General features: G+C 43.2%; 6 protein-coding genes across 12 annotated transcripts in view; 5 read left to right on the top strand and 1 right to left on the bottom strand.

Moving 5' to 3' along the window:
* Positions 1–4614, top strand: part of LOC147239412 (uncharacterized) — an 8503-nt gene extending 3889 nt beyond the window's left edge. For 2 of the 3 annotated variants that reach the window (XM_086195906.1, XM_086195905.1), the window contains 13 exons: positions 224–336; positions 549–660; positions 751–849; positions 929–1100; positions 1204–1329; positions 1699–1824; positions 1926–2050; positions 2155–2304; positions 2594–2703; positions 2838–2949; positions 3041–3139; positions 3224–3395; positions 3506–4614. In XM_086195906.1, the coding sequence (XP_086052032.1) occupies positions 224–336; positions 549–660; positions 751–849; positions 929–1100; positions 1204–1329; positions 1699–1824; positions 1926–2050; positions 2155–2304; positions 2594–2703; positions 2838–2949; positions 3041–3139; positions 3224–3395; positions 3506–3639 (1650 nt within the window). In that variant the 3' untranslated portion in view covers positions 3640–4614. The remainder of the gene's footprint in view (positions 1–223; positions 337–548; positions 661–750; positions 850–928; positions 1101–1203; positions 1330–1698; positions 1825–1925; positions 2051–2154; positions 2305–2593; positions 2704–2837; positions 2950–3040; positions 3140–3223; positions 3396–3505) is intronic. The other variant, XM_086195903.1, reaches the window with a different exon arrangement.
* Positions 4615–7115: 2501 nt separating this feature from the next.
* On the top strand, positions 7116–12975 carry LOC147239411 (uncharacterized). Its single transcript, XM_086196360.1, has 5 exons — positions 7116–7436; positions 7635–7749; positions 7977–8261; positions 9095–9174; positions 12849–12975. Exons 1-5 carry the CDS (start codon positions 7279–7281, stop codon positions 12973–12975), a joined length of 765 nt encoding a protein of 254 aa, XP_086052486.1. The 5' UTR covers positions 7116–7278.
* Positions 12976–19348: 6373 nt separating this feature from the next.
* LOC147239410 (uncharacterized) lies at positions 19349–25861 on the top strand. Its single transcript, XM_086195101.1, has 18 exons — positions 19349–19705; positions 20171–20333; positions 20428–20496; positions 20994–21115; positions 21262–21387; positions 21611–21723; positions 21936–22047; positions 22138–22236; positions 22316–22487; positions 22591–22716; positions 23085–23210; positions 23312–23436; positions 23541–23690; positions 23980–24089; positions 24224–24335; positions 24427–24525; positions 24610–24781; positions 24892–25861. The coding sequence occupies exons 1-18, from the start codon at positions 19670–19672 to the stop codon at positions 25023–25025; spliced, it is 2166 nt and encodes a 721-aa protein (XP_086051227.1). The 5' UTR covers positions 19349–19669; the 3' UTR covers positions 25026–25861.
* Positions 25862–26793: 932 nt separating this feature from the next.
* On the top strand, positions 26794–36520 carry LOC147239409 (uncharacterized). The gene is made up of 7 exons (XM_086196359.1): positions 26794–26812; positions 28516–29140; positions 29339–29453; positions 29681–29965; positions 30796–30875; positions 35890–35965; positions 36488–36520. The coding sequence occupies exons 1-7, from the start codon at positions 26794–26796 to the stop codon at positions 36518–36520; spliced, it is 1233 nt and encodes a 410-aa protein (XP_086052485.1).
* Positions 36521–39249: 2729 nt separating this feature from the next.
* LOC147239408 (uncharacterized) lies at positions 39250–47142 on the top strand. Of its 2 annotated transcripts, none has more exons than XM_086195948.1 (19): positions 39250–39364; positions 39619–41442; positions 41911–42073; positions 42168–42236; positions 42736–42857; positions 43004–43129; positions 43353–43465; positions 43678–43789; positions 43880–43978; positions 44058–44229; positions 44333–44458; positions 44827–44952; positions 45054–45178; positions 45283–45432; positions 45722–45831; positions 45966–46077; positions 46169–46267; positions 46352–46523; positions 46635–47142. In XM_086195948.1, the coding sequence occupies exons 2-19, from the start codon at positions 41407–41409 to the stop codon at positions 46766–46768; spliced, it is 2166 nt and encodes a 721-aa protein (XP_086052074.1). In that variant the 5' UTR covers positions 39250–39364; positions 39619–41406; the 3' UTR covers positions 46769–47142. The 2 variants fall into 2 exon arrangements, with proteins under 2 accessions (XP_086052074.1, XP_086052073.1); XM_086195947.1 differs by having other exon boundaries at positions 42980–43129.
* Positions 47143–65090: 17948 nt separating this feature from the next.
* usp42 (ubiquitin specific peptidase 42) overlaps positions 65091–69587 on the bottom strand; it is an 11381-nt gene continuing 6884 nt past the window's right edge. For all 4 annotated transcript variants that reach the window (XM_086196538.1, XM_086196540.1, XM_086196539.1 and 1 more), the window contains exons 13-18: positions 69211–69587; positions 67816–67898; positions 66627–67667; positions 65499–65818; positions 65344–65419; positions 65091–65241 (exon numbers count right to left, since the gene is read on the bottom strand). The exon at positions 69211–69587 is cut by the window's right edge and continues 256 nt beyond it. In XM_086196538.1, the coding sequence (XP_086052664.1) occupies positions 65346–65419; positions 65499–65818; positions 66627–67667; positions 67816–67898; positions 69211–69587 (1895 nt within the window). In that variant the 3' untranslated portion in view covers positions 65091–65241; positions 65344–65345. The remainder of the gene's footprint in view (positions 65242–65343; positions 65420–65498; positions 65819–66626; positions 67668–67815; positions 67899–69210) is intronic.

The following is a 69587-nucleotide window of genomic DNA, read 5'->3' as shown; positions in this document are numbered from 1 at the left end:
GTTGGTACTTTCTCTAAAGTCAGAAATGATGAATCACGGTTAATAAGCTATAACCACTGGCTTTATGATGAAACTAATCCATGACACACTTTTACCTTGTAGATCAGATATTCAAAAATCAGCAGTACCTCCTTAGAGTCCAGGACCCTTGCTCTTAGGCTTTCATGTTTCGATTGAGTTTCGATTCATTTTCTCTTGTATTTGTTCTTGCGTCAACACAAAGGTGTTTCTAATGGCCGCCAGAAAAAGGAAGAAGTGCAGAACTTCCAACTACCTGATTTCCACAGATTTCTCTGATCTGTCCAGAAAAGCCAGCAGCTACATTGGAAAACTGAGGTATTCTTCTGTTTGGGCTCTACCATGGAAATGAATCTGAAACCAACCAGTGACTTTAGACACTGAAGAAAAAAGAGAGTTGATTATTGATCCAAAGAGACAGTACCTGCAACATTAAATGTGCATTGATTATTGTTTCACTGATTATAGATGAGCTGTTTTCTTGATTTGGCTCGGCTCTCATGTCTGCATTATTTTTCTTTCTTTTTCAGGTCCAATTTGCTGGGTACCAAGTACACAGTTTATGACTGTGGAGAAAAGCCAGAGAAAGTGAACTTGAAAGGGAGTGAAGCAGTGCGGCAAGAGCTTGCAGCCATTAGCTATGTGAGTCCAGTCTGACTCTCAACACTCAGTATCCATAAACGCCACATCTCAACATTGAAATCTTTAACACAGTCACTTCTTATTTCTCAGGAGAGGAGTGTTCATGGGATTTGGGGTCCCAAGAAAATGAGAGTGGTCATCCCTGGTATCCTGGAGAATGACGCCAGAGTGAGCGTTCGTCCAAAAAATGTATGTTTCAAAAATATCACCCAGTTTATGAAATGTGTCATGGATTAGGCTGCAGTTAAAGTCATATATGTTACTTCAGAAGCAGGAAACCCTCCTGATGCGCCAAGCGAACGGGGACATGGATCAACTGATCGCCCTGGAGAACAAGAACCCCAGGTGGAATCCGCAGACTCAGTCATACGCCCTTGACCTGAGTGAGCGAGTCAAACAGACCTCTGAGAAAAATTTCATGCTGGTCCACCCTGAAAATGGTAAGACAAGAAAGACTTCTTGCCTTCCTTCTTCTCTCATCAGCCACAGGAAATAGAAACCCTTGCTCATCTGTCTCCTCTGGCTCTCCCGTCTCTTTTCCAGAGGACTACGTTGTGATGCAGTTTGGACGCATGGAAGAGGACGCCTTCACCATGGAGTACTCCTTCCCCATGTGTGCCGTTCAAGCGTTTGCCATCGCCCTCTCCACTTTTGATGGCAAAGTGCCATGTGAGTAACCCATGCTGGTGTGCCTCAGGTGCTTATGGTAGCCTGATGGATCAGTTTCAATATTTCAATAGTTTTTGTATTGATATGACCAAATATAAAAAAAAACACAAGTACAGTAGAGATACTTGGAAAATGTACTAAAGGGCAATACTCATGCAAGCTGTACTTCTTGTGTACTTTGTTATTGTCCACCACTGGATGCCAGTAGGATGCACTTCTAACAGCTTTGGGTGGTGGTTTTCTCAAACCCCACGTGCCCAGGAAGAAGACCAAACGTGTGTTTGTGTCCTATGTTGTCATCCAGCAAACATGAAAACTAGGAGACACTTTGTTTTCATGAGTTTTCTCAGCAACTCTCTGCTTTTCCAGTTGGTGAGCTGATTCCCAGGTGGACAAAAGGCTCCCAGAAGTCCTACAAGACCACCTACCAAGAGAGTGAAAGTGAGGATGAAGAGGAGGAAGACAGTCCTGAGAGGCTTGTGTCTCCATCATCAAGTACGACCACACAATCTGACACCAGTCCAAAAATGAGATGGTTTTATAATCCAGAAAACAGCAGCACTAGAATAATATTGTGTGTGTTATTTACACAACAGGGGACGGAAGCCAAATGAGCGATGAAGACACAGATTGGAAGAACGAAGGGACAACTTCACCAAGCATGTTGTCCCCTCTCTCCACCCCCAGGCTGGAACCTGCAGGGAGCGACACAAATTTAAGGGTAGGATGTAAATCTCTTGTCAAAGGCATCTTTGTCGGCTTATTTTGATTGAAATCATTTTAAAATGATGAAACGCTTCTCATGGAGTGACTTTGTCATTTCAGTCGTCATCTCCTCGGTCTATGGAGGATCTGCATGAGTTCGCCATGCATCCTGCTCCCAGACATGAGATCATCCAGTGCAGGATCACCAGGGACCAGAGCAACGGCCCCCCCGTTTATCAGCTCCACATGGAGGGGGAAGACGGAAAGAAGGTTGGTACTTTCTCCAGACTTGAACTGTGTAATTTTGCATTTGGATTTTATTTCTGATATGGTGGGACTTTCCAAGAACAAAGAAATGATGAATTCTGCTTTAGAAGCTTTACCTACTGTCTTTATTCAGTATCTAATTCATGATCCACTTTTGCCTTTTATATCAGGTATTAACAAGTCATGAAGAAGTACCTCTTTAGATCTGAGGACCTGTGTTTCTTAGGCTTTCAAATTTCTGATGAAATATAATCTGTGTTTTGATATTTGTTCTTGTGTCAACAAAAAAAAGGTGTTCCTAATGGCTGCCAGAAAGAAGACGTGCAAAACTTCCTACTACCTGATTTCCACTGACCTAACAAATAAGTCCAGAAAAGCCAGGAGCTGCATTGGCAAACTGAGGTATTCTTTTATTTGGTTTCTCCCTTGGAACCTATCCAAAAGCAAATGAAGATCCATTTTTTTCTTATCGTAATCCAACTGTGTTCCAAACTCCATCTGTAACATCTGCATTGTTTCTTTTCATGTTGTTTCAGGTCCAATTTCCTGGGTAACAAGTTCACAGTCTATGACTGTGGGGAAAACCCAGAGGACGTTCCGGTCGCAGAGAGTGAGGCAGTGCGACAAGAGCTAGCAGCCATTTGCTACGTGAGTCCAGTCTTACTCTCTCCACTCAGTATCCATAAACACCATGTATGAACACAGGAAATCTCTAACACCATCATTTCTTATTTTCCAGGAGACGAATGTTCTTGGGATGATGGGTCCCAGGAAAATGACAGTGGTCATCCCTGGTATCCTGGAGGATGATGCCAGAATGTGTGTTCGTCCAAAAAATGTACGTTCAAAAAAGTATCGGCAAAATTAGTTCATGTATTGTGTTTTAGGCTGCAGTTAAAGTATCCATGATATTTTATCTCAGAAGCAGGAAAGCCTTCTGACGTGCCAAGCCAAAAACAACCTGGATCGACTGATCACCCTGGAGAGCAAGAGCCCCGAGTGGGATGAGCAGACTCGGTCCTACACTCTTGAATTTGGAGGGCGAGTCACACAGACGTCTGTGAAAAATTTCCAGCTCGTCCACCCTGAAAATAGTATGAAAAGAAAGACCTGCTATCTTCCTTCTTCTTTTCTTATCCACAGGAAATAAAACCCCTCACTTACCTGCTGTCTGTCTCCTCTGGCTCTCCCGTCTCTTTTCCAGAGGACTACATTGTGATGCAGTTTGGACGCGTGGCAGAGGACACCTTCACCATGGATTACTCCTTCCCAATGTGTGCCTTTCAGGCGTTTGCCATCGCCCTCTCCTCTTTTGATGGCAAACTGGCCTGTGAGTAATGCAGGTGTGCCTCAGCACTGGTGAAAATACAGTGCAACTACAGGACCAACAAGTCTGATGGCCGACATGCAGAAAATTTTGGGGAGGGGTTTTGAATTTTTCTCCGAGCCGGGGCTCGAACCCAGAACCTTCTTGGTGTGAGGCGACAGTGCTCACCACTGCACCACGTGCCACCCCATGATAACATGATATTAAAAAAATTATTTTCATGTTAGTTTGGTTGTGATTGCATTTTCCTCACTGTAGTGTTTTCTGTTTTTGTCAACCACGCTAAATGCAGTTCTAGTTTTTGCTTGCAGCCTCTTGTGTTGTTGTTTTTCCTGTTGTCTTCATGTGTCTTTCACAGTGTTTCATTCCTACTTCACATTTTATGAGGCCTATCATTCACTGAATGACAGGGCAATTACATGTCGCACATGTTCGCCAGAGGGCGCTCTTTCACCATGTCACGAGGTTGCAGACATTTGCTCTTACTTTGTGTTGCTCTGCAGTATTCAGTAGTGCTGTTTTACTGCCAAATTACTGCTTCATGTGTTTTTGGTGGTTTTACTCTTTTAAGGTCAAACAAAGAACAGTTTTGGCAGCAAACACTCTTCTTGTTTAATTGAGCTAACAAATATTTGAAGTTCAATTGACTGTTGTCATGTTTTTCTCTGTTTCTTATTCATCTGGAAACAGATGATTGAGACTAAGACCCTTTCACATCAATGCCAATCAAAAGGACTTTGAAATACGACGTGTCTCAATGTATAAATTTTAAAATTGATTCAAAATATTTCCTCAATCAGATCCAGACTCTTGGCTTTTGCACCAGTCTTCATTTATTCATTGTCTGTGCTTAGTTATTCTTTTAAATGCAAAGCTGTGAGGAATAAATAAAGTTCAAGAATTAACTCAAACACACTGGAATATACTGAATATAAAAATAAGTTATTGACTCAGGGATCAACACAATCTTCAATTTTGTTAAGTGTCAAGATTTGTATTTTTATAAATGTATATTTCCTACCACATTTATCTGACTCCACCCACCCAGGACTGCTACATGGAAACACAGCTGGATCCGGTTCCTCCCAGACCCAGAAGTGACTGGTTCAGCTTGTGAGTAACTGCAATACAATATGAGTCAATATAATATGCACTCAGGTATCATCATCAAATGTTGTTGATACAAGTGTGTATATTCTGGTTTTGAAGTGACTAATATAACACACTCAGGTATCATCATCAAATGTTGTTGCTAATGAAGGTTTTGCTTTCCCCTGATGTCATGAAAAAGCAAAACACTGTTCAAGGTCCTTCTATAGAGCTGGAATGGAGTTCAACTCCCTGTTGTGTTCATGCTTATGTAACATCGTTAAAACAGCATTTTAATTAATGCGTTAAATCCCGCTAAATGGGGCCACAGTGCCATCTACTGTTCATATCGGTGCCTGCAGTTAGTGTTCGCTAGGATCGTGGGGAATTCTCTGAGCGATGGCTGAATCCCATGAAGGTAACACGTCTATGAATGTCGGTGGGCGAAATGTCATCATAAACCTTTTGTAAGAGCATTGAAGCGCCTAAACTGTCAGTATTTTGTTTGTTGTCAATATTGCTGTGTGTATTGAGTTGACTACGGGGTTTCAGGTGTTTTTAACGTTGCTAGGAGGGAAGTTTGTTGGTGCAGTGCATCGCTCGCTGAAACGATGTGTGCTGTGTTGCAGAGAGCGTGTAGACCAGTAGCGGCTGGCCCATAGGGGGCGCTGGGGCGCCGCCCCACCAGATGTGGAGAGGAAAATCTCTACATGTATTTATACATATATATATATATATATATATATATATATATATATATATGCATATGTTTACAATTTGTATCGTCAGTGTCAGCCTTACTTAATTGTGTGTGTCTACATGCAATATGGGTCATTTAAACAACATTTACGCCAACTGACTCATTCAATTAATAGTGAATTTACTCCGATAGACTGTATAATTTGTCTTTAAGGGCGCTCGTCAAAGCGCCCCAGACCTGCAATTAATTAGCCAATCCTGTATGGTTGCTAGGGAAAAGTAATGAATAATTGGCCAATCAACATCGCCAAATTTAACGGCGTAGGGGCTCTGGAAAAGTCGCCCCTACGCCAACGTAAAATGCGTGAAGTTTTGGATTGCCAAAGCTAGCTGAGGAGCCCGCGATATTCTTTTTGCATAGAGAGATTCCCAGATTTCCGATGCCCTACGAAAAAAAATACCGCGAGAAGTGAGTGAGAGAGAAAATGGCGACAACAACGATCGAAGTTCAAGAGCAGCAGTTTCCACCAAATTCGGTGAGATCCCTTTTAAATTTCCCTTTTGCGAGGAGGACCATGGCGGAAAAAATCCGCGGTAAGGAGCTGGGACCGGACAAGCCTGAAATCAACATCCAGCAGCAGTCCAAGGAAAAGGCAAAATCCTACAACAGGACTTTTTGCCGGAGCTGGTTTCAGCCCAAGCCGTGGCTGACGGGTTGTGGAGCAGCCAACGCACTGTTTTGCTTCCCCTGCATCCTTTTCAGGAGTGACCGGTGTGATTCAGCATGGACACAGACAGGAATCACTGACCTGAAGCACCTCTCTGAGCGGATTAAGAAACACGAAAGAGCGAAAATTCACATGGAAAACTGCGTGAAGCTCGCGGTTCTTGGGAAGATTAGCATAGCAACGCAGCTCGATGACAGTCACCGCATCGCTGTAAGGAAGCACAAGGATGAGGTAGATAAGAACCGTAACATCTTATCTAAGATAATTAACTGTGTTAAATTCTGTGGTGCTTTTGAACTGGCTCTGCGGGGACATGACGAAAGTGATTCCTCTGACAACGCTGGAATATTCAGAGGTCTAGTTGACTTGATGGCATCCATTGATCGGGAGGGAGGGAGGGAGCACCTTGAAAATGCAACCGTTTTTAAAGGCACCTCGAAGACAGTACAGAACGAGCTCCTGGACTGTATGCTGGCAGTTTTGAGAGAACAGATCCTGGATGAAGTTAAATCGGCAGACTTTTTAGCGATCCAGGCTGATGAAACTACTGACGTTTCAACACAGTGTCGGTTAGTCTTAGTTCTGAGATACATTGACGACCGCCACAATATTCAAGAGCGGTTCTTTGAATTTTTGAAACTGCCCAACACCTGTGCGGATGCAATAGCCAGTGCCTTGTTGGAGAGGCTGCACAGCATCCTTTCTGAGGGACAAGAAAAGAAGCTGATTGCCCAGGCCTATGATGGGGCAGCTGTGATGAGGGGTGCCAAAGGAGGAGTGCAGCGAAAGGTACAAGACATCTATCCAAACGCTCACTATGTTCACTGCTATGCCCATCAGTTAAACCTGATAATGCAGCAAGCAACCTCCCACATCCCTCAGATCAGTCACTTTTTTTCTGACATGGGGGGATTTGCTTCTTTTTTCTCTAAGTCAAGCAAGAGAACTGCAGTTCTTGATGAGACGGTTGCGCACCGACTTCCAAGTGCATCATCAACACGTTGGAACTTCAACAGTCGTGCTGTTAACACAGTTTATGAGCACAAGAAGGATCTGGTGAATTGCTTTCAGGCTATCCGGAACAGTGAAGGATTTGACAGCCAGACAAAGAGAGAAGCTGGTGGCTATGTGAGAATGCTGGAAGATGAAACTTTTTGTTTTTTACTGGCCCTGTTCCACAAAATCATGCCACATGTGGACATCCTTTCCAACCAGCTGCAGAAGAGAAACATTGATGCTGTCTACATGGCAGGAGTCACCCAGACATTCATTGACCACATGCAGGCTATCAGGTATGCTAAATTAATTAATTTGTAGCCTAACCTACATTTCTCTGTATATGTAGACTTAAATGCTTATATATCATCTTATTTAAAGCATTGATTTATCTGTATAATATAATTGACAGTAATGACATCCACCTTTGGTTTTGTTAATGTATCCCTAACCAGTTTTTAGCACTTACTCGTGAAACTTATGTGTTGGGTCAGGGAGGATGTGCCTACTCTGGCTGAGGATGAGGAGTTCAGGGGACCTGCTCAGGAGCCACCCGCAAAGAGACGCAGAACCTTGGGAGAAGACACACTGCACCATTTGGCACTGGAGGTAAGAACTTGCTTCTTAGTGTGATTTGAATCACATTATTAAATCAAATCAAAATAAGATGTTGGCCATATGATACAGTGGTCCAGACTTAAATGTATATTGTTTTATGATGATATGAATCATTACAGTATGTTTATTACATAATATAGGCTAGCTCATCAGGTCAATGTATGAAGACAAGTGAAGATGCAATAATTCCTATTTTGTATAATTATATCATTGCATAGGTATGTGACACCATTGTGAGCCATGCCAAGGAGAGATTTAGTTTCACCAAGCATCTTGTCAGCGCCACACTCCTGCAAGGAGACCTGTTCCCACAGCACAGCCGAAAGTTCCCAGATTCAGCACTGAAAACCACAGTGGAAGCCTATCCCTCATTGGACAAGGCCAGACTTCAAACAGAGCTGTCTCTGATCTACGGGAACGAAGAGTTTCAGAGTTGCAGTGGTGCACTGGCTCTCTATCAGGTTTTGATGGAAAATAACCTTCAAGACACGTTCACTGAAACTGTAAGTCTGCTCAACATCCTCATCACCACACCAATGACAACGTCAGAATCTGAGAGGTGCTTCTCCACTTTGAAGAGGATAAAAACTTTTCTTACAAATACCATGGCACAAGATCGGCTCAACGCTCTGGCTGTGCTCTCCATTGAGAAAAAACTGACACGAAACATTCCTGGTTTCAACACCAGGGTCATTGAGAAATTTGCCTCCCAGAAAGAGAGACGAGCAAAGTTCCTGTACAAATAACTGCTGAATTCGAACACACACCCAGAAAGACTGAAACAAATAGACAGAGAGACAGAGGGAGAGAGACAGGTAGACGAAGAGAGAAAGAGAGACGGACACAAAGAGAGAGAAACAGAGAGAGACACACACACTAAGAGACAGACAAACAGAGATAGAGACACACAGAGAAAAGGACACAAAGACGGAGACACAGAGAAGGAGACAGAGACAGACAGACAGATGAACAAAGAGAGAGACAGAGACACAAAAAGAGAGAGAGACACACATTGTTGATTTGTATTGTATAGATTAAGCTCAAATCACCTTCTGTAAAGTTAACATCATTGTATAATATTTGATCGCATAAAATTTACTGTAGTTGTAAATTGTTTTTGTTTTTTTTGTCTTTGAAACTGTCGATTTTAAGAAGGGAAGTAAATACTATTTTAAAACATTTAATAATTGTCCGGCTGCTCTTTTTGAATGATTATACTAGACTAGGCGTGGAAATGTTTTTGGCACACCAGCCCCACCAAGAATGTTTTTCACCAGCCGACACTGGTGTGCACTGTCCACCCACGATGATTTTGCATTTTATGTTGTGCCTGCAGATGAATAAACCCTGGACTGTGATAACCCAGATCAACTGTAAGAAGTTCATCCAAAAGAAAAGAAGATACACCAGGCAGAGGTTACACTTACAGATATGGAATTTGTTTACCACATTTAGAAATAATGACATTTTTAATTAGCATTTATACAATTTCCATCGGTTACTTAAGAAAAAGCACATCTTACTTTAAAAAAGTACATCTTATATCACTTCATATCACTCGGGATGTTTTTTCACTCTCGATATTTTTTCCTACCTGAAATACGTCACGCCTGTGGCTAAATCATTTTAGTTCGGAAAACAAAGGAGCTTCGCCCAAAACAAATAAACCAAAACAGCAACACAGACTCATCCAAACTTTTCCTAAAAACAACTGCTAGCTAGCTACCAGGCTAAACTTGTAATCTAACCTCCAAGATTTGTGTGTGTGAACACAATTTACATTACAACTTCAAATTAATGTGAACATATAAAACTAAACAATGCTAAAACTGGAGCACAGATTTCTACGACAGTCTGGTTGTTAATCCAATACCGAGTGCAGAGGTGAGGAGCTGATACCTGCCAGCTAGCGGCGTATTGTTACAACATGGCTAAAGTGTCTGATAGGACCTCTGCCAGTCACTCAAAGTGACCCTGCACAATAACACAAATTAATGTAATTTAAACAAGTCATTTATGCAAAAATGCAGGGTAGCGCAGTGGTGCAGTGGTCAGCACTGTCGCCTCACAGCAGGAAGGTTCCAGATTCAAGCCCTGGCTCGGCCATGGAATCTTTCTGTATGGGGTTTTCATGTTCATACGGCATTCCCAGACATAATGAATGTGTGTCCCAACCGATGAATTGCATTGAATACAGAGGGGAGAATCCTGGTGCTTGATCTTGTTAAGGATCTGTGGTGTTATGTGGGATCTATGCAGAATCTCATATTGGGGTTCCCTCATTCGGTTGCAGACAAATATGTTTTTGACAGAGGCTATTGCTTCCAGCCAGTCATTTTGAATAAAGTGCTCAAGATCACTTTCCCACTTCTGTATCACATTCCTAATATCTGTTGAGTCCAGGGAGTATAACATGGAATAAGAATGGGAGAGAAAATGTCTTGTGTCTTTCCAATTAATCATAAATAAATCTATGTTGCCCAGAGGAGTCGTGTCCGTTTGGAGATTTTTAACCTTGGACAAGATAAAACTACGGAGTTGAAGGTATCCAAAGAAGTGTTCGGACGCAATGTTGTATTTTTGTTGAATCTGTTGAAAGGACATCAGTATATTACCCTGGTAAACACAGCGAATGAGCCTGATGCCTTTCTTATGCCCCCTGTCAAATATGCTATTTTGGATTCCTGGGGGAAACTCCTCATTCCTGGTCAGACGTGTTCATGCAAAGGATGACGCGTTTTCCCCAAAATACTTTGTGATGTCCCGCCAGACTCTGATGGTATTGGAAATAACAGGGTTACATTTGATGTCTACAGAACTCTTTTTTTTCCCTAGTTAGTGAGTTTGCTCAATAAGGAGTTGGGGGAGGAAGACCACTCATCAATACTCGTGTCAGATTTTCAATGAGACTGTAGCCAGTCCCAGATTATACGGGTGTGGCAAGCCCAGCAATAAAATCTCAAATTAGGTAGGGCGAAGCCTCCTCGTTTCACCGGTAACTGTAAAGTCTTAATTCTGATCCTTGGTCTTTTATTGTGCCTGATAAATCGTGAGAAAGCCCTTTCTATGTCTAATTTGGTTTTCTTTGATATCCATAATGGTAACATCTGCAAAGGATCAAGCAGCCTGGGGAGTTTATTCATTTTTATCAGACTGATTCTGCCCATCCAGGAGAGTGGAAGGTCATGTCATCTTTCAAGATCATTCTTCACCGCTCTGATTAGAGGTATAAAATTAAGATCCCCGACATGAGGTGACACCTTCATACCAAGATAAACAAATCCTGAGACGGCCCACCTAAATGGGAAATTTGTATCAGCATCAGTGCCATCATAGTTCCCAGAGGCATGGCCTCCGACTTGGTATAATTCACTTTATAGCCAGATATTGAGCCCAATGAATTAATAATTGACAGAGTGGCCGGGATTGAAGCCTCAGGATTTGAAAGAAAAAGCAATACATCATCCGCGTATAAAGCTTAACAGTGATAAAACAGAAGTAGTCCTCCTTTCCTCCAAATCCACACTCAACAAGCATCCCAGTTTCACCCTCACCATTGACAACACCTCCGTTTCCCCTTCCCCTCAGGTTAAGAGTCTGGGTGTCGTCCTCGACTCCACCTTATCATTCCATACCCACATCAACAACACCATCCGGTCCGCCTACTTCCACCTCCGGAATATCAACCGTCTCCGTCCATCTCTCACTCCCAACAGCGCTGCAATCCTGGTCCACTCTCTCGTCACCTCCCGTCTGGATTATTGTAACTCACTTCTTTTTGGTCTCCCACACAAACTCCTCCATAAGCTTCAATTGGTCCAGAACGCAGCTGCCCGAATCATCACCAGAACCCCTGTCATCAGTCACATCACCCCCGTTCTACATCATCTCCACTGGCTTCCCATGAAACACCGCATTGACTACAAGATCCTCCTCCATACATTCAAAACCATCCATAACCTCGCGCCTTCATACCTGTCAGACCTTCTCCACACCAACATTCCCACCCGGTCTCTCAGGTCTTCCTCCTCCATCAGCCTCAATGTCCCCTCCTTCCGTCTAACCTCCATGGGGGCTAGAGCCTTCAGTTGCTCTGCCCCTCGCCTCTGGAACTCCCTCCCTCCTGACATCAGAAACATTGACTCCATTGACACCTTCAAAAATCATCTCAAAACTCACCTTTTTAGACAGGCATATGGCTGAATGCCCTCTCTTGTGCTCTCCTAGGGACTTCTGTTGTTGTTCTTTTAAATCGTGCATGTTTTATTTTATCTATTTTAAACTGTTGTACGGCGACCTTGAGTGCCTTGAAAGGCGCCTTATAAATAAAATGTATTATTATTATTATTATTATTAAAGCTGTTTTGTGGGTGGTCTTGCCTAAAGTAATGTCGTATATATTTTTACCGGTCCTGATGCGTTCTGCCAGCGGTTCTGAGGTGAGGGCGAAAAGGAGGGGGGAGAGCGGGCAACCCTGTCTTGTCCCTCTGCCGAGAGGAAAGGGAGCAGAACGTACGCTATTGGTCAAGACACAGGCCTCGGGTGAACGATAAATAATTGTTATCCACTTTATGAACTCCTCTCCCAATCCAAACCTGCCCAGAACATAGGGTTCTTATAGCTGGGAGACGCCGGGCCCAGGTGCTCCCAATTAGTCAGCAGCTCCGCCCCGTAAAGCTCCAACCTGAGAAGGGAAGGAAGTCACACAATTGATGCCACGCCCCCATGCCCGTGACCATGGGGACGTGACACCATAAAAAGTTCCCACTGTTTATCCAAAAAACAGAGGGCTACTTAGAAGCGTAGAGTTGAGCCTCCAGTGGCGCGTGGAGGGGTCACTACAAGGAGGGGATATAGTGATAGATACTGGGTTATGATCAGACAATGGACGTATTCCAATTGAACATGCTTGACTCTATTCATTACCTCTCTGGATACCAAAAAATAATCGATCCTTGAAAAGGATCGTTGAGGATGAGAATAAAAAGTGTAGTCTATTGCTGTTGGGTTCATAGTTCTCCAAATATCAAAGAGACCTGGATCTACACAGGATTCCTTTAGCCTCGCCCTCTTTTTTGACACAAAAGCAGGTTTAGGTGGAGATTGGTCAATCCTAGCATCTTGGACACAAAGTCCCCTCCTAACACTGTGAAGGGGGCTAACTTTGAGGATGCTGCTGTTAGAAAAATAGAGGACTCCAATGTGTTCGGTCCATAGACAGTGCCTATGAGGACACGATCCCCATGTAGGAAACCTGAAACAATGACAAATCGGCCCTCGTCATCCTGGACCAACTCTCCTAGAGTGAACGGCATTTTTTTATGAATGAGAATAGCTACTCCCCTACTATGTGAATTGAAGGATGAGTAGAACACCTGGCCCTCCCAGCTTCTCCTTCATTTAATATGTTCCAAATCTGTCAGGTGTGTTTCTTGAAGCAATGCAATTTGTGCATTCTCCCTTTTCAAAAAAGAAATGATCTTCTGCCTTTTAACCACGTGGCCAACCCCCTTGACATTTAAAGAAATAATCTTAATATCACTCATGGGTATTATATGAAAATGATACGTGACAGTAATGCACGATAAAGGTAAAGTACAGCATCAAAAATGATGGCGAGAAGGTAGACATACATTTTAGGGCGCAGTGAACAAACAAAGAAACAAACAAACAAACAAAATCTGCCTCTGAACAGTGGGCAGTGAACACAGAAACAGGTCTCAGCCAACCTGAGAGAAAACCAGAAATATAACCAGAACCAAACTTGATTAACATTTATAAGAAGCTGTATGACACTGAAAGTGCCCGTGACACTGAAGAAGAGCAACCACCTCATTCTCTTCAAGGAACTCCCGCCTCCATGACCCAGATAGATTCACCACCTCATCAGGTTCAAAAGTGACAATTGAATCACTGTCCCAGGTTGCGACTTTTAAGAAGAAAATAATTATTTACCCCATATTTTTGAATGAAACCTTACTGACTGATTTTAGCGACTTGAAATATCCCAGCCATTCCAGCCCTAAAGTTCATAGAAGTGCAGCAATTTGAACTTAAACTAGGCTGCTAAGTCCCATCTCGTCCCATCATATGTTGTGTATTTACCCAGTGGGAGTCGCTGCACAGTTCACTCACTGCAGTTCCTCCAAAAAGGCCTGCGCAGCTTGGGGAGATTGGAAGGCATGTCTCTTTCCGTTGTATGTGAAGGTCAGGACGGCGGGGAATCGCATGGCGAAGAGGATGTTTCGTCCGATCAGACGTTCACACACCTTGTTGAAGCCGCGCCGTTTGTCCTTCACTGCAGCCGAGAGGTCCTGTTGAATGTACAGTTTCTGTCCCTCCTATGTGAGCTGTCTCCTCTCCCTCAGTGCCGCCATGATCCGCTGTTTGTCCCCGGAATTGTGCAGTTTAATAATGACGGGTCTGGGGCGATCACTGTATGGGGTAAGATGTCACACTGGATTTTGCCACGAATGAAACAAGGACAAAAATATTGTTGTTATTTTTTACTTGAAAGTGAACAAACCTTAATAGGATATATTGTTCAACATGCATTATGAAACTTGTGCAACTAGTCCAGGAAAAAAGATCAACTCAAACAAAACCTGACCTCACTGGTCAGTCCTGGAAGAGCCATTAAAAACAAAAAACAAAAACCTGTACTCTCTAGTTGGACTCATCCAAGTTGCAGTTCTGGCCTACGTAGACTGGCTTGCCAGGGGTGCATTTCTCATGGGACCATCCTTTGCATATTATGCACTGCACCCAGGCTTCTCCTATTTCCAAATGGCTCTACACAGACCAGGCACAGTGACTGATCTTCTTCTGATGAGGAGTCATCAGGAGTTTTTCTTTTTGTACTTGCCCTCTGTTTCTTCCTTGCGCTCTGCTTCTTTGGTATTTTGGATTTGGTTGCCTTACATTTCTTTTTGAATACCCTTTTTTCCTCTTGTGTCTGCCTTTCAGCTTCAAGTGCCTCCTCCACAGGTGTGTCGGTGAGAATAGCACTTTTTCTCTTTTTTCTCTGCAGGTGAACTTGTTTTCTTGGACCAGCTTTTGGGTAAGGCCTAATATCCTCTGGAGTTAATGTGTTGGTGGAGGTCACTGGCTTGCTAGGGCTTGGAATAACTTGGTTGGTGCTGGGTCCTGGAATGGCTGGGTTGGTGCTGGGTCCTGGAAAAGATGGGCCGTTTTCAGAACCTGGAATGTTTGGGTTGGTGCTTGAGCTTTGTAGAGCTGGGTCATGATCTGGGCAATCTGAGACATAAGATATCGCAAATTCTGTCCCCACAAACACATCCCTGTGGTAAGGTTGAATCCCTGTCACCCGAAAGCTGGCCTGAATATGAAGTGGGGTTGCAGCCAGAGGATAAGCAGTTGCTACAATCCCAGGGATGTCATAGATGCTGAGTGTTTTTCCTGGGTTGTTCCTCATCCAGGAGTCAGAGACAGAGTTTAAACGCTTTTTAAGCGGCCCATAAACATTTCTGTCCAAAGGCTGCAGCCGGTGTGAGCAGTGGGGTGGGAAGGACAACATAACAATCCCCTTTTCTTTGGCAAAATTCAGCCCATCAATAGAAAGACGTGAACTGTGGTTATCCAGTAGGAGTAAGCAGGGGTTCTCCTTTGAGCACTTGGTATGTTCCACAAAATGCTTGAGGAAATCAACAAAGTGTGGTTCTTTCATCCACCCTGTGGGATTTGCTCCTCCTTTGCTGCCAGGTGAGCCATTGTTGATGAAGTGATCATGAAAATGCACCCGTGGACAGATGAAGTAGGGGGGGATTCTGTTCCCTGTGGATGAGACTGCACACTCAAGGGTCACCAAGGTACCCCTTTGCCCAGATGTCAGCAACCCCACCTGCTTGAACCCACGCCTGGCTACCAATCGGTCTGATGCATTGACCTGCCTTTCCTCCAACTGGATTACAGGGACAGATTTCTTACCAAGAAAACAAGTCTATCAACAAGATTCTGGCTCGAGGCATGCTCTATGGCAAGTCACAACGCTCCCCCCAGTACTGAAAACCCTCTCAGAGGGGGAACTTGTTGCAGGAATGGAGAGGTATTTTCGAGCCAACTTACTTAGCCTTGGGAAGTTTGTGTCATGCACTTTCCACCGCTGAAGTGGGTCAGTGTCTGGGTCCATGTCAGGGGACAACCAGTAAGCTGAAAGCTCAGCTCTGATATTGTCTTCCTCACACATCTGGGCAGTAATCAGTGGCTTTTGGACAAAACTCCCCAAGGTTTTTTTCTTCTTCCACACTGGCTCAGCATCACTTTGGGCCAGAGTTACTCGCCCAACTTCAGGACCCTCACTGTCAGGCTGAGGCCTGCTTGGTCCTTGGGTGTGCCTGTCAGCTAAGAGAGTTACTAACTCTGTGACAGCCCTCTCAAGAACTCAAGAATTACTCATTTTTACTGACATTGCAAAGTTACAGCAGTACTTAGTGTGCCCTTTCAGGAAATGATTATATGAGCTGCGCTGATTCATACATGTTGGACAGGTAGGCTACACACTTTTTCAACTGAGTAGATGGGTAACATGTCTTTGCCGACGTAAAAGGCCACCGCATCAGGAATGTCCCTCCATCTCTTTCCTGACTTGTCATACGGCGTAGCTTTGGAAAACGCCGCAGCAACACTTGGCTGTGACTTTGGTGGAGGTTTTTTTCATGGAGCCAGCGTCAATGCTTGTAAGGCGGCGCCTCACACATTGCTTCCACTCTCGTTGCTTGATGTGCTGGAAAAGATTTGTTGTGCTACTTCCCTTCGTTTTCAGCGTCTTTTTACAAAGTTTGCACAAAGCGCTGGTCTTTTCCGTGTCCAGCCTCGCGAATCCAAACCATGTCCATACCACCGAAGTCACGCTTCCCTTTTTTTGAACAATATCATGTTCCGTGTCTGTGACTTCTGCCGCCTCCATCTCTCATGTGTGTCTGTCAGGCACAAGCATGGGCATAAGCCAATGTTCCTCTTGATCGGACCGCAGTCTGCTTAGGAAACAGCGCCAGTCCTCCTCATGTATGTGCCTGTTGTGGTGACTGTGTGTATTACACGCACCGGGTCAAAACATTAAACTAATTTTGAGATTTAATTTTTTTCATATTGATTGAAAAAATCAAATCAAATTCATTTGGTTTATGGCCCAGTTCTGGTTGGACACAAACCAAAACAGCTGTCAGCTGATCTCATAATATAATTCTCAAGCTGCAGTTCCATCTCTGTGCTAAAAATGTGCCATGGTGATTTGTATCCAACCACTGTCGTTGGGACAGGTGTCTGACTTTGTATTTCAGCTGGGGTGAAGTAAGGAGCCAAGGTTCGGTAATTGACATGAAAGTCCTTTGCTGTAGTCCGGATTGATTTATTAGCCAGGGTCACCTGCCTGACTGCCCTTAGCATCACGTGAGGTGCTGCACTGGCATGTTCTGTTTTTCTTTTGTAATTCCTGACCATGTCTTCTCACCTTCTCCTCTTCTATAAACAACTCTTGTTTCTGTAAAAAATAAAGTCAAAATGTCATTATGAGAACTGCAAATAAGCAGACTCACCATGTCAATTAAAATCCTTTTTGAAAGTTGTTATTCTGGGATAAGTTGTTGTTCGAAAGTCCGTGTTGTGTTCATTTACAGTTTTTGATTATTTTGCTGCAAATTATAGGGTTTATCGCTAAGTTTTCATGTTTCCTATGTTCTTGAATGCACAATGATTTTCCTGAGACTTGTGAACGCACCACACTCGCGTGCGTATACGTTAATATAGCAGCGAGTTCTCGCTATTGGCACGCGCCCGGCAGCAGTTCGTTGAGTTTTTTCCCTTTGTCCATTGGTTTTCCATGGTTTATCTCTGAGTGTAAATGACAGAAGGTGAGTTTCATTTCGGTTTACTGTTCTAGTTAAATGCTGATACTGTGATAACTTGTTTTATTTATCTGAGAGTGGACTGATGTGAATTTATGCTTATTTGAATAAGGTAAGCTAATCTATATCCGTCATAGTGTACATGAGCCTCCTGTGACGTGCTGTTTATCAATAATATAATAATAGTTCTCACTCATACAGTCCTTTATTACTTTATTATTTATACTTGGTTCGGTTTTTTTTTCCTGTATAGTGACTGCAGACCGCAGTGAATAAACCACGTTAAAGGAATATCTGCCACTTACGTGCTCTTTCACGGGAACACCAACCTCCACGCCTTGCCTCTCTGAACCAGAATATTTGGAGATCCCCCTGTCTCCTGTCTAGTTGACACGTGACAACAAACCCCGGACTGAGACATGTTGCCTCAAAGTACCTTCTTTGCTAATGATGGCTCTAGATGAACGGTAGTTTAAAACAGAACAATGACTGAGGTATGACAGGATGCCTTAATCCCTCCTCTAACAAGTCCACATGTCACACTGCTAGGATTTTTTTTATCTGAAATGAGCTTATTTTGAAATCTATAAAGTTAATATTTGTTTTACTTTGGGTTGTGGAAAATGGTTAATTGGTGCTCATCTCAACTCACAATGTGCTGTTCTCTTCCCCTTCAGAACATGAGACCTGACCATGTAAAGAAACAAAACTAGTATTCCACTTTTTAGTTGCGCCCCCTGTTGGAGGAAATAATTGCAGCGTGACAACTTCCCCAACTCCCCTACTTCGGCTTCCTCCCACAATCCAAAGACACCAAGAGGGGACGAGGCTAATTGGATCCTCTAAATTGACCGTAGGCGTGGCTGTGAGGGCAAGTGGTTGTCTGTCTCTATGTGTTGTCCCTCTGATGGACTGGCGACCTGTACAGGGTGAACCTCGCTTCTCATCCGAAGGCTTCTGGGATAGGCTCCAGCCCCCTCATGACCCCTGAACAGGATAAGCGGTAGATGATGGGATGGACGGATGGATGAATGTATACAAAAATTCACCCTGCATGCCTGTCACCCCTCCGAAAATTTGGGGGAAAAAACAGACATCTCAAGCCATAGAATCAAGGTCCATCCTGTTGAACAATGTTTGGAGACCAGAAACCAAATAATGCTAAAATTTCACAATTATTGTCAGTATCATTCACTGGTATAAGTAGCCTTTATTTTTCCACCCCAACATTCCAAGTCCCACTTTGTGTTACAATTCCGTGATGTTCATGTTCTGACACTGTCTTTGTTGTTTTTCACTTGGAGCAAATTTCTAGAGTATCACTATACATTGAAGAAAAATTCAGAGAATTACTTGAAAGTGGTGGAAGAACAATGTCTGGTGTGTCCAAAGTATTCAGGATAAATTACAAACAATTTAGCGACGCGTAATGTTTCTTTGATAAATAATCACTCTGTTCAAAACAGATGAAAAGGGTTAAGTTCATCTTCAACAAGGCAGAAACAACTTTTGTGAATGAAGGAAATTTATCAATTCAGTTAAAAAAAACATTTCACTTGTGACAGTTTTCCCACAAGATTACATTTCCAGTTTACTGAATCCTCAGTGGTGATGCTGAAGCTGAGTGTTCATCCAATACGTCATTGCAAATGAGAACTGGTTCCCAGTTGACTAACTGGGTTAAGCAGATGCCACATTACATTTTTTTTTTAAATCAGGAAAATAAATGTTTCAAAATAAAAAGAATAATAAAATAACATCTAAATGATGTTCATAATTTGTGGTGAGATCACAGTCATAATTCTGAAGGTAAATTCAGTCAGAATCATGGCTGCCAGTCTTCTTGTCATCTCAGTCTGATAGTGATGTCATCTGGCTGTCATCATCACCATCTTGAATGTAACAGTAGAACTTTATTTGACAAAGAATGAGAAAGTTCTTTTGGAAACGAACGACACCACAAGAACAACTCCACCAACATCAAGCCAAAAGACAACTGTCTGATACCTCTTTTGAAGAGGTTCTGTTGAAGGTTGAAGGAAACAAACATGAACTCCAAGGAACAACGTTGGCAGGATGAACCGGTAAAGAATTTTCACCATTTAACGTCACTGGCACAAATCCTAGATGGGGGAAAATGGTGACATGCTTTTTAGATTTTGCAATGACCTTTTTAGTTAAATGTTTACAGTGCATGTTTACTTTGGGAATTCTTTGATAAAAGTTAGCATAGCATTGTCTTCTGTTCTTTTTTGATGTGAGCTAACAAGTGATTGGGGCTGAGGTGGAGCTGTCTTAGCTGTCACGGCTACTTGTCACAATCACCTGCTCAACTTGAAGTCTTCGTACAGTAGAAACTCTTTGCGTTGCCATCTTGGACCCCATTCATACTATCAGTCGTATGAAACAGTAACAATGATGCATGAGCCCATCCATCCATTTGCTTCTGCTTATCTGGGGTCAGGTTGCAGGGGCAGCAGCCCAACAACAACAACAACAACCTTGTCAGTTTTGGCGCGAATGTGAAGCTGACATGTTTTCTCTTTCAGCTATGGAGACCCAACAAAATACAAGAGGAATGCCTGAGGAAATACCTGGAATCAGAGGGAATACCTTTGTCTTGCGTTGGATGCAACTGGCAAGAGTCTGGCAACACTCAGTTGAGCCAGACGCCTCAGAGCAGCCAGTCCCTCAGCGACTCCTCCCTGAGTGGTGAGGACCACAAGCATTTTTGATGATTCTTAGCAGAGGAAAAGAAAATAGACCTAACAAATGAAACACCGCATCCATAAAACCTGTTTTCTAGAGCCTGAAGATGCCTTGGATGAGATCGCACTCAACAAGTTCAACATGAGGACGACCACCAACATGACACGTAAGAATAGAAGCAGCAGATTATTTGAGTCTTTCACGTGAGCCTGTTTGAAAGGGACATGGCTGGATCCATATTTTCCACCACAAACTCCAAATACAACAAGTAGAACTGTTGGATGTCTGGTTCCCTCGTCCCCAACTCAGTCCATCTTTGGAAGGGGTTTTCATTTAAAAGCCTAAAATAAGGTCTGTGGTCAAATCAACCTGGAGATATTTTAGAGATGTTAAAAAAAAAATCAAATCAATCATTGTGGACGTAAACATGACAAATGTGAAACGTGTTCACATTCATCTGGCTGTTGGTTAAAGACCTCTTTATTCTCATGTTTGATATCATAAAACTAAAGTGTTTCACAGCAGTTAGCGGTCTCTTCCTTTGCAGAGTCACTCGAGTTTTCCTCCCTTGACTTACGAGTCAATTTGGGCAATCATGACCCTGGAAAAAGAAGACATATAGAATAATGTTACGTGTGTGTTCATGTGTTATTTACACAACAGGTGCCGGGTGGCAAACAGAGGAGGAGGAGGAGGAGGAGGATGAAAATGACAGGCAAGAAGACTCAAACACAGAAAGTGCAGAGTCGCTTCAATACTCTTCAGAGAGTGAAGATGATGACATGGTAAGATGGAAATCTCTTGTCTTGTCAAAGGCGTCTTAGGCAGGTCATTTTGATTGAAATCCTTTCAAGAAATATTTTTGAAGTGATAAAATGGTTCTCATTGAGTGAATGTGTCATTTCAGTCATCATGTCCTCTGTCTGTGGAGGATCTGCAGGGGTTCGCCATGCGTCCTGCTCCTGAAGACAAAGTCATCCAGTGCAGGATCACCAGGGACGGGAGCAGCTTTTACCCGGTTTATTACCTCCACATGGAGAGGGAAGACGGAGAGATGGTTGGTACTTTCTCTAAAGTCAGAAATGATGAATCACGGTTAATAAGCTATAACCACTGGCTTTATGATGAAACTAATCCATGACACACTTTTACCTTGTAGATCAGATATTCAAAAATCAGCAGTACCTCCTTAGAGTCCAGGACCCTTGCTCTTAGGCTTTCATGTTTCGATTGAGTTTCGATTCATTTTCTCTTGTATTTGTTCTTGCGTCAACACAAAGGTGTTTCTAATGGCCGCCAGAAAAAGGAAGAAGTGCAGAACTTCCAACTACCTGATTTCCACAGATTTCTCTGATCTGTCCAGAAAAGCCAGCAGCTACATTGGAAAACTGAGGTATTCTTCTGTTTGGGCTCTACCATGGAAATGAATCTGAAACCAACCAGTGACTTTAGACACTGAAGAAAAAAGAGAGTTGATTATTGATCCAAAGAGACAGTACCTGCAACATTAAATGTGCATTGATTATTGTTTCACTGATTATAGACGAGCTGTTTTCTTGATTTGGCTCGGCTCTCATGTCTGCATTATTTTTCTTTGTTTTTCAGGTCCAATTTGCTGGGTACCAAGTACACAGTTTATGACTGTGGAGAAAAGCCAGAGAAAGTGAACTTGAAAGGGAGTGAAGCAGTGCGGCAAGAGCTTGCAGCCATTAGCTATGTGAGTCCAGTCTGACTCTCAACACTCAGTATCCATAAACGCCACATCTCAACATTGAAATCTTTAACACAGTCACTTCTTATTTCTCAGGAGAGGAGTGTTCATGGGATTTGGGGTCCCAAGAAAATGAGAGTGGTCATCCCTGGTATCCTGGAGAATGACGCCAGAGTGAGCGTTCGTCCAAAAAATGTATGTTTCAAAAATATCACCCAGTTTATGAAATGTGTCATGGATTAGGCTGCAGTTAAAGTCATATATGTTACTTCAGAAGCAGGAAACCCTCCTGATGCGCCAAGCGAACGGGGACATGGATCAACTGATCGCCCTGGAGAACAAGAACCCCAGGTGGAATCCGCAGACTCAGTCATACGCCCTTGACCTGAGTGAGCGAGTCAAACAGACCTCTGAGAAAAATTTCATGCTGGTCCACCCTGAAAATGGTAAGACAAGAAAGACTTCTTGCCTTCCTTCTTCTCTCATCAGCCACAGGAAATAGAAACCCTTGCTCATCTGTCTCCTCTGGCTCTCCCGTCTCTTTTCCAGAGGACTACGTTGTGATGCAGTTTGGACGCATGGAAGAGGACGCCTTCACCATGGAGTACTCCTTCCCCATGTGTGCCTTTCAAGCGTTTGCCATCGCCCTCTCCACTTTTGATGGCAAAGTGCCATGTGAGTAACCCATGCTGGTGTGCCTCAGGTGCTTATGGTAGCCTGATGGATCAGTTTCAATATTTCAATAGTTTTTGTATTGATATGACCAAATATAAAAAAAACACAAGTAAAGTAGAGATACTTGGAAAATGTACTAAAGGGCAATACTCATGCAAGCTGTACTTCTTGTGTACTTTGTTATTGTCCACCACTGGATGCCAGTAGGATGCACTTCTAACAGCTTTGGGTGGTGGTTTTCTCAAACCCCACGTGCCCAGGAAGAAGACCAAACGTGTGTTTGTGTCCTATGTTGTAATCCAGCAAAAATGAAAACTAGGAGACACTTTGTTTTCATGAGTTTTCTCAGCAACTCTCTGCTTTTCCAGTTGGTGAGCTGATTCCCAGGTGGACAAAAGGCTCCCAGAAGTCCTACAAGACCACCCAAGAAGAGAGTGAAAGTGAGGATGAAGAGGAGGAAGACAGTCCTGAGAGGCTTGTGTCTCCATCTTCAAGTACGACCACACAATCTGACACCAGTCCAAAAATGAGATGGGTTTATAATCCAGAAAACAGCAGCACTAGAATAATATTGTGTGTGTTATTTACACAACAGGTGACGGAAGCCAAATGAGCGATGAAGACACAGATTGGAAGAACGAAGGGACAACTTCACCAAGCATGTTGTCCCCTCTCTCCACCCCCAGGCTGGAACCTGCAGGGAGCGACACAAATTTAAGGGTAGGATGTAAATCTCTTGTCAAAGGCATCTTTGTCGGCTTATTTTGATTGAAATCATTTTAAAATGATGAAACGCTTCTCATGGAGTGACTTTGTCATTTCAGTCGTCATCTCCTCGGTCTATGGAGGATCTGCATGAGTTCGCCATGCATCCTGCTCCCAGACATGAGATCATCCAGTGCAGGATCACCAGGGACCAGAGCAACGGCCCCCCCGTTTATCAGCTCCACATGGAGGGGGAAGACGGAAAGAAGGTTGGTACTTTCTCCAGAGTTGAACTGTGTAATTTTGCATTTGGATTTTATTTCTGATATGGTGCGACTTTCCAAGAACAAAGAAATGATGAATTCTGGTTTAGAAGCTTTACCTACTGTCTTTATTCAGTATCTAATTCATGATCCACTTTTGCCTTTTATATCAGGTATTAACAAGTCATGAAGAAGTACCTCTTTAGATCTGAGGACCTGTGTTTCTTAGGCTTTCAAATTTCTGATGAAATATAATCTGTGTTTTGATATTTGTTCTTGTGTCAACAAAAAAAAGGTGTTCCTAATGGCTGCCAGAAAGAAGACGTGCAAAACTTCCTACTACCTGATTTCCACTGACCTAACAAATAAGTCCAGAAAAGCCAGGAGCTGCATTGGCAAACTGAGGTATTCTTTTATTTGGTTGCTCCCTTGGAACCTATCCAAAAGCAAATGAAGATCCATTTTTTTCTTATCGTAATCCAACTGTGTTCCAAACTCCATCTGTAACATCTGCATTGTTTCTTTTCATGTTGTTTCAGGTCCAATTTCCTGGGTAACAAGTTCACAGTCTATGACTGTGGGGAAAACCCAGAGGACGTTCCGGTCGCAGAGAGTGAGGCAGTGCGACAAGAGCTAGCAGCCATTTGCTACGTGAGTCCAGTCTTACTCTCTCCACTCAGTATCCATAAACACCATGTATGAACACAGGAAATCTCTAACACCATCATTTCTTATTTTCCAGGAGACGAATGTTCTTGGGATGATGGGTCCCAGGAAAATGACAGTGGTCATCCCTGGTATCCTGGAGGATGATGCCAGAATGTGTGTTCGTCCAAAAAATGTACGTTCAAAAAAGTATCGGCAAAATTAGTTCATGTATTGTGTTTTAGGCTGCAGTTAAAGTATCCATGATATTTTATCTCAGAAGCAGGAAAGCCTTCTGACGTGCCAAGCCAAAAACAACCTGGATCGACTGATCACCCTGGAGAGCAAGAGCCCCGAGTGGGATGAGCAGACTCGGTCCTACACTCTTGAATTTGGAGGGCGAGTCACACAGACGTCCGTGAAAAATTTCCAGCTCGTCCACCCTGAAAATAGTATGAAAAGAAAGACCTGCTATCTTCCTTCTTCTTTTCTTATCCACAGGAAATAAAACCCCTCACTTACCTGCTGTCTGTCTCCTCTGGCTCTCCCGTCTCTTTTCCAGAGGACTACATTGTGATGCAGTTTGGACGCGTGGCAGAGGACACCTTCACCATGGATTACTCCTTCCCAATGTGTGCCTTTCAGGCGTTTGCCATCGCCCTCTCCTCTTTTGATGGCAAACTGGCCTGTGAGTAATGCAGGTGTGCCTCAGCACTGGTGAAAATACAGTGCAACTACAGGACCAACAAGTCTGATGGCCGACATGCAGAAAATTTCGGGGAGGGGTTTTGAATTTTTCTCCGAGCCGGGGCTCGAACCCAGAACCTTCTTGGTGTGAGGCGACAGTGCTCACCACTGCACCACGTGCCACCCCATGATAACATGATATTAAAAAAATTATTTTCATGTTAGTTTGGTTGTGATTGCATTTTCCTCACTGTAGTGTTTTCTGTTTTTGTCAACCACGCTAAATGCAGTTCTAGTTTTTGCTTGCAGCCTCTTGTGTTGTTGTTGTTTTTCCTGTTGTCTTCATGTGTCTTTCACAGTGTTTCATTCCTACTTCACATTTTATGAGGCCGATCATTCGCTGAATGACAGGGCAATTACATGTCGCACATGTTCGCCAGAGGGCGCTCTTTCACCATGTCACGAGGTTGCAGACATTTGCTCTTACTTTGTGTTGCTCTGCAGTATTCAGTAGTGCTGTTTTACTGCCAAATTACTGCTTCATGTGTTTTTGGTGGTTTTACTCTTTTAAGGTCAAACAAAGAACAGTTTTGGCAGCAAACACTCTTCTTGTTTAATTGAGCTAACAAATATTTGAAGTTCAATTGACTGTTGTCATGTTTTTCTCTGTTTCTTATTCATCTGGAAACAGATGATTGAGACTAAGACCCTTTCACATCAATGCCAATCAAAAGGACTTTGAAATACGACGTGTCTCAATGTATAGATTTTAAAATTGATTCAAAATATTTCCTCAATCAGATCCAGACTCTTGGCTTTTGCACCGGTCTTCATTTATTCATTGTCTGTGCTTCGTTATTCTTTTAGATGCAAAGCTGTGAGGAATAAATGAAATTCAAGAATTAACTCAAACACACTGGAATATACTGAATATAAAAATAAGTTATTGACTCAGGGATCAACACAATCTTCAATTTTGTTAAGTGTCAAGATTTGTATTTTTATAAATGTATATTTCCTACCACATTTATCTGACTCCACCCACCCAGGGCTGCTACATGGAAACACAGCTGGATCCGGTTCCTCCCAGAACCAGAAGTGACTGGTTCAGCTTGTGAGTAACTGCAATACAATATGAGTCAATATAATATGCACTCAGTTATCATCATCAAATGTTGTTGATACAAGTGTGTATATTCTGGTTTTGAAGTGACTAATATAACACACTCAGGTATCATCATCAAATGTTGTTGATACAAGTGTGTATATTCTGGTTTTGAAGTGACTAATATAACACACTCAGGTATCATCATCAAATGTTGTTGATACAAGTGTGTATATTCTGGTTTTGAAGTGACTAATATAACACACTCAGGTATCATCATCAAATGTTGTTGATACAAGTGTGTATATTCTGGTTTTGAAGTGACTAATATAACACACTCAGGTATCATCATCAAATGTTGTTGATACAAGTGTGTATATTCTGGTTTTGAAGTGACTAATATAACACACTCAGGTATCAACATCAAATGTTGTTGCTAATGAAGGTTTTGCTTTCCCCTGATGTCATGAAAAAGCAAAACACTGTTCAAGGTCCTTCTATAGAGCTGGAATGGAGTTCAACACCCTGCTGTGTTCATGCTTATGTAACATCGTTAAAACAGCATTTTAATTAATGCGTTAAATCCCGCTAAATGGGGCCACAGTGCCATCTACTGTTCATATCGGTGCCTGCAGTTAGAGTTCGCAAGGATCGTGGGGAATTCTCTGGGCGATGGCTGAATCCCATGAAGGTAACACGTCTATGAATGTCGGTGGGCGAAATGACATCATAAACCTTTTGTAAGAGCATTGAAGCGCCTAAACTGTCAGTATTTTGTTTGTTGTCAATATTGCTGTGTGTATTGAGTTGACTACGGGGTTTCAGGTGTTTTTAACGTTGCTAGGAGGGAAGTTTGTTGGTGCAGTGCATCGCTCGCTGAAACGATGTGTGCTGTGTTGCAGAGAGCGTGTGCACCAGTAGCGGCTGGCCCATAGGGGGCGCTGGGGCGCCGCCCCACCAGATGTGGAGAGGAAAATCTCTACATGTATTTATACACACATATATATATATATATATATATATATATATATATATATATATATATATATATATATATATGTATATGCATATGTTTACAATTTGTATCGTCAGTGTCAGCCTTACTTAATTGTGTGTGTCTACATGCAATATGGGTCATTGAAACAACATTTACGCCAACTGACTCATTCAATTAATTGTGAATTTACTCCGATAGACTGTATAATTTGTCTTTAAGGGCGCTCGTCAAAGCGCCCCAGACCTGCAATTAATTAGCCAATCCTGTATGGTTGCTAGGGAAAAGTAATGAATAATTGGCCAATCAACATCGCCAAATTTAACGGCGTAGGAGCGCTGGAAAAGTCGCCCCTACGCCAACGTAAAATGCGTGAAGTTTTGGATTGCCAAAGCTAGCTGAGGAGCCCGCGATATTCTTTTTGCGTAGAGAGATTCCCAGATTTCCGATGCCCTACGAAAAAAAATACCGCGAGAAGTGAGTGAGAGAGAAAATGGCGACAACAACGATCGAAGTTCAAGAGCAGCAGTTTCCACCAAATTCGGTGAGATCCCTTTTAAATTTCCCTTTTGCGAGGAGGACTATGGCGGAAAAAATCCGCGGTAAGGAGCTGGGACCGGACAAGCCTGAAATCAACATCCAGCAGCAGTCCAAGGAAAAGGCAAAATCCTACAACAGGACTTTTTGCCGGAGCTGGTTTCAGCCCAAGCCGTGGCTGACGGGTTGTGGAGCAGCCAACGCACTGTTTTGCTTCCCCTGCATCCTTTTCAGGAGTGACCGGTGTGATTCAGCATGGACACAGACAGGAATCACTGACCTAAAGCACCTCTCTGAGCGGATTAAGAAACACGAAAGAGCGAAAATTCACATTGAAAACTGCGTGAAGCTAGCGGTTCTTGGGAAGATTAGCATAGCAACGCAGCTCGATGACAGTCACCGCATCGCTGTAAGGAAGCACAATGATGAGGTAGATAAGAACCGTAACATCTTATCTAAGATAATTAACTGTGTTAAATTCTGTGGTGCTTTTGAACTGGCTCTGCGGGGACATGACGAAAGTGATTCCTCTGACAACGCTGGAATATTCAGAGGTCTAGTTGACTTGATGGCATCCATTGATCGGTACTTGAGGGAGCACCTTGAAAATGCAACCATTTTTAAAGGCACCTCGAAGACAGTACAGAACGAGCTCCTGGACTGTATGCTGGCAGTTTTGAGAGAACAGATCCTGGATGAAGTTAAATCGGCAGACTTTTTAGCGATCCAGGCTGATGAAACTACTGACGTTTCAACACAGTGTCAGTTAGTCTTAGTTCTGAGATACATTGACGACCGCCACAATATTCAAGAGCGGTTCTTTGAATTTTTGAAACTGTCCAACACCTGTGCGGATGCAATAGGCAGTGCCTTGTTGGAGAGGCTGCACAGCATCCTTTCTGAGGGACAAGAAAAGAAGCTGATTGCCCAGGCCTATGATGGGGTAGCTGTGATGAGGGGTGCCAAAGGAGGAGTGCAGCGAAAGGTACAAGACATCTATCCAAACGCTCACTATGTTCACTGCTATGCCCATCAGTTAAACCTGATAATGCAGCAAGCAACCTCCCACATCCCTCAGATCAGTCACTTTTTTTCTGACATGGGGGGATTTGCTTCTTTTTTCTCTAAGTCAAGCAAGAGAACTGCAGTGCTTGATGAGATGGTTGAGCACCGACTTCCAAGTGCATCATCAACACGTTGGAACTTCAACAGTCGTGCTGTTAACACAGTTTATGAGCACAAGAAGGATCTGGTGAATTGCTTTCAGGCTATCCGGAACAGTGAAGGATTTGACAGCCAGACAAAGAGAGAAGCTGGTGGCTATGTGAGAATGCTGGAAGATGAAACTTTTTGTTTTTTACTGGCCCTGTTCCACAAAATCATGCCACATGTGGACATCCTTTCCAACCAGCTGCAGAAGAGAAACATTGATGCTGTCTACATGGCAGGAGTCACCCAGACATTCATTGACCACATGCAGGCTATCAGGTATGCTAAATGAATTAATTTGTAGCCTAACCTACATTTCTCTGTATATGTAGACTTAAATGCTTATATATCATCTTATTTAAAGCATTGATTTATCTGCATAATATAATTGACAGTAATGACATCCACCTTTGGTTTTGTTAATGTATCCCTAACCAGTTTTTAGCACTTACTCATGAAACTTCTGTGTTGGGTCAGGGAGGATGTGCCTACTCTGGCTGAGGATGAGGAGTTCAGGGGACCTGCTCAGGAGCCACCCGCAAAGAGACGCAGAACCTTGGGAGAAGACACACTGCACCATTTGGCACTGGAGGTAAGAACTTGCTTCTTAGTGTGATTTGAATCACATTATTAAATCAAATCAAAATAAGATGTTGGCCATATGATACAGTGGTCCAGACTTAAATGTATATTGTTTTATGATGATGTGAATCATTACAGTATGTTTATTACATAATATAGGCTAGCTCATCAGGTCAATGTATGAAGACAAGTGAAGATGCAATAATTCCTATTTTGTATAATTATATCATTGCATAGGTATGTGACACCATTGTGAGCCATGCCAAGGAGAGATTTAGTTTCACCAAGCATCTTGTCAGCGCCACACTCCTGCAAGGAGACCTGTTCCCACAGCACAGCCGAAAGTTCCCAGATTCAGCACTGAAAACCACAGTGGAAGCCTATCCCTCATTGGACAAGGCCAGACTTCAAACAGAGCTGTCTCTGATCTACGGGAACGAAGAGTTTCAGAGTTGCAGTGGTGCACTGGCTCTCTATCAGGTTTTGATGGAAAATAACCTTCAAGACACGTTCACTGAAACTGTAAGTCTGCTCAACATCCTCATCACCACACCAATGACAACGTCAGAATCTGAGAGGTGCTTCTCGACTTTGAAGAGGATAAAAACTTTTCTTCGAAATACCATGGCACAAGATCGGCTCAACGCTCTGGCTGTGCTCTCCATTGAGAAAAAACTGACACGAAACATTCCTGGTTTCAACACCAGGGTCATTGAGAAATTTGCCTCCCAGAAAGAGAGACGAGCAAAGTTCCTGTACAAATAACTGCTGAATTCAAACACACACCCAGAAAGACTGAAACAAATAGACAGAGAGACAGAGGGAGAGAGACAGGTAGACGAAGAGAGAAAGAGAGACGGACACAAAGAGAGAGAAACAGAGAGAGACACACACACTAAGAGACAGACAAACAGAGATAGAAACACAGAAAAGGACACAAAGACGGAGACACAGAGAAGGAGACAGAGACAGACAGACAGATGAACAAAGAGAGAGACAGAGACACAAAAAGAGAGAGAGACACACATTGTTGATTTGTATTATATAGATTAAGCTCAAATCACCTTCTGTAAAGTTAACATCATTGTATAATATTTGATCGCATTAAATTTACTGTAGTTGTAAATTGTTTATGTTTTTTTTTGTCTTTGAAACTGTCGATTTTAAGAAGGGAAGTAAATACTATTTTAAAACATTTCATAATTGTCCGGCTGCTCTTTTTGAATGATTATACTAGACTAGGCATGGAAATGTTTTTGGCTCACCAGCCCCACCAAGAATGTTTTTCACCAGCCGACACTGGTGTGCACTGTCCACCCACGATGATTTTGCATTTTATGTTGTGCCTGCAGATGAATAAACCCTGGACTGTGATAACCCAGATCAACTGTAAGAAGTTCATCCAAAAGAAAAGAAGATACACCAGGCAGAGGTTACACTTACAGATATGGAGTTTGTTTACCACATTTAGAAATAATGACATTTTTAATTAGCATTTATACAATTTCCATCGGTTACTTAAGAAAAAGCACATCTTACTTTAAAAAAGTACATCTTATATCACTTCATATCACTCGGGATGTTTTTTCACTCTCGATATTTTTTCCTACCTGAAATACGTCACGCCTGTGGCTAAATCATTTTAGTTCGGAAAACAAAGGAGCTTCGCCCAAAACAAATAAACCAAAACAGCAACACAGACTCATCCAAACTTTTCCTAAAAACAACCGTGCAGAAAGCTAACCGTTTCTACTCCAGCCACCATGTGCTCATGGAGCTGCCAACTAAAATGCTAGCTAGCTACCAGGCTAAACTTGTCATCTAACCTCCAAGATTTGTGTGTGTGAACACAATTTACATTACAGCTTCAAATTAATGTGAACATATAAAACTAAACAATGCTAAAACTGGAGCACAGATTTCTACGACGGTCTGGTTGTTAATCCGATACCGAGTGCAGAGGTGAGGATCTGATACCTGCCAGCTAGCGGCGTATTGTTACAACATGGCTAAAGTGTCTGATAGGACCTCTGCCAGTCTCTCAAAGTGACCCTGCACAATAACACAAATTAATGTAATTTAAACAATTCATTTATGCAAAAATGCAGGGTAGCGCAGTGGTGCAGTGGTCAGCACTGTCGCCTCACAGCAGGAAGGTTCCAGATTCAAGCCCTGGCTCGGCCATGGAATCTTTCTGTATGGGGTTTTCATGTTCATACGGCATTCCCAGACATAATGAATGTGTTTCCCAACCGATGAATTGCATTGAATACAGAGGGGAGAATCCTGGTGCTTCATCTTGTTAAGGATCTGTGGTGTTATGTGGGATCTATGCAGAATCTCATATTGGGGTTCCCTCATTCGGTTGCAGACAAATATGTTTTTGACAGAGGCTATTGCTTCCAGCCAGTCATTTTGAATAAAGTGCTCAAGATCACTTTCCCACTTCTGTATCACATTCCTAATATCTGTTGAGTCCAGGGAGTATAACATGGAATAAGAATGGGAGAGAAAATGTCTTGTGTCTTTCCAATTAATCATAAATAAATCTATGTTGCCCAGAGGAGTCGTGTCCGTTTGGAGATTTTTAACCTTGGACAAGATAAAACTACGGAGTTGAAGGTATCCAAAGAAGTGTTCGGACGCAATGTTGTATTTTTGTTGAATCTGTTGAAAGGACATCAGTATATTACCCTGGTAAACACAGCGAATGAGCCTGATGCCTTTCTTATGCCCGCTGTCAAATATGCTATTTTGGATTCCTGGGGGAAACTCCTCATTCCTGGTCAGACGTGTTCATGCAAAGGATGACGCGTTTTCCCCAAAATACTTTGTGATGTCCCGCCAGACTCTGATGGTATTGGAAATAACAGGGTTACATTTGATGTCTACAGAACTCTTTTTTTCCCTAGTTAGTGAGTTTGCTCAATAAGGAGTTGGGGGAGGAAGACCACTCATCAATACTCGTGTCAGATTTTCAATGAGACTGTAGCCAGTCCCAGATTATACGGGTGTGGCAAGCCCAGCAATAAAATCTCAAATTAGGTAGGGCGAAGCCTCCTCGTTTCACCGGTAACTGTAAAGTCTTAATTCTGATCCTTGGTCTTTTATTGTGCCTGATAAATCGTGAGAAAGCCCTTTCTATGTCTAATTTGGTTTTCTTTGATATCCATAATGGTAACATCTGCAAAGGATCAAGCAGCCTGGGGAGTTTATTCATTTTTATCAGACTGATTCTGCCCATCCAGGAGAGTGGAAGGTCATGTCATCTTTCAAGATCATTCTTCACCGCTCTGATTAGAGGTATAAAATTAAGATCCCCGACATGAGGTGACACCTTCATACCAAGATAAACAAATCCTGAGACGGCCCACCTAAATGGGAAATTTGTATCAGCATCAGTGCCATCATAGTTCCCAGAGGCATGGCCTCCAACTTGGTATAATTCACTTTATAGCCAGATATTGAGCCAAATGAATTAATCATTGACAGAGTGGCCGGGATTGAAGCCTCAGGATTTGAAAGAAAAAGCAATACATCATCCGCGTATAAAGCTTAACAGTGATAAAACAGAAGTAGTCCTCCTTTCCTCCAAATCCACACTCAACAAGCATCCCAGTTTCACCCTCACCATTGACAACACCTCCGTTTCCCCTTCCCCTCAGGTTAAGAGTCTGGGTGTCGTCCTCGACTCCACCTTATCATTCCATACCCACATCAACAACACCATCCGGTCCGCCTACTTCCACCTCCGGAATATCAACCGTCTCCGCCCATCTCTCACTCCCAACAGCGCTGCAATCCTGGTCCACTCTCTCGTCACCTCCCGTCTGGATTATTGTAACTCACTTCTTTTTGGTCTCCCACACAAACTCCTCCATAAGCTTCAATTGGTCCAGAACGCAGCTGCCCGAATCATCACCAGAACCCCTGTCATCAGTCACATCACCCCCGTTCTACATCATCTCCACTGGCTTCCCATGAAACACCGCATTGACTACAAGATCCTCCTCCATACATTCAAAACCATCCATAACCTCGCGCCTTCATACCTGTCAGACCTTCTCCACACCAACATTCCCACCCGGTCTCTCAGGTCTTCCTCCTCCATCAGCCTCAATGTCCCCTCCTTCCGTCTAACCTCCATGGGGGCTAGAGCCTTCAGTTGCTCTGCCCCTCGCCTCTGGAACTCCCTCCCTCCTGACATCAGAAACATTGACTCCATTGACACCTTCAAAAATCATCTCAAAACTCACCTTTTTAGACAGGCATATGGCTGAATGCCCTCTCTTGTGCTCTCCTAGGGACTTCTGTTGTTGTTCTTTTAAATCGTGCATGTTTTATTTTATTTATTTATCTATTTTAAACTGTTGTACGGCGACCTTGAGTGCCTTGAAAGGCGCCTTATAAATAAAATGTATTATTATTATTATTATTAAAGCTGTTTTGTGGGTGGTCTTGCCTAAAGTAATGTCGTATATATTTTTACCGGTCCTGATGCGTTCTGACAGCAGTTCTGAGGTGAGGGCGAAAAGGAGGGGGGAGAGCGGGCAACCCTGTCTTGTCCCTCTGCCGAGAGGAAAGGGAGCAGAACGTACGCTATTGGTCAAGACACAGGCCTCGGGTGAACGATAAATAATTGTTATCCACTTTATGAACTCCTCTCCCAATCCAAACCTGCCCAGAACATAGGGTTCTTATAGCTGGGAGACGCCGGGCCCAGGTGCTCCCAATTAGTCAGCAGCTCCGCCCCGTAAAGCTCCAACCTGAGAAGGGAAGGAAGTCACACAATTGATGCCACGCCCCCATGCCCGTGACCATGGGGACGTGACACCATAAAAAGTTCCCACTGTTTATCCAAAAAACGGAGGGCTACTTAGAAGCGTAGAGTTGAGCCTCCAGTGGCGCGTGGAGGGGTCACTACAAGGAGGGGATATAGTGATAGATACTGGGTTATGATCAGACAATGGACGTATTCCAATTGAACATGCTTGACTCCATTCATTACCTCTCTGGATACCAAAAAATAATCGATCCTTGAAAAGGATCGTTGAGGATGAGAATAAAAAGTGTAGTCTATTGCTGTTGGGTTCATAGTTCTCCAAATATCAAAGAGACCTGGATCTACACAGGATTCCTTCAGCCTCGCCCTCTTTTTTGACACAAAGGCAGGTTTAGGTGGAGATTGGTCAATCCTAGCATCTTGGACACAAAGTCCCCTCCTAACACTGTGAAGGGGGCTAACTTTGAGGATGCTGCTGTTAGAAAAATAGAGGACTCCAATGTGTTCGGTCCATAGACAGAGCCTATGAGGACACGATCCCCATGTAGGAAACCTGAAACAATGACAAATCGGCCCTCGTCATCCTGGACCAACTCTCCTAGAGTGAACGGCATTTTTTTATGAATGAGAATAGCTACTCCCCTACTATGTGAATTGAAGGATGAGTAGAACACCTGGCCCTCCCAGCTTCTCCTTCATTTAATATGTTCCAAATCTGTCAGGTGTGTTTCTTGAAGCAATGCAATTTGTGCATTCTCCCTTTTCAAAAAAGAAATGATCTTCTGCCTTTTAACCACGTGGCCAACCCCCTTGACATTTAAAGAAATAATCTTAATATCACTCATGGGTATTATATGAAAATGATACGTGACAGTAATGTACGATAAAGGTAAAGTACAGCATCAAAAATGATGGCGAGAAGGTAGACATACATTTTAGGGCGCAGTGAACAAACAAAGAAACAAACAAACAAAATCTGCCTCTGAACAGTGGGCAGTGAACACAGAAACAGGTCTCAGCCAACCTGAGAGAAAACCAGAAATATAACCAGAACCAAACTTGATTAACATTTATAAGAAGCTGTATGACACTGAAAGTGCCCGTGACACTGAAGAAGAGCAACCACCTCATTCTCTTCAAGGAACTCCCGCCTCCATGACCCAGATAGATTCACCACCTCATCAGGTTCAAAAGTGACAATTGAATCACTGTCCCAGGTTGCGACTTTTAAGAAGAAAATAATTATTTACCCCATATTTTTGAATGAAACCTTACTGACTGATTTTAGCGACTTGAAATATCCCAGCCATTCCAGCCCTAAAGTTCATAGAAGTGCAGCAATTTGAACTTAAACTAGGCTGCTAAGTCCCATCTCGTCCCATCATATGTTGTGTATTTACCCAGTGGGAGTCGCTGCACAGTTCACTCACTGCAGTTCCTCCAAAAAGGCCTGCGCAGCTTGGGGAGATTGGAAGGCATGTCTCTTTCCGTTGTATGTGAAGGTCAAGACGGCGGGGAATCGCATGGCGAAGAGGATGTTTCGTCCGATCAGACGTTCACACACCTTGTTGAAGCCGCGCCGTTTGTCCTTCACTGCAGCCGAGAGGTCCTGTTGAATGTACCGTTTCTGTCCCTCCTATGTGAGCTGTCTCCTCTCCCTCAGTGCCGCCATGATCCGCTGTTTGTCCCCGGAATTGTGCAGTTTAATAATGACGGGTCTGGGGCGATCACTGTATGGGGTAAGATGTCACACTGGATTTTGCCACGAATAAAACAAGGACAAAAATATTGTTGTTATTTTTTACTTGAAAGTGAACAAACCTTAATAGGATATATTGTTCAACATGCATTATGAAACTTGTGCAACTAGTCCAGGAAAAAAGATAAACTCAAACAAAACCTGACCTCACTGGTCAGTCCTGGAAGATCCATTAAAAACAAAAAACAAAAACCTGTACTCTCTAGTTGGACTCATCCAAGTTGCAGTTCTGGCCTACGTAGACTGGCTTGCCAGGGGTGCATTTCTCATGGGACCATCCTTTGCATATTATGCACTGCACCCAGGCTTCTCCTATTTCCAAATGGCTCTACACAGACCAGGCACAGTGACTGATCTTCTTCTGATGAGGAGTCATCAGGAGTTTTTCTTTTTGTACTTGCCCTCTGTTTCTTCCTTGCGCTCTGCTTCTTTGGTATTTTGGATTTGGTTGCCTTACATTTCTTTTTGAATACCCTTTTTTCCTCTTGTGTCTGCCTTTCAGCTTCAAGTGCCTCCTCCACAGGTGTGTCGGTGAGAATAGCACTTTTTCTCTTTTTTCTCTGCAGGTGAACTTGTTTTCTTGGACCAGCTTTTGGGTAAGGCCTAATATCCTCTGGAGTTAATGTGTTGGTGGAGGTCACTGGCTTGCTAGGGCTTGGAATAACTTGGTCGGTGCTGGGTCCTGGAAAAGATGGGCCGTTTTCAGAACCTGGAATGTTTGGGTTGGTGCTTGAGCTTTGTAGAGCTGGGTCATGATCTGGGCAATCTGAGACATAAGATATCGCAAATTCTGTCCCCACAAACACATCCCTGTTGTAAGGTTGAATCCCTGTCACCCGAAAGCTGGCCTGAATATGAAGTGGGGTTGCAGCCAGAGGATAAGCAGTTGCTACAATCCCAGGGATGTCATAGATGCTGAGTGTTTTTCCTGGGTTGTTCCTCATCCAGGAGTCAGAGACAGAGTTGAAACGCTTTTTAAGCGGCCCATAAACATTTCTGTCCAAAGGCTGCAGCCGGTGTGAGCAGTGGGGTGGGAAGGACAACATAACGATCCCCTTTTCTTTGGCAAAATTCAGCCCATCAATAGAAAGACGTGAACTGTGGTTATCCAGAAGGAGTAAGCAGGGGTTCTCCTTTGAGCACTTGGCATGTTCCACAAAATGCTTGAGGAAATCAACAAAGTGTGGTTCTTTCATCCACCCTGTGGGATTTGCTCCTCCTTTGCTGCCAGGTGAGCCATTGTTGATGAAGTGATCATGAAAATGCACCCGTGGACAGATGAAGTAGGGGGGGATTCTGTTCCCTGTGGATGAGACTGCACACTCAAGGGTCACCAAGGTACCCCTTTCTCCAGATGTCAGCGACCCCACCTGCTTGAACCCACACCTGGCGACCAATCGGTCTGATGCATTGACCTGCCTTTCCTCCAACTGGATTACAGGGACAGATTTCTTACCAAGAAAACAAGTCTATCAACAAGATTCTGGCTCGAGGCATGCTCTATGGCAAGTCACAACGCTCCCCCCAGTACTGAAAACCCTCTCAGAGGGGGAACTTGTTGCAGGAATGGAGAGGTATTTTCGAGCCAACTTACTTAGCCTTGGGAAGTTTGTGTCATGCACTTTCCACCGCTGAAGTGGGTCAGTGTCTGGGTCCATGTCAGGGGACAACCAGTAAGCTGAAAGATCAGCTCTGATATTGTCTTCCTCACACATCTGGGCAGTAATCAGTGGCTTTTGGACAAAACTCCCCAAGGTTTTTTTCTTCTTCCACACTGGCTCAGCATCACTTTGGGCCAGAGTTACTTGCCCAACTTCAGCACCCTCACTGTCAGGCTGAGGCCTGCTTGGTCCTTGGGTGTGCCTGTCAGCTAAGAGAGTTACTAACTCTGTGACAGCCCTCTCAAGAACTCAAGAATTACTCATTTTTACTGACATTGCAAAGTTACAGCAGTACTTAGTGTGCCCTTTCAGGAAATGATGATATGAGCTGCGCTGATTCATACATGTTGGACAGGTAGGCGACACACTTTTTCAACTGAGTAGATGGGTAACATGTCTTTGCCGACGTAAAAGGCCACCGCATCAGGAATGTCCCTCCATCTCTTTCCTGACTTGTCATACGGCGTAGCTTTGGAAAACGCCGCAGCAACACTTGGCTGTGACTTTGGTGGAGGTTTTTTTCATGGAGCCAGCGTCAATGCTTGTAAGGCGGCGCCTCACACATTGCTTCCACTCTTGTTGCTTGATGTGCTGGAAAAGATTTGTTGTGCTACTTCCCTTCGTTTTCAGCGTCTTTTTACAAAGTTTGCACAAAGCGCTGGTCTTTTCCGTGTCCAGCCTCGCGAATCCAAACCATGTCCATACCACCGAAGTCACGCTTCCCTTTTTTTGAACAATATCATGCTCCGTGTCTGTGACTTCTGCCGCCTCCATCTCTCATGTGTGTCTGTCAGGCACAAGCATGGGCATAAGCCAATGTTCCTCTTGATCGGACCGCAGTCTGCTTAGGAAACAGCGCCAGTCCTCCTCATGTATGTGCTTGTTGTGGTGACTGTGTGTATTACACGCACCGGGTCGAAACATTAAACTAATTTTGAGATTTAATTTTTTTCATATTGATTGAAAAAATCAAATCAAATTAATTTGGTTTATGGCCCAGTTCTGGTTGGACACAAACCAAAACAGCTGTCAGCTGATCTCATAATATAATTCTCAAGCTGCAGTTCCATCTCTGTGCTAAAAATGTGCCTTGGTGATTTGTATCCAACCACTGTCGTTGGGACAGGTGTCTGACTTTGTATTTCAGCTGGGGTGAAGTAAGGAGCCAAGGTTCGGTAATTGACATGAAAGTCCTTTGCTGTAGTCCGGATTGATTTATTAGCCAGGGTCACCTGCCTGACTGCCCTTAGCATCACGTGAGGTGCTGCACTGGCATGTTCTGTTTTTCTTTTATAATTCCTGACCATGTCTTCTCACCTTCTCCTCTTCTATAAACCACTCTTGTTTCTGTAAAAAATAAAGTCAAAATGTCATTATGAGAACTGCAAATAAGCAGACTCACCATGTCAATTAAAATCCTTTTTGAAAGTTGTTATTCTGGGATAAGTTGTTGTTCGAAAGTCCGTGTTGTGTTCATTTACAGTTTTTGATTATTTTGCTGCAAATTATAGGGTTTATCGCTAAGTTTTCATGTTTCCTATGTTCTTGAATGCACAAGGGTTTTCCTGAGACTTGTGAACGCACCACACTCGCGTGCGGTATACGTTAATATAGCAGCGAGTTCTTGCTATTGGCACGCGCCCGGCAGCAGTTCGTTGAGTTTTTTCCCTTTGTCCATTGGTTTTCCATGGTTTATCTCTGAGTGTAAATGACAGAAGGTGAGTTTCATGACGGTTTACTGTTCTAGTTAAATGCTGATACTGTGATAACTTGTTTTATTTATCTGAGAGTGGACTGATGTTAATTTATGCTTATTTGAATAAGGTAAGCTAATCTATATCCGTCATAGTGTACATGAGCCTCCTGTGACGTGCTGTTTATCAATAATATAATAATAGTTCTCATTCATACAGTCCTTTATTACTTTATTATTTATACTTGGTTCGTTTTTTTTCCTGTATTGTGATTACAGACCGCAGTGAATAAACCACGTTAAAGGAATATCTGCCACTTACGTGCTCTTTAACGGGAACACCAACCTCCACGCCTTGCCTCTCTGAACCAGAATATTTGGAGATCCCCCTGTCTCCTGTCTAGTTGACACGTGACAACAAACCCCGAACTGAGACATGTTGCCTCAAAGTACCTTCTTTGCTAATGATGGCTCTAGATGAACGGTAGTTTAAAACAGAACAATGACTGAGGTATGACAGGATGCCTTAATCCCTCCTCTAACAAGTCCACATGTCACACTGCTAGGATTTTTTTTTATCTGAAATGAGCTTATTTTGAAATCTATAAAGTTAATATTTGTTTTACTTTGGGTTGTGGAAAATGGTTAATTGGTGCTCATCTCAACTCACAATGTGCTGTTCTCTTCCCCTTCAGAACATGAGACCTGACCATGTAAAGAAACAAAACTAGTATTCCACTTTTTAGTTGCGCCCCCTGTTGGAGGAAATAATTGCAGCGTGACAACTTCCCCAACTCCCCTACTTCGGCTTCCTCCCACAATCCAAAGACATCAAGAGGGGACGAGGCTAATTGGATCCTCTAAATTGACCGTAGGCGTGGCTGTGAGGGCAAGTGGTTGTCTGTCTCTATGTGTTGTCCCTCTGATGGACTGGCGACCTGTACAGGGTGAACCTCGCTTCTCATCCGAAGGCTTCTGGGATAGGCTCCAGCCCCCTCATGACCCCTGAACAGGATAAGCGGTAGATGATGGGATGGACGGATGGATGAATGTATACAAAAATTTACCCTGCATGCCTGTCACCCCTCCGAAAATTTGGGGGAAAAAACAGACATCTCAAGCCATAGAATCAAGGTCCATCCTGTTGAACAATGTTTGGAGACCAGAAACCAAATAATGCTAAAATTTCACAATTATTGTCAGTATCATTCACTGGTATAAGTAGCCTTTATTTTTCCACCCCAACATTCCAAGTCCCACTTTGTGTTACAATTCCGTGATGTTCATGTTCTGACACTGTCTTTGTTGTTTTTCACTTGGAGCAAATTTCTAGAGTATCACTATACATTGAAGAAAAATTCAGAGAATTACTTGAAAGTGGTGGAAGAACAATGTCTGGTGTGTCCAAAGTATTCAGGATAAATTACAAACAATTTAGCGACGCGTAATGTTTCTTTGATAAATAATCACTCTGTTCAAAACAGATGAAAAGGGTTAAGTTCATCTTCAACAAGGCAGAAACAACTTTTGTGAATGAAGGAAATTTATCAATTCAGTTAAAAAAAACATTTCACTTGTGACAGTTTTCCCACAAGATTACATTTCCAGTTTACTGAATCCTCAGTGGTGATGCTGAAGCTGAGTGTTCATCCAATACGTCATTGCAAATGAGAACTGGTTCCCAGTTGACTAACTGGGTTAAGCAGATGCCACATTACATTTTTTTTTTTAAATCAGGAAAATAAATGTTTCAAAATAAAAAGAATAATAAAATAACATCTAAATGATGTTCATAATTTGTGGTGAGATCACAGTCATAATTCTGAAGGTAAATTCAGTCAGAATCATGGCTGCCAGTCTTCTTGTCATCTCAGTCTGATAGTGATGTCATCTGGCTGTCATCATCACCATCTTGAATGTAACAGTAGAACTTTATTTGACAAAGAATGAAAAAGTTCTTTTGGAAACGAACGACACCACAAGAACAACTCCACCAACATCAAGCCAAAAGACAACTGTCTGATACCTCTTTTGAAGAGGTTCTGTTGAAGGTTGAAGGAAACAAACATGAACTCCAAGGAACAACGTTGGCAGGATGAACCGGTAAAGAATTTTCACCATTTAACGTCACTGGCACAAATCCTAGATGGGGGAAAATGGTGACATGCTTTTTAGATTTTGCAATGACCTTTTTAGTTAAATGTTTACAGTGCATGTTTACTTTGGGAATTCTTTGATAAAAGTTAGCATAGCATTGTCTTCTGTTCTTTTTTGATGTGAGCTAACAAGTGATTGGGGCTGAGGTGGAGCTGTCTTAGCTGTCACGGCTACTTGTCACAATCACCTGCTCAACTTGAAGTCTTCGTACAGTAGAAACTCTTTGCGTTGCCATCTTGGACCCCATTCATACTATCAGTCGTATGAAACAGTAACAATGATGCATGAGCCCATCCATCCATTTGCTTCTGCTTATCTGGGGTCAGGTTGCAGGGGCAGCAGCCCAACAACAACAACAAAAACAACCTTGTCAGTTTTGGCGCGAATGTGAAGCTGACATGTTTTCTCTTTCAGCTATGGAGACCCAACAAAATACAAGAGGAATGCCTGAGGAAATACCTGGAATCAGAGGGAATACCTTTGTCTTGCGTTGGATGCAACTGGCAAGAGTCTGGCAACACTCAGTTGAGCCAGACGCCTCAGAGCAGCCAGTCCCTCAGCGACTCCTCCCTGAGTGGTGAGGACCACAAGCATTTTTGATGATTCTTAGCAGAGGAAAAGAAAATAGACCTAACAAATGAAACACCGCATCCATAAAACCTGTTTTCTAGAGCCTGAAGATGCCTTGGATGAGATCGCACTCAACAAGTTCAACATGAGGACGACCACCAACATGACACGTAAGAATAGAAGCAGCAGATTATTTGAGTCTTTCACGTGAGCCTGTTTGAAAGGGACATGGCTGGATCCATATTTTCCACCACAAACTCCAAATACAACAAGTAGAACTGTTGGATGTCTGGTTCCCTCGTCCCCAACTCAGTCCATCTTTGGAAGGGGTTTTCATTTAAAAGCCTAAAATAAGGTCTGTGGTCAAATCAACCTGGAGATATTTTAGAGATGTTAAAAAAAAAAAATCTAATCAATCATTGTGGACGTAAACATGACAAATGTGAAACGTGTTCACATTCATCTGGCTGTTGGTTAAAGACCTCTTTATTCTCATGTTTGATATCATAAAACTAAAGTGTTTCACAGCAGTTAGCGGTCTCTTCCTTTGCAGAGTCACTAGAGTTTTCCTCCCTTGACTTACGAGTCAATTTGGGCAATCATGACCCTGGAAAAAGAAGACATATAGAATAATGTTACGTGTGTGTTCATGTGTTATTTACACAACAGGTGCCGGGTGGCAAACAGAGGAGGAGGAGGAGGAGGAGGATGAAAATGACAGGCAAGAAGACTCAAACACAGAAAGTGCAGAGTCGCTTCAATACTCTTCAGAGAGTGAAGATGATGACATGGTAAGATGGAAATCTCTTGTCTTGTCAAAGGCGTCTTAGGCAGGTCATTTTGATTGAAATCCTTTCAAGAAATATTTTTGAAGTGATAAAATGGTTCTCATTGAGTGAATGTGTCATTTCAGTCATCATCTCCTCTGTCTGTGGAGGATCTGCAGGGGTTCGCCATGCGTCCTGCTCCTGAAGACAAAGTCATCCAGTGCAGGATCACCAGGGACGGGAGCAGCTTTTACCCGGTTTATTACCTCCACATGGAGAGGGAAGACGGAGAGATGGTTGGTACTTTCTCTTAAGTCAGAAATGATGAATCACGGTTAATAAGCTATAACCACTGGCTTTATGATGAAACTAATCCATGACACACTTTTACCTTGTAGATCAGATATTCAAAAATCAGCAGTACCTCCTTAGAGTCCAGGACCCTTGCTCTTAGGCTTTCATGTTTCGATTGAGTTTCGATTCATTTTCTCTTGTATTTGTTCTTGCGTCAACACAAAGGTGTTTCTAATGGCCGCCAGAAAAAGGAAGAAGTGCAGAACTTCCAACTACCTGATTTCCACAGATTTCTCTGATCTGTCCAGAAAAGCCAGCAGCTACATTGGAAAACTGAGGTATTCTTCTGTTTGGGCTCTACCATGGAAATGAATCTGAAACCAACCAGTGACTTTAGACACTGAAGAAAAAAGAGAGTTGATTATTGATCCAAAGAGACAGTACCTGCAACATTAAATGTGCATTGATTATTGTTTCACTGATTATAGATGAGCTGTTTTCTTGATTTGGCTCGGCTCTCATGTCTGCATTATTTTTCTTTGTTTTTCAGGTCCAATTTGCTGGGTACCAAGTACACAGTTTATGACTGTGGAGAAAAGCCAGAGAAAGTGAACTTGAAAGGGAGTGAAGCAGTGCGGCAAGAGCTTGCAGCCATTAGCTATGTGAGTCCAGTCTGACTCTCAACACTCAGTATCCATAAACGCCACATCTCAACATTGAAATCTTTAACACAGTCACTTCTTATTTCTCAGGAGAGGAGTGTTCATGGGATTTGGGGTCCCAAGAAAATGAGAGTGGTCATCCCTGGTATCCTGGAGAATGACGCCAGAGTGAGCGTTCGTCCAAAAAATGTATGTTTCAAAAATATCACCCAGTTTATGAAATGTGTCATGGATTAGGCTGCAGTTAAAGTCATATATGTTACTTCAGAAGCAGGAAACCCTCCTGATGCGCCAAGCGAACGGGGACATGGATCAACTGATCGCCCTGGAGAACAAGAACCCCAGGTGGAATCCGCAGACTCAGTCATACGCCCTTGACCTGAGTGAGCGAGTCAAACAGACCTCTGAGAAAAATTTCATGCTGGTCCACCCTGAAAATGGTAAGACAAGAAAGACTTCTTGCCTTCCTTCTTCTCTCATCAGCCACAGGAAATAGAAACCCTTGCTCATCTGTCTCCTCTGGCTCTCCCGTCTCTTTTCCAGAGGACTACGTTGTGATGCAGTTTGGACGCATGGAAGAGGACGCCTTCACCATGGAGTACTCCTTCCCCATGTGTGCCGTTCAAGCGTTTGCCATCGCCCTCTCCACTTTTGATGGCAAAGTGCCATGTGAGTAACCCATGCTGGTGTGCCTCAGGTGCTTATGGTAGCCTGATGGATCAGTTTCAATATTTCAATAGTTTTTGTATTTATATGACCAAATATAAAAAAAACACAAGTAAAGTAGAGATACTTGGAAAATGTACTAAAGGGCAATACTCATGCAAGCTGTACTTCTTGTGTACTTTGTTATTGTCCACCACTGGATGCCAGTAGGATGCACTTCTAACAGATTTGGGTGGTGGTTTTCTCAAACCCCACGTGCCCAGGAAGAAGACCAAACGTGTGTTTGTGTCCTATGTTGTCATCCAGCAAACATGAAAACTAGGAGACACTTTGTTTTCATGAGTTTTCTCAGCAACTCTCTGCTTTTCCAGTTGGTGAGCTGATTCCCAGGTGGACAAAAGGCTCCCAGAAGTCCTACAAGACCACCCAAGAAGAGAGTGAAAGTGAGGATGAAGAGGAGGAAGACAGTCCTGAGAGGCTTGTGTCTCCATCATCAAGTACGACCACACAATCTGACACCAGTCCAAAAATGAGATGGTTTTATAATCCAGAAAACAGCAGCACTAGAATAATATTGTGTGTGTTATTTACACAACAGGTGACGGAAGCCAAATGAGCGATGAAGACACAGATTGGAAGAACGAAGGGACAACTTCACCAAGCATGTTGTCCCCTCTCTCCACCCCCAGGCTGGAACCTGCAGGGAGCGACACAAATTTAAGGGTAGGATGTAAATCTCTTGTCAAAGGCATCTTTGTCGGCTTATTTTGATTGAAATCATTTTAAAATGATGAAACGCTTCTCATGGAGTGACTTTGTCATTTCAGTCGTCATCTCCTCGGTCTATGGAGGATCTGCATGAGTTCGCCATGCATCCTGCTCCCAGACATGAGATCATCCAGTGCAGGATCACCAGGGACCAGAGCAACGGCCCCCCCGTTTATCAGCTCCACATGGAGGGGGAAGACGGAAAGAAGGTTGGTACTTTCTCCAGAGTTGAACTGTGTAATTTTGCATTTGGATTTTATTTCTGATATGGTGGGACTTTCCAAGAACAAAGAAATGATGAATTCTGGTTTAGAAGCTTTACCTACTGTCTTTATTCAGTATCTAATTCATGATCCACTTTTGCCTTTTATATCAGGTATTAACAAGTCATGAAGAAGTACCTCTTTAGATCTGAGGACCTGTGTTTCTTAGGCTTTCAAATTTCTGATGAAATATAATCTGTGTTTTGATATTTGTTCTTGTGTCAACAAAAAAAAGGTGTTCCTAATGGCTGCCAGAAAGAAGACGTGCAAAACTTCCTACTACCTGATTTCCACTGACCTAACAAATAAGTCCAGAAAAGCCAGGAGCTGCATTGGCAAACTGAGGTATTCTTTTATTTGGTTTCTCCCTTGGAACCTATCCAAAAGCAAATGAAGATCCATTTTTTTCTTATCGTAATCCAACTGTGTTCCAAACTCCATCTGTAACATCTGCATTGTTTCTTTTCATGTTGTTTCAGGTCCAATTTCCTGGGTAACAAGTTCACAGTCTATGACTGTGGGGAAAACCCAGAGGACGTTCCGGTCGCAGAGAGTGAGGCAGTGCGACAAGAGCTAGCAGCCATTTGCTACGTGAGTCCAGTCTTACTCTCTCCACTCAGTATCCATAAACACCATGTATGAGCACAGGAAATCTCTAACACCATCATTTCTTATTTTCCAGGAGACGAATGTTCTTGGGATGATGGGTCCCAGGAAAATGACAGTGGTCATCCCTGGTATCCTGGAGGATGATGCCAGAATGTGTGTTCGTCCAAAAAATGTACGTTCAAAAAAGTATCGGCAAAATTAGTTCATGTATTGTGTTTTAGGCTGCAGTTAAAGTATCCATGATATTTTATCTCAGAAGCAGGAAAGCCTTCTGACGTGCCAAGCCAAAAACAACCTGGATCGACTGATCACCCTGGAGAGCAAGAGCCCCGAGTGGGATGAGCAGACTCGGTCCTACACTCTTGAATTTGGAGGGCGAGTCACACAGACGTCCGTGAAAAATTTCCAGCTCGTCCACCCTGAAAATAGTATGAAAAGAAAGACCTGCTTTCTTCCTTCTTCTTTTCTTATCCACAGGAAATAAAAACCCCTCACTTACCTGCTGTCTGTCTCCTCTGGCTCTCCCGTCTCTTTTCCAGAGGACTACATTGTGATGCAGTTTGGACGCGTGGCAGAGGACACCTTCACCATGGATTACTCCTTCCCAATGTGTGCCTTTCAGGCGTTTGCCATCGCCCTCTCCTCTTTTGATGGCAAACTGGCCTGTGAGTAATGCAGGTGTGCCTCAGCACTGGTGAAAATACAGTGCAACTACAGGACCAACAAGTCTGATGGCCGACATGCAGAAAATTTTGGGGAGGGGTTTTGAATTTTTCTCCCAGCCGGGGCTCGAACCCAGAACCTTCTTGGTGTGAGGCGACAGTGCTCACCACTGCACCACGTGCCACCCCATGATAACATGATATTAAAAAAATTATTTTCATGTTAGTTTGGTTGTGATTGCATTTTCCTCACTGTAGTGTTTTCTGTTTTTGTCAACCACGCTAAATGCAGTTCTAGTTTTTGCTTGCAGCCTCTTGTGTTGTTGTTGTTTTTCCTGTTGTCTTCATGTGTCTTTCACAGTGTTTCATTCCTACTTCACATTTTATGAGGCCGATCATTCACTGAATGACAGGGCAATTACATGTCGCACATGTTCGCCAGAGGGCGCTCTTTCACCATGTCACGAGGTTGCAGACGTTTGCTCTTACTTTGTGTTGCTCTGCAGTATTCAGTAGTGCTGTTTTACTGCCAAATTACTGCTTCGTGTTTTTGGTGGTTTTACTCTTTTAAGGTCAAACAAAGAACAGTTTTGGCAGCAAACACTCTTCTTGTTTAATTGAGCTAACAAATATTTGAAGTTCAATTGACTGTTGTCATGTTTTTCTCTGTTTCTTATTCATCTGGAAACAGATGATTGAGACTAAGACCCTTTCACATCAATGCCAATCAAAAGGACTTTGAAATACGACGTGTCTCAATGTATAGATTTTAAAATTGATTCAAAATATTTCCTCAATCAGATCCAGACTCTTGGCTTTTGCACCGGTCTTCATTTATTCATTGTCTGTGCTTAGTTATTCTTTTAAATGCAAAGCTGTGAGGAATAAATAAAGTTCAAGAATTAACTCAAACACACTGGAATATACTGAATATAAAAATAAGTTATTGACTCAGGGATCAACACAATCTTCAATTTTGTTAAGTGTCAAGATTTGTATTTTTATAAATGTATATTTCCTCCCACATTTATCTGACTCCACCCACCCAGGGCTGCTAGATGGAAACACAGCTGGATCCGGTTCCTCCCAGACCCAGAAGTGACTGGTTCAGCTTGTGAGTAACTGCAATACAATATGAGTCAATATAATATGCACTCAGGTATCATCATCAAATGTTGTTGATACAAGTGTGTATATTCTGGTTTTGAAGTGACTAATATAACACACTCAGGTATCATCATCAAATGTTGTTGATACAAGTGTGTATATTCTGGTTTTGAAGTGACTAATATAACACACTCAGGTATCATCATCAAATGTTGTTGATACAAGTGTGTATATTCTGGTTTTGAAGTGACTAATATAACACACTCAGGTATCATCATCAAATGTTGTTGATACAAGTGTGTATATTCTGGTTTTGAAGTGACTAATATAACACACTCAGGTATCATCATCAAATGTTGTTGATACTAGTGTGTATATTCTGGTTTTGAAGTGACTAATATAACACACTCAGGTTTCATCATCAAATGTTGTTGCTAATGAAGGTTTTGCTTTCCCCTGATGTCATGAAAAAGCAAAACACTGTTCAAGGTCCTTCTATAGAGCTGGAATGGAGTTCAACTCCCTGCTGTGTTCATGCTTATAGATATGGAGTTTGTTTACCACATATAGAAATAATTGGGTTGTTTGTTGTCAATATTGCTGTGTGTATTGAGTTGACTACGGGGTTTCAGGTGTTTTTAACGTTGCTAGGAGGGAAGTTTGTTGGTGCAGTGCATCGCTCGCTGAAACGATGTGTGCTGTGTTGCAGAGAGCGTGTGCACTGTGTCCACCCACGATGATTTTGCATTTTATGTTGTGCCTGCAGATGAATAAACCCTGGACTGTGATAACCCAGATCAACTGTAAGAAGTTCATCCAAAAGAAAAGAAGATACACCAGGCAGAGGTTACACTTACAGATATGGAGTTTGTTTACCACATTTAGAAATAATGACATTTTTAATTAGCATTTATACAATTTCCATCGGTTACTTAAGAAAAAGCACATCTTACTTTTAAAAAAGTACATCTTATATCACTTCATATCAATCATTGCCTTTATGCTCCAAATTCATTCTGAAGGTTGTGAATGTGTCTTTGGTCTTGGGCTCAAAGGGCCTTCAGTCACAGGTCCAATGTGTCCACAAAGAGTCCGCTGGCTGTCAAGTCACGTTGAGGGCAGGGCAGCGGGGCCACCTCCATGTGAGGAGACCTGCTCTGCTGATGGAGCTGCCAGAGGCACCAGAAAAACAGTGGAGTGGCTCAAGAGAAAAGAAAATAGTTCATCAGTATTTGGGGGTTTATCATTGTGCATTGTCTCCTACTCTGGAACTCATTTACTGTCAGTTATCAGTTGACAATTATCTGAAGACAAGTTCAATTAGAGATAATAAAAATAAGTCAACTCAAGAAGTAATGAGATAAATCAAATTTTGTATACTTCAATAAATTAAATGTAGCCATCAGTGCAGTAAAAGTTTTCCCTCGAGGGGTGGAGGTAAGTATCTTAGGTAGGCCGACCACGTTCTCTCAAATAGACCGTCATTTCCTTTCATTCGTGCAGTGAGTCTTTCTGAAGGCAGAACTTTAAACGTTTCCTGGCACCATTGTGTGACTGTTGGGGGTTTGTCACTTACCCACCGTCCCAGAATGCATCTCCTGGCCAGAAACAGGAGCCCGTCACAAAGCTTCGTCTCCAGAAAAAGAGAAACTTAAAAAACATTGCAGCTTTGTAGATATGGTGACATCTTCCCTTTGTTCCACTCATATTTGAAATCAGGTGGACATCCATGATGGATGAGAACAAGTTTTCAAGTCCTGAGTTCCACTGAGCAGCAGTTGAGATGTTCAAGCTCCAGGCTTTGTGGTTCATCTGGGGATTCGCTGCTGTGGTGCAGTTCCACCCATGACAGCTTTCATGAGCATGTGGCGAGGGGCCGACTGTGGCTGAGAGTACAATAATATGAAGTCTAATGCGGATGAACACTGGACACTGCTCTGCTTGTCTGTGGAGCCTCCGTTACCTTTGTCTGGTGGTAAGCTGACATTAGCAGGTGAGCCCGCTGACTTGTTATGGAGTAACAGTACGATCACTTCCTTTAACAAAGTTAACAAACAGTTTACAACCCAAACTAATCCACATGCTGCCTCTCAGATGCTTTAGTGCTGTGACGGTCCGGTCTAAAGAGCTCTGCTGGTAATTTTCCTCCATTTACGATATAAAACATTTGCTTGGTTAACTGATCAGTCAGAGCCATGCATCGGGTCAAGCTGATGGAACTTTTAGAACTCCCACTGCTGGTTAACAAGGAGAACTATTTCCAAACTGTCTGATCAGCTCATAAAGATGGGACTTTGTAAAGGTGATTGAAGTCCTGGTCCATCATTTCACCCCACCTTCCAGTGAACATTCAAATTTGAATAAAAGGTGACAGCCCCAACAGGAAACTATGAGGATTCTAGGATGGTATTGCTTACCCAACTTCCCTTGACTTCTTCTTTTTCTTGCTTTTTTTGTGTCTTTTGTTGTGACGGCTCTGAGAGCTTTCATCCTTCTCTCTGCTCAGATGAGTCCTTGCGTGATCTCTATTTGGAACTGTTGTGGAGGTGAGAGAGGGCGAATCTTCGGATTTGGTGGTGCTTTCGGGCATTGCGGAAGGCAAGGAACTGTCTTTTGATGGATGATACTCCCTCTCCTTAATGTGGCTCATATCTTTTATTCTCTGAGAATCTCGTGTCTCCTGTTGACACCACCAGTGACTGTGACACTCCTCACGGTAAGAATATGAATGCCCTCTACGCACAAGATCCCTGTCCTCTCTGGATCGATGGTGGTGGTGAAAGAGGTGGTAATGGTGAGAGCACCTGTCGTGGTCATACTTCATACTTACAGAGGTAAGAAGTTCACTTCCTGTGACCCTCGGCCTCCCAGTCCTTGTCATAATAGTCCTGAGGAGGCACTCGATCCCTGTATGAATGATAATGGTAGAATTTCTACATCAACCCCCGCTGGTGTTCCACCATCCATGTGAGAGAAACTGTGCACAGCAGTGGACATTGTGCTCCTGGGAGTCTCTGCCCGCCCATCCTACCTCCCCTGGGAACCCCCAACTTGTCTTCGTTCTGGTCTACATCCACCCCAGAGTGAAGCCACCACAGCAACCGACCACATCAGAACCATACTGAACAAGCTGGAGCAACTATCCCCAGACTCCCCTAGATTCATCTTAGGGGACTTCCAACCTCTGCAATCCGGATAAATCCCTTTCGTCCGGCTCTACCCAGCACCATGGGCCTGCCCTGCAGCAGTTTGTTGAGTGGTGTGACACCTCTCTGCTAGAGCTGAACGTCAGCAAGACCAAGGAGATGGTGGTGACCTTTTCCGGAAGATAGAGGTAGCTGGCTGCAGCTATCTCCACCATTATCCATGGGTCATCTGTGGAGACTGTGACGGAGTACAAATATCTGGGGACCATCTTCAACAACCATTTGAAATCCTCTTCCAGCACAGAGGTGATCCTGAAGAAGGATCCTTCGAGCTCCTTCTCTGTAAGCAGCACTCCTTTTACACATTCATCGAATCAGTCTTATCGATCTCAACAGTCTGCTGGTTCCATTCCATCAACCTGCAGGAGAAGAACTGTTTACATAGCACTGTCAAGGTGCGTTACAAGATAATCAAACTTCTCTTCTGCTCCGATGGCTACGAGCAGCAGGTGCGTGGCATGGCTGCCCAGATCCTGAAGGACCCCTCCCACACTCTCTTCCCGGTGTGAGAGAGGCTGCCATCCAGTCCCAAGCTACAGTTTCCAGCCTGCAGGACCCAGAGGCAGATATCCACCTTTGCCCCCGAGGCTGTCCCCCTCCTGAATTCTCTGAACTCTGACCCCTAGTACCCCCACAAGGATAGCCACTTGTCATATACTTAGTTTACGCCATAATTAATGTCTGTGCAGGAATTATGTACATATATTCTGTTTATGGTACAATTCATTCCGTACATACTACAATACATGTAAAAATACTTCTCAGTGCAATAATGTAAATACATTACTTGTCTATTGTGCACCACCACTTCTATTATGCACTTTACAAAGTAAGCACTGCTAACTCTGGGACGTATAGACAGCTCAACTGCACTTCCTCACCTAATGTTGTGTTGTTTTGTTGTTGTTGAGTAACTCATGTAATAAATTTTGCCGCTCTCTGCGCCCTTATTTGCCCTGAATGGCGATAAATGAAGTTTTCTGAACTATTACAAGTTCACTTTCCAATGAAACAATAGAGCTAAATAAATATGTAAACAATCAAAACAATAACAAAATTACTCAAAGAAATCCAACACTTACACTCGCACACACACGCACACATTAACACATGGGGGTGAGAACCATTTAAAACACGCTTGATACAGGTCTTGGGTGGGGGCTTCTCTGGGCCACAGCGTGAGCCACAGCTGCCAGGCAGCGGTGGAAGCAACACCCCAAGGCAGAGCAGAGCAAGCAAAGCAGAAAACAAGCAGCTGCTGGCAAAAGCCCACTTTCGCTCGCTAAACCCAGAGCCATAGAGAGAAAGAGTTGGCGGACACATTTGGGACCTACTTCTGGGGATATGGAGTCTCCAATTGTTCCCAACATTGCGTGTCATGACAACAGAACGCATCGATTCCAGGGGCTGCACATCTACAGGAGCAATTCCAGTGGTAAGCTGAAAAGACATCGTCATCTTTAAAATGATTGAGTTCATGTCCTGTATTAGCAGGCGTTTATGTTGTAAATTCTGTTTTCTTTCATATGTGTCAGCATTGATATTGATTTATATTTAATACAATCAATACCTTGGCTTTTCAGAGGTTTCCCGCTTGCTAGCTAGCTTGACTTCCCCACAGCAGTTGCTAAGATTTAACAAAATAATTAAGTTATGGAGTTCTTCAATTACACAGTTAGGATTAGCTACTGAAGGGTTTCTGCAAATTGGAGGCTGGCTGTCAGCGGGTTTTATTTAGGTTGTTCCGCTGAACCTGGTGATGTTCATAGTTTGTCAGCTGAGGTAACGGTCTAATTACTGTCATTTACCGCAGGCAGAATTTTGGGTCCACTTTGCCAGGTATTTCATTCAATTGGTGGTTTATTACCTTTTCCTAATTTGGAGTGTCGCCAGGAAAAAGTTGTATTTGTCCTGCATTCATTTTGCTGTTAGACCGTAAACCTACTTGTTAAATGTTCTGAAGCTCGATGGGTAATTCTACGTTAAGAAGCAGTGAGTTCCTTATCAGTCCATGTGGAGGCATTGGGCATGACTCCCAATTAATTACATCAGATTCCAGTTTGAATGACTGAAATGGAGGGTTTCAGTGGTGAATTAGAGCTAGTGACTATGGCAGGCCAAGCTACTCTACAAGACAGCTGTCAATTTCAGTAGTACGTGGCTACTCATGTGAATTGTTCATCTTGTTACAATAACAGCCTATGTGTATGGGCGACATTAAACACTTATTTAATCGCTGGCTGTAGGAAGATGCTGGTGGTTGCTGGAGGGAGGAGGCTACTTCTCGTTCCATCATGTAGGGGCGTGAGTTTATGGAAGACATACATGTCTGGAGAAAGTTTATGTAAGATATACTGGTCTCCAGACACGTATGTCTTACATAAACTCACGCCCCTACAATCACAAGCGAAGACACAATTGTTTTGTTTTCATCATTGCCTAATAAAAACCTTGTTTTATTGAACAAGTCTTGTAGAAACCATCTTATTCCAGCCCATAAATTGTAACACAAATTGCAAGTGTGAAAAAAGTTAGCTGCTTATAGCCTTACTTTTGTGACTGTTGATTCAACATACATTCTTCAAGCATAATTGGGGGACACACCCATATGTGTATATATATATATATATATATATATATATATATATATATATATATATATATATATATATATATATACATATACATATATATATATACATATATATATACATATATATATATGTGTATATATATATGTATATATAAATGTATATGTATATATGTATATATATATATATATATGTGCTTCATCTTAAAATGTTCATGGTTCTGATGTGTAACCTAGCATGGTCAACTAACCATTTAAAGAGCAATGATAAAGATAAACATCCATTGCTAAAGGAGACAGTAATGGTAAGTAATGAAGGAACTTCTGAAGTTAACCCCACTCACATTAGTAATCTATGCACGCTAACACAAACCTTTCCCCCAAAACTAAAACACGTGAAGTAATAAATGCAGTACTTTTAACCCCGCAACTAAAAAGCATAACTGACACATATATAAAACTTGATGTGCGTGCCTGATTTCCTGTTGGAAGGCTCTCAAAATTGTCTCTGTCAGTTGTAGTTTGAGAATAATAACGTGCTCTATCTTTCTCTAGGAGCTCTGATGTGGATTCAGACCGAGCCCTTGAAATAAAAAAGAAGAAGAAAAAGCGGCGGCATCAGGACAGTGGGGCAGAGCAGCTTAGTCTGGGTGAAGCTCAGAGTCACAAGGCCAGAGGCAGCAAGGAGAGAGAGAACCGCAAGCGGCGCTACGATGACATTAAAGACACTACACATGACAGTAGTTATTCCCCAGAAAAACGGCGGTGCAGTGACTATGCTGACGTCGGCAATGATCGTGTACTCCCCCCACACTACATCTCTCCTCCTGTAAGTGCGAACGGTTCATCCCATCACCACCTCAATGGACACACAGGTACTACAGAGTAGAAGAGCGCTAATGCAGGGCTCTAAAGTCTCACGCATTTGGCATTTGACACACGCATCCCCACCCGTTCACACGTTCACACACCACACATTGTATTTCTCATGTATTTCAATTATCACGATGAAGTCCGCCAAGTTGTACCTCTTTAACAATGGAACAGGTAGCAATCAAGTGACCTCCCCCTATAATTCAGAAGCTGCGTGCCACGCGCAAGCCAATCAAATAAAGTATATCTACCGAACAGCCAATCAAAAAGTAGCATTGCTGTATCCAGGTAGATTTGATATCATGTGTTTTGGAGATGGACGCTCGCCAAAAGGAAGCATCTTTCATGAGGACGAAAAAGACCCGATGATTACAGTAAGTCATCTCATCATTTACTCGTTTTTGTGGAAGATCTCTTTTACACTGCCTATGAATATTTTGTCCAGGCAGAGGGAGTGGGAGCCAGTATGTGTGTCAGGGATGGAAGTTTGCACCCACCAGTTTACCAGCAGGTACTGTGGGTTATTCCAGTCAGATCTGAACAATTAATATGGGCTATATCTTAACCGTGCGCTTTCCATAAATCTATCTAGATCTGGTCTAAATATCTTTTCTGGAGGAATAAAGAAAGGTAGGCAGGAGCTAGTTAATAATAATGGGCTATGGTGACAAGAACTGATTGGGGAATGTGACAGGAGACTGTGTTCATGTCTTGTTCAGTGGAGGGTAGATTTTAAAATGTACAAAGAAGTTCATTTCCATCTATGGTGTGTGTGTGTGTGTGTGTGTGTGAGAGAGAGAGAGAGAGAGAAATATTGCATCTTATCCAGATAATGCATCGTAGTAATTATTGCATTTGCTTTCAAAGATGTTAAGGAAGAGGCAGAAACGCATCCTGTCATGCTTCTCCCAGCTCCCTAAAAAGGTGGCCAGTTTAGGCCAAGAAAAGGAGACTGTGGAGAGGGCAGTAGAGGAGGACAGTGTAGAACAGGTTGTAGATGAAGCAGTGCAGAAGACAGCGATGGTGCCAGTCGAGATTGAGTCAGTGGAAGAAACTGTGGAGGACACAGACAGTGATGAGAGAGACAGTGGACAAGCCACTGGAAATGAGGAAGAACAGGGGATTGAGTGGAGCAGCCACCTATAGGTGCACCTTTAAGAAGAAATGGTAAACCCGGTGGCCGTTCATCTCAATGGGAACCACTAGCTCCTTCTACTGGTGCTCAGTCTGCAGGCAAGAGAACTCCTGTGCCCATCAAGGTGTGAGGGATATAAGCAGGCATGTAAAAGGCAAGGGACATTGTGCCAAAGAACAGGTTCCGAACTCAGCCAGCAGTGTTACTCTGTTCTACACACCTGAAACTTCTGTTGGAGGCATGAGTGTATAAGAGGCCACGGTACGTAGCACAGGACAACCAAATGGCTGATGGAAATGTTTGATTAATTGCAGTGTCCATCAAATTGTATTTCCATAAAAACCTATCTAATGTTGATGGTTATTAAATTATCTCTATTGCAGACCAGGAGAGCTGAGGTGTAGGTTGCAGTTGCAATGGTGCAGCAAAGTATTCCATTTTCTGCTGCTGACCATTTCAGCCCCTTGTACAAAGAGTGTTTTAGAGACTCGCCCACGGCTCAGAGCTTTAAGAGCGCAAGTACAAAAACAACGTACATCGTAAATGAAGCAGTGGCACCACATTTCAAGAAGGAGCTGGTGATGAAGATGAGAGAGAATCCTCTCACACTTGTCACTGATGGCTCAAATGATACCAGTATGAGTTTAACAACTAGCAGTCATTTAAGTTTGTACCCATTTCTTCTTGCACACTCATACAAGTTTTGAATAAGATTTGAGTTTAGTAATGCACGTTATTGCTCCAGGTCTGGAGAAGATGAATCCTTTCACAGTGAGAATATTTGACAACAACAACGTTGTGCACAGATTCCTTGATAATAAAAAAAAAATCATTGACACCTTGCAGGAAAATAATGTCCCTTGGATAAATTGTGTAGGTCACTCCATTGATAATGTTCCTGTAAATACAGGTGCAACAAAGTCAATTGCAGCCCGAATGCTGAGAGAAAATGGCAGCATTTACATACGTGGATGCCCCTGTCATTTGTACACAACACTGCCAAGCATGCAGGGCAGACGTTTTTGGAAGTAAGTTCAAATATGTTGTCTTTACATTCCCAGTCTGTCAAGCCCAATGCCAAGTAAAAGCGTTTGCTGTATAGTGTTGTAATAAATCTTTAATATATTGCAGATATCTGGATTTGATCCAGAGGATCTGATTGTGGATGTAGGGTACTGGTTTAAGGGAAGCACCAACCGTAAAGGTTACCTTGCAAGTTTGTGATTCAACCTGCCCTATTGTTGAACAACAAATACAATCTTTTCATTTCTTTGTGATTGTTTATATATATATTAGTGGATAATAAAAAACTTTCTCATTTAAGTTGAAACATGCAAGAGGCAGCATACAAGGTCAAATTCATTGGACATATCAAACTAAACAACAATACGGTGCATACTGCCCTCTACTGACTAAAGTTGATAATGCCACTACGAAAAGAAAAAAGTCATGAAAAAAAGCACAAATTTAACAAAATAATATAGGACATTCACCCTAACCTCCCAAAATATCCAACAATTGTAGTAGTTAAGTTACATTAAACCTTGTGTCTGTATGTTGTGATAGTATTTTATACACAAAATGGTATTGTACACAAAATGAGACTAAACTCACCTGATGATGCAGTACAGGAGAAAGAACATAGTTCCCCTTAGACTCCTGCCACTAAAGTTAATAAACTAGCAAGAATATTAGGTAGCATTAGCATTAACTTCAGCTAAAGTCTACCAGCTTCAGTTACCTTTATCAATCGCTTTACTGGATACTGAAGGCTTTATACTGTAAGTGGTGTATAAAAAGTTTAAGAACCTGTAGAAGTTAATATGCTTAGTTTACTATTTTTAAACCGACTACTCCAGGCACTGCGTTTTCCTCTGGACACTGCGAATCTAAGAAAACAGCGCATGGAGATGGAGAGTGGAACTCAGCCCAGAGTTCCTGCCTTTGACTGCTGAAATAGCCCCGCCCCCTGAGCTGCACTGAGGTGTTAGAACAACACCCAAATTAACACCATGGGTCTTCAAATCATTTAAACCTGCTTTGAAGTAGTTCAAAAATACATTTTCTGACCCTTGACGTCACGCAGCCCCCCCCCCCCCCCCCAAATCTCATTGATATGTATGTGTTTGTGTGTATACGCATATGTGTTGACACTATAACACTGTTTTCCATCTTTATCACTGCTGTCCTCCATCTCACAAGCTAGCATCTGCCCCAGGGAGTCAACATCATGTGCAGGACTGACGGCCAACTCCTCAACATCAACCGTTTCAGGGCCAAAGGCAAAACCACCATCACGTCAATCATGGAGCTGCAGTATGCGGACGATAACATCACATCACACTAAAACATGAACTCACACCCGCTAGAATGTTGTTTTTATTCAACAGAATTGATTCTGTTGTTTGATACCAATATTTCTGTCTGTTTTAACACTGTAGCTGTTCCTGTTCAGGGACTCACTGTTTATTACCTTCAGAAACATGATTCACTTCCTTTTACATGATGATAGACATTTAAAGCTTCTTGGTCACCAGACACAGCAGGCCGAACACCTCCACATCCAATTCTGGTGGAAGCACAATTCAGTTATGGGAATGAACCAAAAATAATAAAGCTTGGCATGATATATTTGTCTGGCGTGTTGATAAATAAATGAATCAATGAAGCACCTGTTATTCTCATGAAAATGTACCTCAGCAGGTCGTTGCCCATGTACCTGTCAGGAGGGTGAACCTCTTTTCCCAGACCAGCTTGGCATCCTGGTAGTCCTCCTCCATGATGATGCAGCATTCATGCTTTGTTTGATCCCTGTGTTCAGGAGATCTCTGGCACTGCTGCACCTGCCTCCCCTGCTCTAAGCCCCCTGTAGATTTCCCCTCATCTGATCTGATTTTTGCCCTGGACTCAGTTTCCATTCAAGCATCGAGGATAACTGGTCACTCATCACAAATATATTCAGTTGGAGGTCAGTCCTCTGCTGCAGGTCTGAAGCAGCAGCAAAACACAGCAGTAATCTCACGAAAGGTCCTGTCAATTCTACTGTCCACTGAGACACCACTGAAGTGTTGCATCTCAACTGAAGGCAAGACGTCGTTGTCTTCATCTTGCAACCGGACATCGTTGTCTTCATCGCTCAACTGGGGGTCTTCGTCTTCATGTGTTCCATCTGAAGACGAGGTGTCTTCGTCTTCATGTGTTCCATCTGAAGACGAGTTGTCTTCGTCTTCATGTGTTCTTTCTGAGGGTGAGGTGTCATTGTTTTCTTCATTTGAAGACCAGGAGTTGTCTCCATCTGAAGACCAGGAGTCGTCTTCAATTGAAGCCCAGTAGTCACGGTCTTCACATGTTCCATAAGATGAGGTGCCTTCGTCTTCATCTTTAAACCAGTCTTTAGTTTCCTCAGTTGAAGACCAGGAGACATTAACTTCAAGTGAATCCCAGGAGTCGTGGCCTTTGTCTGAAGACCAGATGTCATTGTCTGCGTTTGAAGACCAGGAGTTGTTGTCTTCAACTGAAGCCCAGTAGTCATTGTCTTCAGATGAACACCAGGAGTTATTGTCTTCATCCCTTCACGCTCACAAACATCCAGTGTCAAGCCTCCGGTCACGGTCACAAATCTCAAGTGTTAAGCCTCCAGACATGGTCACAAACCTCCAGTGTCAAGCCTCCAGTCACGGTCATAAATCTCCAGTCTCAAGCCTCCGGTCACGGTCACAAACATCCAGTGTCAAGCCTCCGGTCACGGTCACAAACATCCAGTGTCAAGCCTCCAGACATGGTCACAAACCTCCAGTCTCAAGCCTCCGCTCACGAACATCAAGTGTTGAGCCTCCGGTCACGGTCACAAACCTCCAGTCTCAAGCCTCCGCTCACGAACATCAAGTGTTGAGCCTCCGGTCACGGTCACAAACCTCCAGTCTCAAGCCTCTGGTCACTGTCACGAACGTCCAGTCTCAAGCCTCCAGTCACCCGCCTCGAACCTTCAATCACCGGTTTCCCCCTTACGTCTTTACAAGTCTGTAATGGGGTGGAATCCCCCCACCTCAGACCGTGACAGATTGACCCATCCACCAGAGACCCAGCGAATGAGTTCCTCCCCACGCATGATGACCCTCTTCCAGTATTTTGCCTACATGGCTAGGTAAACGGTGGAGGAAGGCTAACCAGGTGTGGAGGATTTCACAGGCACCCGGGGGGGTCCTTGTTCAGGGCAGCTCGGGCCTCTCATCCAGGAGAGCCAGGAGCTCTAGCTGTTCCTAACATGTCTGGTGCGGGGGGGGGGGGGGGGGGGGGGGGCGTTGCTCTGGTCCCTGGTGATCCTGCACTGGATGATCTCATCTCTGGGAGCAGGATGCATGGCGAACTCATGCAGATCCTCCATAGACCGAGGAGATGACGACTGAAATGACAAAGTCACTCCATGAGAAGCGTTTCATCATTTTAAAATGATTTCAATCAAAATAAGCCGACAAAGATGCCTTTGACAAGAGATTTACATCCTACCCTTAAATTTGTGTCGCTCCCTGCAGGTTCCAGCCTGGGGGTGGAGAGAGGGGACAACATGCTTGGTGAAGTTGTCCCTTCGTTCTTCCAATCTGTGTCTTCATCGCTCATTTGGCTTCCGTCACCTGTTGTGTAAATAACACACACAATATTATTCTAGTGCTGCTGTTTTCTGGATTATAAAACCATCTCATTTTTGGACTGGTGTCAGATTGTGTGGTCGTACTTGATGATGGAGACACAAGCCTCTCAGGACTGTCTTCCTCCTCTTCATCCTCACTTTCACTCTCTTGGTAGGTGGTCTTGTAGGACTTCTGGGAGCCTTTTGTCCACCTGGGAATCAGCTCACCAACTGGAAAAGCAGAGAGTTGCTGAGAAAACTCATGAAAACAAAGTGTCTCCTAGTTTTCATGTTTGCTGGATGACAACATAGGACACAAACACACGTTTGGTCTTCTTCCTGGGCACGTGGGGTTTGAGAAAACCACCACCCAAAGCTGTTAGAAGTGCATCCTACTGGCATCCAGTGGTGGACAATAACAAAGTACACAAGAAGTACAGCTTGCATGAGTATTGCCCTTTAGTACATTTTCCAAGTATCTCTACTGTACTTGTGTTTTTTTTATATTTGGTCATATCAATACAAAAACTATTGAAATATTGAAACTGATCCATCAGGCTACCATAAGCACCTGAGGCACACCAGCATGGGTTACTCACATGGCACTTGGACATCAAAAGTGGAGAGCAGAACCTACAATAAACGACAGTGAAAAAAACTATCATAAATTCCAATCAACTACAATAAATGTAAGCAGTATAAGTGCTGGGTATTGCACAGCACCGTGTTAAGTATTTGCACAGCAAAGTGCTAAATACTGCACACAAGATTGTCCAGGGTCTGGTAGGGGTGGTTCCCTGTTCCCTGTGGGGCCCCGTGCAGCAGACGACCATGTCCCACACAGCTGGTCTGTGCAGGACTTCAGGAGCCTGGAGCTGATTCTGTCAGGACCTGGCACCTTCCTCGGCTTGATCCTCCTGAGCTGGTTTCTCACCTGAAGTGTAGTGAGGGACAGGTTGGAGCAGGGGGGCTCTGTGTTCAAGAGTGCTGATGGTGAGTGGATGAAGAGAGCAGTGGGGGGTGGCTGGGAGCTGAGTGCTATAGACAGAGGTGTGAAGGTGGGTGGGGGGATGAGGGTGTGATGGCCTCCCGGGGGTGTCGATGAGGGGGGTTGCAGCAGTGAAGGGGGTCAGGGGAGGAGTAGGTGTCTGATGTATAGGTTCAGATCCTTCACCCATTGGTGACCCCCAGCAGTCTGGGAGCTGGGTTCGCTGAGGCCAGAAATCATCCTGAGGCCTTTCCAGACTCCCCTGGTGGTGTTCTGCTGCAGCTGATCCTCCATCTTCCTCCTGTAGCAGCTCTTCCCTTCCCTGACTTAAATGCTCTCTTCTTCTCCTTAAGGAGAGCCTTAATGTCAGGGTTAACACTAGGTTTGTTGTTGGGAAAGCACCGTTCAGTCCTGTTGGATACAATATTTTCCACACAGAAGTTGATGTAGTCCGTGATGCAGCCTGCGAGGCTGTCAGTGTCTTTCCTGTGAGGGTCATAGAATTCCTCCCGCACTGTAGTGTCAAAACACTCCTTCAGAGCCTCCTCAGCTTCATTGGACCATCTCTTCACCGTGCGGGGGGTCACTGGTTTCCTGTGTACACCAGTGTATGATACTGAAACTAATTTTTGCAATTTCAGCATGATTTGGTTTCTGGTCTACAAACATTGTTAAACAGGATGTAGCTTGATGCTACTGTTTGAGATGTTTTGGGGTTTTTTTCCCCCCAAAATTTTCTGAGGCGAGACAGGATGCAAGGTGAACTTTTGCATAAATGACTTGTTTAAATTACATTAATTTGTGTTATTGTGCGGTGCCACTTTGAGAGACGGGCAGAGGTCCTATCAGACACTTTAGCCATGTTGTAACAATACGCCGCTAGCTAACAGGTATCAGCTCCTCACCTCTGCACTCGGTATCGGATTAACAACCAGACCGTCGTAGAAATCTGTGCTCCAGTTTTAGCATTGTTTAGTTTTATATGTTCACATTAATTTGAAGCTGTAATGTAAATTGTGTTCACACACACAAATCTTGGAGGTTAGATTACAAGTTTAGCCTGGTAGCTAGCTAGCATTTTATTTGGCAGCTCCATGAGCACATGGTGGCTGGAGTAGAAACAGTTAGCTTTCTGCACGGTTGTTTTTAGGAAAAGTTTCATGAAGTCTGTGCTGTTGTTGTTTGTTTTGGGTGGGGCTCCTTTGTTTTTCTAACTACTATTATTTAGCCAAATTTAGCAGTTACCCAGACAAATAAAACTGCTCTCTCATCTTCTTTGTGCAAAGCAGCACTGAGTAAGAAAAATAGGATGGACTCAGCCTACATTTATACTGTGAGAAGTCACCTATTTTCGCCACACAATATGCACTGAGTGGTGCAGTGGTCAGCACTGTCGCCTCACAGCAAGAAGGTTCTGGGTTCAAGCCAAGGCTCGGGCACAGGATCTTTCTGTGTGGAGTCTCCATGTTCTCCCTGTTCCTGTGTGGGTTCTCTCTGGTACTCCAGCTTCCTCCACAGTCCAAAGACATCAAGAGGGGACGAGGCTGATTGATACTCTAAATTGACTTTAGGTGTGACTGTGAGTGTGAATGGTTGTCTGTCTCTGTGTGTTGGCCCTGCGATGGACTGGCGACCTGTCCAGGGTGAACCCCGCCTCTTGTCCAAAGGATGCTGGGATAGGCTCCAGCCCCCCCCCCCCCCCCCCCCCCGTGACCCTTCACAGGATAAGTGGTAGAAAATGGATGGAATGTGCACTGAATTTTCATTCTGGTTTTAAAGGCCACCTGAGTAGCTGTTTCAGGTTTTGCAGAAAATAACGTAGGCACAAGTGGGAATCTTAGAAATGAAATGGATGAATTTGACCAACCGGAGACGTTCGCACGATCAGTGCTCAATGCTGAACATATTGTGACTGAGCCAGTACTACCCTCTGCTGGGCATTTAAGGAAATACACCAACATGCAGCAATTACTCATTCACTGCTGTTTTTCAACTGCCAACATCCACAATCTTTCCTAAACCCTCAACTCCAGAACACCTCAGCTGGTCTGATTGTTGGTCCTTCAATGACTGTATATGCAAACTCACTGATTTATCCAATGAGGCACTGGTTCCTTCTTTTCATCCACGGTACCTCATTTCCTTTAAAGGCAAGGATGTACACACCATGTATAGTGTAGCAGCCTATTACAACGGCGAGTCAAGCTGAAGTACATTTTCTCAATTTTGTCATGTTGAACTATTCAATATACTGAAGATCCATCTCGGTGATCCAAGTCTCTTTTGTATTTATTGTCTTTACTTGTTTCACAAAAGTGCCCCCCAAAAATTTACATTATGCATGTAGAGTACACGACGTACACCGTCTTTATCTTTGTTGTGTTTGTGAAGTATTTAAGTCATTATGGCCATAAACTTTACCCGTTCAACAGTTTACAGTGGTGAGGGAGGAAAGGTGTGCAGAAACCTTGTCACTGTTGTGTCAAAGACCTCAATATGCTGAGTTCGACAAGTCACAGTAGGGTTTAAAGGGAAAAAAGCAACAAGTCTACAAGTTGAGAAGATATTTTCCCCCCAGACAGCTCGTGCCGTTTCTCAAAACTTTGGGATTCAGTTGTGGCTCAGTCTTAATTTGGGGAAAACCACTCATTAACACTTTAATGGAATAAAAATGCATGCTGATTAAAAAAAAAAAAAAACTGCTCTTGATTGAATTCAGCGCAGGACTCAAGCTTCCCAGGTCTTTGGTTATTTTAAAAGTGTGATTGAAATAAAGGGAAGTTTGTGGTTATTGCTGAGCCAATATAAAATAACCAGAAAAGTGTGTGTGTATGAAATGCACATGAGAATGTAACTGTAGTGGAAATCTTGAATACAATCAATACTCTGGAGCTTTTCAAGACTGCCTGGTAACTCTTTCATCTCATATCAGTGCAGCTTGTACACAAACTCAAAGACCAAATTACAGTTTCTGTCCTTAAATGTATTTTAAGGCATTTACCTTATACAATGTATAAATTTTGACATGCTAGATTAAAAGGAATAAAGTTTTCAGCTTCTGTCAAAAGCTGAAAACAAACAAAAAGCAATCCATACTTATTGTCCAAAGAATATGGTCAGATTCAACACATTTTTCTAAAAGCAAAACAACAAAACATCAACTCATAATCCTGATACAGGAGGTTTTTATATAAAAATAACTGATAGTACAGTTCAAAATTAAATTCACAGTATTTCTTATGACGCTAGCAGACACTTTTCATTTAAAAGCAAACACAAATGGTCCACAGCCGCAACAAATTTTTGATGCTTTTTTTTTGTTGTTTAAGGGTTACAAAGAAGAGAATGTGAGAGAAGAGATGTGATCAGAGAAAATAACTCTCTAATGGTGGAAAAAAAGAAGTTGAAAAAGTGAATCTTAGGCTTCAGGGGGAAAAAAATGGACACAAAAGAAGCTGGGAAATGTCCTCAAGTCTTTCCAGGGTAACATGGAGGCATGGGGGGGGGGGGGCTTGTCCCCTCCTTCTTCTCATTCATGAATATCTCCCTCCATCGCTGTGTCCGCTCCCAGTGGGATCAGAGAAACTTAAAAAACATTGCAGCTTTGTAGATATGGTGACATCTTCCCTTTGTTCCACTCATATTTGAAATCAGGCGGACATCCATGATGGATGAGAACAAGTTTTCAAGTCCTGAGTTCCACTGAGCAGCAGTTGAGATGTTCAAGCTCCAGGCTTTGTGTGTTTGTACAAGTATATATTAATATTTGTCATCATAAAAGTTCAGCAGTATTTTAACTATAGAGTGTTCCTGCAAATAAATGAAAGACAAAAAAAAAACAAACCTAGTTTGAACATGTAAAACGTTTTTTTTAAACTAAAAATGCATTTTAGTTTCCAAAAGAAAGAAGCACCGCGCCAAAAATTCCTCATTCCTCCATAGTTGTGAATCCCAGGGGCTGAAACAAAATAGAACATGTCAGCTGTGCATATATATTTATACTGTATATCATTAATGAGTTTCCACTGTTGATGACATCATGAGAAGGACGCATACTCACAGTCAGTGCTTTGTGGAAATGTTCAGGCCACTGGAGAATCTGTAGGCGTTGCCGTTGGTTCGACTGTAACCGTTTCCTGGAATTGAAAAAGTAGCATTGATTTCTAGTGTTTGAAGGTGACCGTATTCTATGAGCGCTCTTCTACTCTGTAGTACCTGTGTGTCCATTGAGGTGGTGATGGGATGAACCGTTCGCACTTACAGGAGGAGAGGTGTAGTGTGGGGGGAGTACACGATCATTGCCGACGTCAGCATAGTCACTGCACCGCCGTTTTTCTGGGGAATAACTACTGTCATGTGTAGTGTCTTTAATGTCATCGTAGCGCCGCTTGCGGTTCTCTCTCTCCTTGCTGCCTCTGGCCTTGTGACTCTGAGCTTCACCCAGACTAAGCTGCTCTGCCCCACTGTCCTGATGCCGCCGCTTTTTCTTCTTCTTTTTTATTTCAAGGGCTCGGTCTGAATCCACATCAGAGCTCCTAGAGAAAGATAGAGCACGTTATTATTCTCAAACTACAACTGACAGAGACAATTTTGAGAGCCTTCCAACAGGAAATCAGGCAGTCATGTTTAAAAAAAAAAAAATCCAGTTCAAACAAAGTTTGAATGACCTGAAATACAGTTGAGTATCTGGTTCCCACACCCACCTTGACAGTCAGTAACATAACATTGGTCTTGGTGGTATATCATTTTAAATACTCCTGCATGAGAAGCAGAAAACAGTGACTAACAGAGTTCCTAATGTGGTTGTTGATGCTGCAGTCATCAATGTGGTTCATCTAATGCGGATGAACACTGGACACTGCTCTGCTTGTCTGTGGAGCCTCCGTTACCTTTGTCTGGTGGTAAGCTGACATTAGCAGGTGAGCCCGCTGACTTGTTATGGAGTAACAGTACGATCACTTCCTTTCACAAAGTTAACAAACAGTTTACAACCCAAACTAATCCACATGCTGCCTCTCAGATGCTTTAGTGCTGTGACGGTCCGGTCTAAAGAGCTCTGCTGGTAATTTTCCTCCATTTACGATATAAAACATTTGCTTGGTTAACTGATCAGTCAGAGCCATGCATCGGGTCAAGCTGATGGAACTTTTAGAACTCCCACTGCTGGTTAACAAGGAGAACTATTTCCAAACTGTCTGATCAGCTCATAAAGATGGGACTTTGTAAAGGTGATTGAAGTCCTGGTCCATCATTTCACCCCACCTTCCAGTGAACATTCAAATTTGAATAAAAGGTGACAGCCCCAACAGGAAACTATGAGGATTCGAGGATGGTATTGCTTACCCAACTTCCCTTGACTTCTTCTTTTTCTTGCTTTTTTTGTGTCTTTTGTTGTGACGGCTCTGAGAGCTTTCATCCTTCTCTCTGCTCAGATGAGTCCTTGCGTGATCTCTATTTGGAACTGTTGTGGAGGTGAGAGAGGGCGAATCCTTGGATTTGGTGGTGCTTTCGGGCATTGCGGAAGGCAAGGAACTGTCTTTTGATGGATGATACTCCCTCTCCTTAATGTGGCTCATATCTTTTATTCTCTGAGAATCTCGTGTCTCCTGTTGACACCGCCAGCGACTGTGAGACTCCTCACGGTAAGAATATGCATGCCCTCTACGCACAAGATCCCTGTCCTCTCTGGATCGATGGTGGTGGTGATAGAGATGGTAATGGTGAGAGCACCTATCACGATCATACTCCCTAGGGTGGTAAGAAGTTCGCTCCCTGCGACGCTCGGCCTCCCAGTCCTTGTAGTAATAGTCCTGAGGAGGCACTCGATCCCTGTATGAACGATGATGGTAGAATGGATCTCGGTATTCCCGTCTGCACCGATGACGATCACTGTCACTGTCTCGCTCTTGACTCCTGTCCCTGTAATGGCTCTCCCTGTCCCTGCTCCAGTCAGAGGAGTGCCGCCTGTCTCTCTCTTTTTCCCTCCAGGATCGTCTCTCACTGCCTCGAGAACTGGGATTGGACACATCTGTACGTCCATCAGTCCTTACTGAAGAGCCGTTGGTCTGTGGTAGATCCTTGTCCTCATCCTTGCTGCTGGAAAATTTCTGTGGAGCTGCATTTGCCCCAGGGGTGCTCTGGGAGTGCTCTGGAAGGGTGGGTAAAGCTGCGGTGTCGCTGTGATGTGCAGGAGAAGAACCAGATTCTGTGGTTGTGACAGGATGGGTCTTGGTTGCTGTGGGTGCAGGGGGTGAGCTGACAGCAGAGGATGCGGTGTGCTGAGGTTGGGGATCAGTTGTAGCCCTTCTGTCTGGAGAGGAGTTGAGCTGGGTTTCGTTAGAGGCAGAGTGGATGCTATGAGACGAACAAGCTTGGGCTGTGTTACTGAAAACACAAAGAAGACAGACAAGTATATGAACAAAGCTTTTACAAAAATCAAAACAATATTAGACAAACACTGTCAATGTCACAGCAACAAGGACGGTCTTTACACTGCTTGTTTTGTCAATTCTGATCTGGATGTTGATCTTACCTTGGCTGACTAAGGTCACTATCCAGGCCATTAACGGCAACAGTTGTCACAGAGGATGAACTGCAATGATTACTGCCAGAGACCTGAGGAGAAAATAAACACATAGCAATTTATTGAGACATTACACAAGGGCATGGCCCGCATTAGCGATTAATCAGCTGATATTAGCTCATGCCAACATTGTATTTTAATGCAGACAAAGTGGCTTGGTTTTATTTAGAAATTATGTCCTTGCAATGATGGTCCAGTCATCCAGCTATCTATCAGAAATATATCAAAAAGAATTTCAGGGGACCAAAGTTTCCCTGTGCCTGAAAACCTCATAATGCAGTGTACAGAGACAACTGATCATATTCCCTGCTCTCAGCTTTCTAGCTACCTTCGTCATTACCCATCATGCATTTAAACATACACTCGTGCTGCATGAGCACTGAGCTCTCTCTCAACTTTTTCTCACCAATCCCACAGTTGCTTACATATTTCAGACCTGGTTCGTACTTAAGCTTACCAGCAATACCCGTTTTCCTCTCCCTCCCTGGTTCTCCTGCCCAACGAATGAGCAATATCCGAGCGTCGATGAATTAACTAATAATCATTTGTGTTTCATGTTGTTGTTTACTATGTTGGAGGTGTGGCTCAGTGGCTCCTTGTTAGTTGCTAGGCCCCTGATAGCTGGTGTGCACTGACCCAGCTGATAACTTGTGTTTGTTGCATTGAAATTAATTGTCAAGGAAGAAATCAGCAACTTTCCAGTCACGCTAAACTCGTGGAATGAGTGGAAGAAGGGAAGTTACATTCAGACAGCAGACAGTTTCATTTTAGTGCACCCTGTCAGGTCTGACCGCATGCTGCTGCACTGTTTTCATGTTGTTTGCATCACATAATTAACATTTTGAATCAAAAATGTTTTAAATTGATGACCTGATGCCAAATTGTTCAGGTCTGCATTGCGATAAATCTCAGAAATTAGTTTTTTCCCCAATCCTAGGATGTGAATGAGTATGGTTGTATGAGTCTCTCGTCATCCATGTCGATTGTTGACATGCAGGGATGGAAACAGAAGCATGCAAGTGTCGATTTTGATCAAACGTAATTGACCAGAGGTGGACCAATTGCCTGGAACTACACTCAAATACGGCCAAGGCAAGGGATAATTTCAGCAAGCAACAAGTCTGCTCTGCTCTCTGCTGATGCAAGGTGTTGGTTAGGACATCCTCATTGAAAACATAAGCAATCAGCTGTTTGTTGGCTTGCTTGCATCATGTCTAGTTAGGAACTCTTTTAAGTTATCAGCCATAGCTGATGGCTTTGAGATTGGAACCTACATTAGATCACTTTTTGTGAGTATCAATGTATTATAAAAGAGACAGTTTCAACACATTAAAATGAATTTACCTTCTCAGGAGAAACGTGTCCGTTGACTTTGTTTTGCCCATAATGGTGCCCATTTTGGCTGGATTTGGAGACGCCATAAGTCGGTCCATTTAATCCATTTCCATTATGGTGCCCTCCTGACTCACCGTTGGAGGCATGTGAAGCTTTGTCAAAGACATCCTGTGTTTTATTGTTCCCGTTAAGGCGACTTTTAAGTAGACAGCCATTATCCAGAGTGCCACAGTTCTCCTGGTCTGACTCCTCTGAAGACTCTTGGCTGTACGGCACCAGGAAGGATGCACCATTCCCTCCAGTGTGATGATCCCCATTACTGCATGATGTGCCGTTAATGTGGTTAAGCTGACGTTGAACAAAGCGAAAGTCTGAGGTAGAACTGG

The sequence above is a fragment of the Aulostomus chinensis genome, chromosome 23 (assembly GCF_037954235.1).
Source record: "Aulostomus chinensis isolate RoL2024-O1b breed Wild chromosome 23, RoL_Achi_v1.0, whole genome shotgun sequence".
NCBI lineage: Eukaryota > Metazoa > Chordata > Actinopteri > Syngnathiformes > Aulostomidae > Aulostomus > Aulostomus chinensis.
The sequence above is the reverse complement of the archived record's forward strand: the minus strand, read 5'-3'. Positions and strand labels throughout refer to the sequence as shown.

Coding starts and splice junctions, on each gene's coding strand:
- LOC147239411 (XM_086196360.1), top strand. CDS start 7,279: ATGCTGGAAGATGAAACTTTTTGTTTTTTACTGGCCCTGTTCCACAAA. Junction 7,750..7,976: donor TGCACCATTTGGCACTGGAG/GTAAGAACTTGC, acceptor ATCATTGCATAG/GTATGTGACACCATTGTGAG. Junction 9,175..12,848: donor AGAAGATACACCAGGCAGAG/GTTACACTTACA, acceptor ACACAAAAGCAG/GTTTAGGTGGAGATTGGTCA.
- LOC147239410 (XM_086195101.1), top strand. CDS start 19,670: ATGAACTCCAAGGAACAACGTTGGCAGGATGAACCG. Junction 23,211..23,311: donor GCTTGTGTCTCCATCTTCAA/GTACGACCACAC, acceptor TTTACACAACAG/GTGACGGAAGCCAAATGAGC. Junction 23,691..23,979: donor AGGGGGAAGACGGAAAGAAG/GTTGGTACTTTC, acceptor AACAAAAAAAAG/GTGTTCCTAATGGCTGCCAG.
- LOC147239409 (XM_086196359.1), top strand. Junction 29,141..29,338: donor GACCACATGCAGGCTATCAG/GTATGCTAAATG, acceptor GTGTTGGGTCAG/GGAGGATGTGCCTACTCTGG. Junction 29,454..29,680: donor TGCACCATTTGGCACTGGAG/GTAAGAACTTGC, acceptor ATCATTGCATAG/GTATGTGACACCATTGTGAG.
- LOC147239408 (XM_086195947.1), top strand. CDS start 41,407: ATGAACTCCAAGGAACAACGTTGGCAGGATGAACCG. Junction 46,268..46,351: donor TGTGTGTTCGTCCAAAAAAT/GTACGTTCAAAA, acceptor ATTTTATCTCAG/AAGCAGGAAAGCCTTCTGAC. Junction 46,524..46,634: donor GCTCGTCCACCCTGAAAATA/GTATGAAAAGAA, acceptor TCTCTTTTCCAG/AGGACTACATTGTGATGCAG.